Source organism: Salvelinus namaycush, chromosome 36 (genome assembly GCF_016432855.1).
Source record: "Salvelinus namaycush isolate Seneca chromosome 36, SaNama_1.0, whole genome shotgun sequence".
In the NCBI taxonomy this organism is placed as follows: Eukaryota; Metazoa; Chordata; class Actinopteri; order Salmoniformes; family Salmonidae; genus Salvelinus; species Salvelinus namaycush.
This window is the reverse complement of record NC_052342.1, coordinates 8251790-8323334: the sequence shown is the minus strand read 5'-3', so window position 1 is coordinate 8323334 and position 71545 is coordinate 8251790. Positions and strand designations below refer to the sequence as shown.

Below are 71545 nucleotides of genomic sequence, written 5' to 3'. Positions count from 1 at the left end.
CCACTTAATATAATGTTTACATACCCTACATTACGCATCTCATATGTATATACTGTACTCTATACCACCTACTGCATCTTGCCATCTTTATGTAATACATGTATCACTAGCCACTTTAAACAATGCCACTTAATATAATGTTTACATACCCTACATTACTCATCTCATATGTATATACTGTACTCTATACCACCTACTGCACCTTGCCATCTTTATGTAATACATGTATCACTAGCCACTTTAAACAATGCCACTTAATATAATGTTTACATACCCTACATTACTCATCTCATATGTATATACTGTACTCGATACCATCTACTGCATCTTGCCTATGCCGTTCTGTACCATCACTCATTCATATATCTTTATGTACATATTCTTCATCCCTTTACACTTGTCACTTGTCATAAGGTAGCTGTTGTGAAATTGTTAGGTTAGATTACTGGTTGGTTATTACTGCATTGTCGGAACTAGAAGCACAAGCATTTCGCTACACTCACATTAACATCTGCTAACCATGTGTATGTGACAAATAAATTTGATTTGAGAAATAACTTGTTCACCTTAACCCTCTCTTCCCCTCCCTCTTCCTCCTCACAGGTGATGAAGATGGGGGAGAAGCTGCAGGGACTACAGGAGGAGAAGCATCAGCTCTTCCTCCAGCTGAAGAAGGTCCTGCACGAGGAGGAGAAGAGACGCAGGAAGGAGCAGAGGTGAGAGGAATTGAGCCTCTATGACTCCTCAGGTGCATCTCAATAGTCTTAAGTGGCTTCCTTTCCTTGTCTTCTTTCCTTAATATTTACCGACATGGAAACAGCTTAGGTGAAAACAGTTTGTATGCCTGGATGTGTCTAGAAATGTGCTTTCACCGGTCAAGCGTCCTTAACATAGTGTCCTTTTTTGTTTTTGTTTTAAAGGCTCTTTAAATCCCATGTATTACTATTGTTATTATTATAACGTTAATGTAGGTGTAGAAAAGGTCAAGGATCCACTTTAGATTATTGAAATACAATCCTCCCAGTTTGGATTAGGAATGTGATTGTAGTAAGGCCATAGATATCAGGATTTGCTGATTGTTTGAGTTCTCCTGTCAGATATCTCACCTGTTTTTACCTCTCCTGCAGTGACATCACAACACTGACGTCAGCCAGCTATCAGCCCAGTCTAACCATGCACACAGGACAGCATCTCCTTAACATTGAATGTAAGGTTGAGCCGACATCTGTTCATAAATGCAATCTCCTATCAATTACATAATAATCATAATAATATGGTCATCTACCAGACCTTTTGATTTTCAATATATGTGGCACATTGTTTCTCTCCACAAATGTCTTCAGACACCTGTCACTTCACTATACTCCTCCCTCATCCCTTTTTTTGTTCTCTCTTCCCTCTGTCAGGCAGTCCAGTCAGTCACAACAGGGCCGGGAGTCTGATGTCGGAGCGCAGTAAGCAGTTGTTTCCAACACCGGTCAACCCGGTGAGTGGCAACTGGCAAGCCCTCAGCATGTGTAATATCCTTTCTAACCATTTGAGAGCTTTCTATGAAGCACACTTTTCACTTGTGTCTGAGGAGCAATATGGTCAATAAAAGGAATTCCAGACATCACTATTCGGCCCAAGCTGGAATCAAATTCTTAACTCTGTAGTTCCAAACACCACGCCCCTACCCACTGAGCCATAGAAAATGTCAATGATGCCAACAGACGCATAACCCGTGCTCTGTGTGATTTGCTTAGAGTGACCGTTTCACTCTCCTCGCTCCACAGGGCCGTCACTACCAGAACCAGGCTGGGTTCAGTGCGGGCCCGGCTGAACACGGACAGTTTGGGGGTAGTCAGTCGGTCCACGAGAGCTACGGCGTGGCCCAGACACAACACCCCTCCACCTACGCCCCCGGCCCCTCTGTACCCGTCAGCTTCGCCAGCAGCTCCCAGATCAGAGGTAGGATGAGTGTGGCTGGGATTTTTTAGTGTGGGATTTTCATTTGAGATTTTCATTTTCAGACCTGATTTGCTAGTTTTTAATTTAGTTTTAGTTGTATAAAATATTTTGTCTTTGTTTTAGTGTAAGGGAGAAAACACATTTGTGGGAGGCTAGGAGCCATTTGTGTTGAATAGTTTGTGCAGATATTGCCAGTGGGGGGTTGTAATACTTCAGGTGATGGGTCAGGTTATAGGTTAGGTTTGAAATATAAAGGAAATCTCAATGTGACTTGGTTTTGAAAGGAATAGCACTGAAGCTGGTGCAAAAAATATGGTGGAAGGAAACTGAACATAATTCATGATGGTTTTTATTTGATTTAGTTTTGGAGTGAAATATAATAATTTCAGTATAGTTTTAGTTTTTCAAATGGGTTTGTTAATTGTTTTATTTCAGTTTACGAAATAGATTTTTCATGATTAGTTTTAGTTTACTATAATAACCTTGGTGTGCGCATGCGTAAGAGGGATTTATAGCATCCTAACAGGTTTACTGTTTCCTTAAACTATTCATGTCCATAACGGACATTTTTTAATAGGGGAGAGTGGGATAGGTTCGGTCACTTTTCACATTCCGCATCACTCCGTCAAGGGAAATAAAGTATTCTTTCTAATGAAGATATCTATACTGAAAAAATATATAAACGCAACATTTAAAATGTTCTCAGATTTTTCTGAGTTACAGTTCATATGAAGAAATCAGTCAAAATGAAATAAATTCATTAGGCCCTAATTTATGGATTTCACATGACTGGGATTATCAGATATGCATCTGTTGGTCACAGATACCTTAAAAAAAATGTGGCCTCACAATGGGCCTCAGGATCTTGTCACCGTAATTTTGTGCATTCAAATTGCCATTGATAAAATGCAATTGTGTTTGTTGTCCGTAGCTTATGCCTGCCCATACCATAACCCCACCGCCACTATGGGGCACTATGTTCACAACGTTGACATCAGAAAACCGATCGCCCACACATCGCCATACACATGGTCTGCGGTTGTGAGGCCGGTTTGATATAGTGCCAAATTCTCTAAAACGACGTTGGAGGAAGCTTATGGTAGAGAAATGAACATTAAATTCTCTGGCAACAGCTCTGGTGGACATTCCTGCAGTCAGCATGCCAATTGCCCACTCCCTCAAATCTTGAGACATATGTGGTATAATGTTGTGACAACTGCAAATTTTAGAGTAGCCTTATATTGTCCCCAGCACAAGGTGCACCTGTGTAATGATCATGCTGTTTAATCACCTTCCAAATATGCAACACCTGTCAGGTAGATGTCTAGGATATTTTATTTCAGCTCATGAAACATGGGACCAACACTTTACATGTTGTTTTATATTTTTGTTCTGTATACATATATTTCAGAATGTTGTGTATCCCTGGAAATAATCAGAATTAATGTAAACATTACAGTTTTGAAAACATAGCTGTACAAAAAAAGTGGTCTCTTGGCACAACTTATGGGGTAAATTGAGCCGTGGGACAGGGAAAAGTTAAGCCACCTACAAATGTCTGTACTGAATTAAATATTACAACTACCTTTTTAAAACCATGTCTATCTTTTATATACAGTGTATTACAGTGCATTCAGAAAGTATTCATACCCCTTGACTTATTCCACATGTTGTGTTACAGCCTGAATTCATGTTTAGAAATTTTGGTAATTGTATTGAAAATGTAATACAGAAATATACTATTTACATAAGTATTCACAACCCTTTGTCAATACTTTGTAGAAGCACGTTTGGCAGAGATTACAGCTGTGAGTCATTCTGGGTAAGTCTCTAAAAGCTTTCCACACCTGGATGGTGCAACATTTGCCCATTATTCTTTTCAAAATTCTTCAAATTCTGTCAAATTGGTTGTTGATCATTGCTAGACAACCATTTTCAAGTCTTACCATAGATTTTCAAGAAGATTTCATTCAAAACTCTAGCTCGGCCACTCAGGAACATTCACTCTCTTCTTGGTAAGCAATTTCAGTGTAGATTTTTCCTTGTGTTTTAGGTTATTGTCCTGCTGAAAGGTGAATTAATCTCCCAGTGTCTGGTGGAAAGCAGACTGAACCAGGTTTTCCTCTAGGATTTTGCCTGTGCTTAGCTCCATTCTGTTTCTTTTTTTATTCTGAAAACTCAGCAGTCCTTAATGATTACAAGCATAGCCATAATATGATGCAGCCACCACTATTCTTGAAATTATGGAGAGTGGTACTCAGTAATGTGTTATATTGGATTTGTCCCTAACGTAACACTTTCAGGACAAAAACTGTATTACTTTGCCCCATTTTTTTTTTTGCGGTACTACTTTAGTGCCTTGTTGCAAACAGGATGCATGTTTTGGAATATTTGAATTCTGTGCAGGATTCCTTCTTTTCACGCTGTCAATTAGGTTAGTATTCTGGAGTAACTACAATGTTGTTGATCCGTCCTCAGTTTCCTATCACAGCCATTAAACTCTGTTTTAGTCACCATTGGCCACATGATGAAATCCCTGAGGGTTTTCCTTCCTCTCCGGCAACTGCTTTAGGAAGGATGCATCTGTCTTTGTAGTGACTGGGTGTATTGATACACCATCCAAAGTGTAATTAATAACTTTACAGTTTTCAAAGGGATATTCAATGTCTACTTTTAAATAGATTTTTACCCAGCTAGCAATAGGTGCCCTTCTTTGCGAGGCATTGGAAAACGTCCCTGGTCTTTGTGGTTGAATCAGTGTTTGAAATTCACCGCTCGACTGAGGGACCTTAGAGGTAATTGTATGTGTGGGGTACAGAGATGAGGTAGTCATTAAAAAAATAATGTTAAACACTATTATTGCACACAGTGAGTCCATACAGCTTATTTTGTGACTTGTTAAGCACAATTTTACTCCTGAACTTATTTAGGCTTTCCCTAACAAAGAGGTGGATTCCTATTATTTCTCCTTTTCATTTTTTATTAATTTGTTAAAAACAATTCTAAAAAACGTAATTCCTATGACAAAAACAATCTGAATGTAATCTATAACACAGCAAAATGTGGAAAAAGTTAAGGGTTGTGAATACTTGCTGAAGGCCCTATATGTGATTTTAAACAATTGAATTCTTAAATGTATAAAAGAAAATGGCATATGCTGATCATTGAGAAAATTTGTACAAATAATTCTAAGCACAACTTTGATTGACAGTGGAGGTATGATAGATGACGTCAATGTGGCCTGTCTAGACACTTGTACTAACTATGTTGACACAATTTCATGAGTTTACACCAAACAGAATTTGTTCTGTGGCACGTGTTGATATTGTACTAAATATAGTACAAGGATGTGAATGGGTTAATACCTTAATACCCAATCTGATTGTTTCTGTCTCCTGCCTAGGTGTGTCTGCATTCCAGGCAATGCAGTACCTCCCTCATCAGCAGCCAGGCTATGCTGTTCACAGTCACTTCACGTCCCAGCCTGGATTCATCCCTGGTGCTGGAATACCCCTTCAGAAGCAGTTGGAACATGCCAACCAACAGTCTGGCTTCACTGATGCGGTAAGACCACTGGTCAGACAGATAGGGGGGAAGATGGACTTTCAAGACGTGCATATTATATAAGGTTGAGTTCTCTATTCAACCAATACACTTTGTTGTGAATCTGTTTTAATGTTTAAGTGCTTAGTGCACAAATGTCCATTCAAATCGGAGTCCTCACTCTTACCTCTTGTCCTTCCCTAAACTCCTCTTGTGTTCTTCCAGGGTGCTCTGAGACCCATGCACCCCCAAGCCCTCCATACGTCCGCTGCTGGCCTGCTCCCCACTCCCTCCATGGCTGTCCAGATCCCCACTCCCAAGGTACACCTCATTACCCCCTCCCTACCCCGCATCTTACTGTTACTGCCCACTGTTGATCTATCACCCCCATCAGAAATATGAGTGCCTCAGAAAGAGGTTATTGTGAAAAAGTTGGTTATTGCTTTACTCGTGCTCTCTATTAAAGCATAGATTGAAAAGTGATTTGTATTTTTGTTTTCTTGCACAATTTGTCCAAGCTCTCATAGCCAAAGCCAGAGGAAAACCAGTGTGAATCTTGAGTATGAAATAATCTTAACAGTGAACGCAAACATCTTTTTAATGTGTCAACTATAATATTCAATTAAAATTATTACTTGGTCATTTAAAATATGCATGGTTTAGCTTAAAGTTCTTAACTGTTGCTTGATAACATTTCATTGGCGCCCCTTTCCAGAGCTCTCCCCAAGCGGCTCCCCGCCACGCTTTCCTCCCCCTCACCCAGAGTGGACAGAGAATCTATCACCACAGCAAGTAACCATGGTTACCTCCCCAAACTACCTTTACCAGGAGTTCTTATCGTTGAGATTTCATAGGCTTCTAGAAGATTGGAATGATGGGACAATAAACTTGGATTTTGATGGTTGATTGTAAAGCCCAAACCTACAGGCTTGACTTTGTAGTAATATTTCTTGTATAGTTTATTTTATTAGTGCTGTATTACTTTAGTTTTAGAGGCCTAGGTGTTCTAGGAAACCATTTTCTCCACTGTGAAACTGTATAGTGTTATACTTTGTCAATTTTATTGTGTGTTTGGATGTATTACCTCAACTATTATGTCCGCAAAATAAATAAATAAAGCACACACCATTTCTAACAATTTGTGTCTTCTTTAATTCGTTTGGGGGCAGGGAGACATTCTGCACAGTTTGGACTTCTTTGTGGATGCAAAAACCAAATGCCATAACTTTTTCTCATTCATGAGTTTGTACAAAGTAATAATGGGTCAAAAACTTGGTGCTTCTCTCTATAGGTGACCCAGTGTGTCTACTAGCTAGCTACCTGCCCTGTTGGCAGCCCCTGTCAATAAGGCCTTTGCCCAGGCGTTGAGGGTAATGGAAGATAAGAGGCCGATTGCGCAAAGAAAGGACTTAGTCTTGTGCACAGTCTCGATCAGATATCTGAAAGACTGAACTGAAACACTGGAATTGGTATGCGAGTTTCATTTCTCCCAAATGCTACTGTGTGACACTTGTTCAACTCCTACTCAAAGAAGTGGCTCCAGATTCCCAAAACACTTACGTAAGAAGCTTCTTAAGAAAAAAATTCCTCTATCTTAAGATTTTATGATTTTCCTATAAACTTCTCATATCTTGTTAGAATCTTCTTCAATTGGTTGCCTATCAACAAACATGTCTCTAGCAAAGGCAATCATATTTTCTACTGAGATTACTGTTCTAGTATGTTCTTGGGTTTAAAATAATCAATACTGAAACTTTCAGATGAAGTTTGAGTGAATTAAACATGTTCAATTGCTTTCATGAGCTTATTCTCTCACTGCCCTGAGTTCAAGACAAGGGTTTAGCTATCTTGGAATTAGGAACAAATCCCTAAACTTTATTTTCAAGAATCAAATTTCTTCTTAACTTCTTACTTAAGGAGAAACATAAGAAATAGCGCAAGTACATTTCCAATAACCTTTTTGAGGAATAGCAACTGTGTTTAACTTTCATAAGTCTATAGTTAAGGAAAGAATGGCTGTTAAGACATTTCTTCTTAAGAAGGTTTTGTGAATCTGGGCCTTGATCCTGGCACGTAAATCATTACACTTTTTTTAACAGACAGGTTTAGGTGCTATACGTTACACAAAATATTGAACAAGACAGAAGGGGCTCATTCAGAAGGGCGGATCGCTCGAAAAGTCAGATAGAAATGTAACGTATAGACCTGACACAATCTCCATGTTCTAGAACTGGCACCATTTTCAATGATGTATGCTATATTTCTATTGTAACATTCCAAGCACAGTGCTCCCGCTGAATGAGCTCCTAAACAGAACAGCATCCATCACTCATACATAGAGTTGAAGAAGCCCTTGATGAATCGGAAAAATTTACAAAACAGACAATTGTGAGATTTTCACCCCTCCTCCCTTGACTAGGTACAGTAGTTACTTACGCCCTGCCCTCAATTTGTTTGTGAGAAAACACTTCTTTCTCCATTCTACCTTCTCTCTCCGTTTCATCTGTACAGATGTTGACCTGTGTGTGTGTGTGTGGAGAGAATGTTTAATCTGTTTTGCCATTTCCAATTATTTATTGAATTGCGTTCCTAATTTAACCCAGAGAAGGGCGAGAATGTACAGTGAGAGGGAGAGATTACAAAAACAAAAGTGGGAGAATAGCATTGACGTGGCCTTATTCCCTCCCTTTTCCAGGTCCAGTGCATCTTGTTAACTCCTGAAAGAGAGTGGGGAGGACAAGGAAAGTACAGGGGTAGGATAGGTAGAAAAGGGGGGAAAAGAAAACGGAGGATGAAGTGATTGAGGAAGAGACACGTAGGGATAGGAAGGAGAGACGGGAAGAAAGAAAAAAAGTGGACAGTATAATTTAGTGTGCATCAATACAAAACAGTTCACAAGTGCATTGAGGTACATACAGTATGAACTCCGAACATTCAACAAATACAAAGATCCTTTCACATACTATCAAAATACAGTAACCCACCACACATTTAACAACCTTGACCTCACATAGTTCACATTTCATATACAGTGAGTTCCAAAAGTATTGGGACAGTGACACATTTGTTGTTTTGGCTCTATACTCCAGCACTTTGGATTTGAGATGATACAATTACTATGTTAAAGTGCAGACTGTCAGCTTTGATTTGAGGGTATTTTCATCCATATTGGGTGAACCGTTTATAAATGACAGCTTTTTGTATTTCGTCCCCTCCCCCCCATTTTAGTATTGGGACAAATTCCTACGTGCAATGATTAATTACATCAAGTTGTGACTACAAACTTGTTTGGTGCATTTGTTGTATGTTTTGGTTGTATTTCAGATTATTTTGTGCACAATAGAAATGAATGGTAAATAATGTATTGTGTCATTTTTGGAGTCACTTTAATTGTAACTAAGAATAGAATATGATTCTAAACACTTTTACATTAATGTGGATGCTACCATGATTACGGATAATCCTGAATGAATCGTGAATAATGATGACTGAGAAAGTTAGAGACATAAAAATGCTAACCTCCCCTGTTATTGTAATGGTGTGAGGTTAGAATGTCTTGGTGGTATGATATTTGTGCACCTAGCTTTCTCCATCATTAATCATTATGCATCCAACAAGTTTGTAGAGTCACAAGCTTTATGTAATCATTGGGCGCTAAGAATATGGAGCCAAATACTAAACTTTTGACCACTTTAATACACACAAGTGAATTTGTCCCAATACTTTTGGTCCCCTAAAATGGAGGGGGGACTATGTACAAAAAGTGTTGTAATTTCTAAACGGTCCACCTGATATCAAAGAAAATACCCTCAAAATTAAAGCGGACAGTCTGCACTTTAACCTCATAGTCATTATCATTTCAGAGCCAAAACAACCAAAAATGTGTCACTGTCCCAATACTTTTGGAGCTCACTGTAAATACACCATTACATTCACACAAATACATCAAGCATTGGAATCTATATAAAAACAACTCTTTATATATACATGTGCTCATACATAAATACTGTAAATAAATAACAACATATGTAAGCAAGTAATAAGTGCATAAGGGGTAGGCAAGTCCATTGCTGTAACAGTACTGTACCGTTCACAGATTTCATATAATATACAGTGCATTCGGAAAGTATTCAGACCCTTGACTTTTCCCACATTTTGTTACGTTACAGCCTTATTGTAAAATGTATTAAATAGTCCCCCCCTCATCAATCTACTCACAATACCCCATAATGACAAAGCAAAAACTGTTGTTTTTTTTTAGAAATGTTAGCAAATTTATAATTTTTTTAAAAATGAAATATTACAGAAACAAGATTCTCTGGTCTGATGAAACCAAGATTGAACTCTTTGGACTGAATGCCAAGCGTCACATCTGGAGGAAACCTGGTACCATCCCTACGGTGAAGCATGGTGGTGGCAGCATCATGCTGTGGGGATGTTTTTCAGCGGCAGGGACTGGAAGACTAGTCAGGATCGAGGGAAAGATGAACGGAGCAAAGTACAGAGAGATCCTTGATGAAAACCTGCTCCAGAGCGCTCAGGACCTCAGACAGGGGCGAAGGTTCATCTTCCAACAGGACAACGACCCTAAGCACATAGCCAAGGCAACGCAGGAGTGTCTATCGGACAAGTCTCTGAATGTCCTTGAGTGGCCCAGCCAGAGCCCGGACTTGAACCCGATCGATCTCTGGAGACCTGAAAAGAGCTGTGCAGCAAAGCTCCCCATCCAATCTGACAGAGCTTGAGAGGATCTGCAGGGAAGAATTAGAGAAACTCCCCAAATACAAATGTGCCAAGTTTGTAGCGTCATACCTAAGAAGACTCGGGGCTGTAATCGCTGCCAAAGGGGCTTCAACAAAGTACTGAGTAAAGACTTATGTAAATGTGATATTTCAGTTTTCTTTTGTATTATATTTGCAAACATTTCTAAAAACCAGTTTTTGCTTTGTCATTATGGGGTTTTGTGTAAATTGATGAGGAAAAAAACCATTTAATCCATTTCAGAATAAGGCTGTAAAGGTAACAAAATGTGGAAAAAGTCAAGGGGTCTGAATACTTTCCGAATGCACTGTACATGGAAAAACAAGACATCCCCAGTATATTGTATAGTACTCTTAAACAATTCCCTTGTTTCAACATGTTTTTCAAAACAGACATATACTGTAGTGCGAATGAAGACTACAACCAGGTAAACCAACAGTAACATTTCAAACACAGGAGGCTGCTGAGGGGAGGACGGTTCATAATAATGGCACATGGTCCATGTGTTTGATGCCATTCCATTTGCTCCGTTCCAGACATTATTATGTATTTGATACCATTCCACCTATTCCACTCCAGCCTTTCCCACGAGCCAGTCCTCCACCAACTAAGATGCCACCAACCTCCTGTGATTTAAAACAAATATATAAGTAGCCTGGGGGACCAGCCAAAGTGTTCCAGTACGTCCTTAGGCAAAGTAAAACATGTACCTAACCTTGGCTGATAAAAAAGACATACAAATAAATAAGATACATTCAAAAAGACCTTGATCAACATTAACCATAACTCCTGTTGTGCCAACATCTCTGTAGTTCAAGGTCTTGAATAGAGATGTTCTCCAAAAAGCAGTCTTGGAGTTGCCTTCCCCTTGGTCCATAGACATACAGTGTTATGTACGTGTAACCTGGCAATGCACGTGCATGTTAAAAAGTGTCTTGTGGCATTACACACACACACACACACACACACACACACACACACACACACACACACACACACACACACACACACACACACACACACACACACACACACACACACACACACACACACACACACACACACACACACACACCTCACATGTCCAGGCACTTTTGTCACAGGCAGTGTGTGAATGAGGTGACATGTAGTTCAGTTGGGATACAGAAAGCCTCTGCATTTACCTGCAGTGTCTTATTTAGCCATGGCCTTGATGGCAACTGCAGCCTCCTCATTCATCGCAGACAGAACAGTGATCTGGGAAACAAACAAAAATACATTTATTTTAATTATAAGAACAACTTTGCTGGTGTAGTAGAAGTAAACTAGCTGTGTCTATCTTAGGCTGTGACATCATCCCTTTCCCTGAGACTTGAAGCAATTGTTACCCCCAAACCAGTGGAGACTGCTGAGGGGAGGACGGCTCCTAATAATGGCTGGAACAGAGCAAATGGAATGGCATGTTTTTGATACCATTCCACCTATTTCGCTCCAATCATTACCACGAGCCTGTCCTCCCCAATTAAGGTGCCACCAACCTTCTGTGCCCCAAACCATAACACTTTGCAGAGTGCTGCTGAGAGCATGGTATCGATTCCCAGTAGGGATTGGTATGTGCTACATACTGTACAGTCTTACTCCCAAATTCCATGTATCCCTAGTCCTGCCAGTCTTCATTGATAAGTGAGGTTATTTGTGTACTCTGCTAGTTTTAACTGTTCGTGACAGGGACATTCAATTCCCAGAAGTAATGTAAGTATACAGGTTCAATATGACTATAGCAGCTATAATACGTATGGAATCAGTGGTGGAAAAAGTACTCAATTGTCATACTTCAGTATAAGTAAAGATACCTTAATGGAAAATGACTTAAGTGAAAGTCACCCAGTAAAAATACTACTTGAGTAAAAGTCTTAAAGTGTTTGGTTTTAAATATACTAAAGTATCAAAAGTAAATGTAATTTCTCAAATATAATTAAGTATCAAAAGTTTAAGTAAAAAAAAATATATATTTCAAATTCTTTATAATAAGCAAACCAGGTGGCACAATTTTCGTGTTTTTAAATTTACGGATAGCCAGGGACACACTTCAACACTCATTTACAAACAAAGCATTTGTGTTTGGTGAGTCCACCAGATCAGAGGCAGTAGAAATGACCAGGGATGTTCTCTTCATTGGTGTGCGAATTGGACCATTTTCCTGTTCTGCTAAGCATTCAAAATGTAACGAGTACTTTTGGGTGTCAAGGAAAATGTATGGAGTAAAAAGTACAATATTTTCATAAGGAATGTAGTAAAGTAAAAGTGATCAAAAATATGAATAGTAAAGTACAGATAGCCCCCAAAAATACTTAAGTAGTACTTTAAAGTATTTTTACTTAAGTACTTTACCCCGTTGTATGGAATTTCCACCAAACACACTGGGTAAATGGATCAGAAGAGGAAAGGAAAACATGAATCAGATATGTCTACCTACACAACTGCTTATGTAGAGGAGGTACAAAGGACTGAATAAGGACAATAAAATCTCTGGACTTTAGGAAAAGTGCTACTCCCATGCAACACTGTGTCTTACAAAACCGTAACGCTTAATAGCAACGTAGGCAATTTCTTGTCGAGGGAGAATCATAGAAGAAGTAGGATGAGGAACACCACTGACCAGAATCTCCTCTCCAGCATCGTACTTGGTTTCGATTTCTTTGCCCATGTCTCCTTCTGGCATCTTCAGGTCCTCTCTCACTTCACCGCTGTCCTGGAGCAGAGACAAGTAACCATCCGTGATACCAATCAACTGCAGGAGGAAGAGAGGAGGGAGGGAAAGGAGGATGACAGAAAAGACAGAGACGTGTGAAAAATACTCTCTATTAATTGCTGCCCCTTTTGTGATTGCCCTGTCAATCAATCAATCAATTCGAGCTCCTGTGTGCCCTCCAATCAACTGACTGTCATGTCCACCCACAGTGCCAGAGTCTCCCGCCCGAAAGAGGATAAAAATGAACACAGGAGAAAAAACACCTACCCACTTGAGGTTCCCTATCCGGCTCTAAGGACCATGAAAAAGTTTGGAACTTGTGCTGGTGTAGGTGAAAGGCATTCCATCCCGGAGTTTTACTAGACACACCACTGTGATTACATTCACCTACAAACTCCATTATGTGTTCCTCCACCCTCATCGACTTTTCCTCATGGCTTAAACAGCACTGGATTGGTACAGGAAAAATACTAATGTCTCCACAGCCTATTAATAGACTATAGCAGGGTTTCCCACCTGGCGGCCCGCGGGATGAATTTGGCCTGTGGGTGGTTTTATTTGGCCCCCCAAGTTTTCTGAGCAAAAACATAACATCTCGAATTTTCATTGTTGGACATAAAAGACTGTAAAAACACCAGTAAATCAGCTCCAAATTATTACATTTTTGGAAATCTGTTCCTAAGTATTTCCACACAGGCAATTTGCCGACTACAAACGATTGGTATTCATGTTCCGGCCCCCCGATCATCCGCTCAAGATAAAATCAGCCCGCGGGTGACTCTAGTTGATGAACCCTGAACCCTGTTCCACCATACTGCTGACACCTAGTCAATCCTCACAGATCTTCCAGTGTGAGTCAACAAGGGCAGAGGCAGCGGATTGAGTCAGGGAATTACAAATAGGGACTCAGAATGCACAAGGGACATCTATTACCAGTGACGTGGCCATTTAGTTTGAGAGTGAGTGTTACCTAATTGGCCATCTCACTCAAACCAGCAATACCTCTTTCTCTCTACTTCTCCTTCTCTCCCTCCGTCCTTTCTGTCCTCCTCACTGCTTTGGCCGTTCCAATGTCCTCTCACCTGGTAGTCTAGTCTCTTGATGTTGGGTACGTCCATGTTGTGGGTGGAGGGACAGATATCCTCATACTTCTTTCCGTTGAAGATGTCGATACCAACCATGTGGACCTGCCCATAAAGAAAACACAAACTGTTCAAGGGAGTTGTAGACACAATACATACAGACTCAGAAACAAGGGCAAGATAGTATGATGTCAGCCACTCTTTCATGTCTGCACACCAGCCAGGGCTATAAAAATGGTTACAGTCAAATCGGGCACAACTGACCTTAGCGTGGCCGTGTTTGCCGGTCTTGGACGTGGACATCTCCACGATTTTGCAGGGTCGTCCCTTCAGCACCACGAAGCCGTTCTTGCGCAGGGCCGAGCACTGCTGGGGGAAGGTGGCGGATGCCCCGGCATCGCCTGTCTGGAAGTCAACGTCTGCGTCTGCCATACCTGCTGCCGAGGCAATGATGTCACAGGGGGGAGGGGGAATGTGGAACGAGGTTTAAAAAAAAAAGGAAAAAAAGATTGCCTTTCATGACATAACACTCGCACTTGACTTTTCCCTCCCCCTACTAGCACTGACTCTGCTGATAGCTACTTTATTGAGGAAAAATGAACTTACTATGACTGACATATGTGGTTGTCCAACCTAGCTATCTTAAGATGAATGCACTAACTGTAAGTCGCTCTGGCTAAGAGCGTCTGCTAAATGACTAAATGTAAATATAAAATGTTAATGAGGACTAAGAACTGGTTAATGACACCGCTGGTAATGACATCACTGGTAATGACACCACTCAGATACTGAGGAGTCCTGGGATTGGGGGAAGGGGGTCCAATTACTCCAAGTGGTCTACTTACCTCTAACTCCATTCTAATACATATTAGTTATGGCTTATGCTTGGGAAACTAGCTATTTGCTGATACATCTACAATAGATGTTGAAAAGGTTTTGCTAAAGAATAAATAAAAAGGGAGTGTATTCCTGTATTCCTATTTCTAGCAATAAACACATTATTGAGCAATAGAAAAAGTATGGCCTACTGCACTTGGTATGGTGTTACACTGTTTGCAGTGTAATGAAGGGTGCAGTAGGCATACACTGTCTCCTACTGTGAATTTTCAAGAATAATTTGAAATGTGTCCAAATGACCACACTCCAGTGGAGTACTTGCATATTTTACTTAATAACGTTAAGAAATGCAACATTATTAATTGAATACAAAATTAATAAAGAGCTGGTTCACTGACATTAGGAGAAAGAAAAATATCATATCGAGCTAAATAAAGTAACGAGATAGGGCACCTGTTAACTGGACCAGTCAGCCATTGCCTACTCACTATGAGCAATGGGATATAACAGTTTTCTGAAAAATGTATAGGCCTTCTCTATGCTACTTTTGTGCAATTGACACAAACATTGGAACATTTTCAAATATTGGACTATGGAAACAAGTATATTATTTGCTGAGTATGTGAGTGACTATATATCGCGGCGGAGGAATGCACGCGATTCAAGGAAAGGCCCCATGCCTGGCCAAAAGCAATGCACGCGTGCGTCAGCCTTGGTTATAATGTCAAGAATATTATAACGGTCAACTTGCTGTTCTTGGTTATAACGTCAAGAATATTATAACGGTCAACTTGCTGTTCTTAGTTATAATGTCAAGAATATTATAACGGTCAACTCGCTGTTAGAATAATGGCAAAGTTATTGGTGGAAAGTTATATCCATTCAACAGAAAGAGCTACAAAAGTATTGCATCATATAGCATATTCTAATTAATTTACTGTGATTTAATTCGGTCTGCAGCCATAGCCTTGGCCTACTGGGAAACGACACTGATTATACTGGTAGAGGCTTAACCACGGCGCTTGACACACACAAGGCCAATTTGAGACTATCGGCTGCACGTAAACACACATTCATAATAAGGATATGTTAATTTATATATTAGCAACAGACAAACTGTCGCTGCCACATTTTTATAACACGCGTGTCTTCTCCGCAGTGTTGGAGTCTAGCGCGGCCTAGTGCGCACAAAACGTGAACCGGCTGTCAGTGACGGCATCGCTGCATGCATGCGCACTGCTTGGGGGCTGAGGCCCACTAACTAATATGGGGGCTCCGCTCCAGTCGAGAGGCAAGTGTAACATTGTTGCATGAACCACACAAGGAGAAATCTTGGTCTTGATACACTGAAAAGGCTACGTCGCACGTTGCTGATAGGAATATAGGCTACTTGAGTAAAATTACTAAGCTAATGCGCATGATAAGGCTACGGCGAGCATAGCGGTAGGTTTGAGTTTCGGTCCCAAGTTATTTTGGTCAATCTCTATGTGTAAAATCGTCCCACCGAAGATATGCATGACATTATACATTTGATTGGCTGATAGGTAACGGAAACTTTATCAGTGAGCATTGAGCAAGGGCAATTTAACAGCCTATCAAACTTAATAGCCTACAATACAATGTTGTTTTATTGGTAGGCTATCATTTCATAATGCTCACAAGTGAGCAGCTATGTAGAATGAAAATAACGTGACAGCTATGAGCAGACGAGCATAGGCAATGTTAGTCTCACGCAAAATCACGCCCGTTATATTCACGTTATGATAAGTAGGCTTAACTTACCCGGTGAACTAACGTTTCCACAATTTGTTTACTCTGTTCGCTTTACAAAACTGTCAAACCTTTCCACTTTTTATGTCTTCCTTTTTCTCTCTTCGTCCGTAGCTACCGTTGTCTGGTTGGTGTCTACCGCCGCGATGCCTCTGTCTGTCGTACCTTATCTCCTAAAATCAGCTCTCTTCTTCTCTCATTCCAGTCGCTTCCACTATCCTCCTATTTTGTCCTGCGGCTCCGTCAAAATCGTTATCGTTGGGGGAGGGGGGGGGGGCATACGCTTGGGTCAGCCGCCAGCCTAAAAAGAGTGGGAACCTTAAACCCACACTGTCCGTAGCCTAGCACTCTCCACCTTTCGCTCACTCCCTCACCCAGCCTTTCCAAATACCTATGAAATGAACCTAGGCAATATTGTGCTTAGTGCGCAGGCGTGGTCACCCTCAATTCTCAGATTCTAGAACAGGGAGGGGGCGCAATCACGGGAACATCGAATGGAACCTCTCATTCACTAAGCATGGGGCCTCTCTCATTCATTCTAAGGACCGTTATTTTGAGAATAAGGATATGGGCGCTTTTACGCACCATGTAAGCACTCTCGGATAATGACCGAAGCCTCAATAGAAATTAATCCCTTATCCTTCCCCATATTTCACTTTCAAGGAAATGTTAGGATTAGGATTGTTTTTAACTTTTTTTTTTTTTTTTTTAAGTAGATGCTTTTAGGTGGTTCTGGTTTTAATGCTCAATACATGTTTCTGATGTAGGCCTAATAACAGTGTCTCATTATTGACAAAAGTCTTTGCTCTTTGTAATAGGCTACCCATGGTGGTATTGCCCCCATGGTGGTATTGACATGGCGGCAGGCAGTCAAAGTCAGTGCGCAGTGATTGGCAGTTCGCGGAGCCGCTGGGTTAAATTTAGCCCAGTGAAACATGAATCCGATGACCTATGTGTGGAGGGCCCGAGGGCCAGATGGGAGCTGAGATAAAATGGAGGGATGGGGAGTGTTGAGAGACTGGTGGGCATGCGAGTCAGGGCATGGGTCGGAGCAAAGACGGGGACGGGGGTGCTTGTGCTGACTGATTTGGCGCAGGACCATCCATGTGTCTAATTTATCACTGACGGCTGCACGAGCTGAAATATCTGCAACAGAGAGACAGGTGCACACAGGGGAGTGGGCCTGTAGTATGGCCTGTAGCAACAGACGAGACAAGCAGGATATTGGGGCTATTTAGCTTTATTGACTGACCAATTAAGGTACGCCTAAGTAGGCATTAGGCTAGCCGACTTTGTACATTATTGTTGCATTTAAAGAAATCTAAGCCATTTACTCATAGGAGAGGGTAACACCTAGTAGGCCTAGTAACCCATTATGATAGACCAGCACACATGAATTACACTTTTGACAATGGCATGCTATTGACTATTTCAGAATAATTTATCAATCATATAGGATATGCACTCTGGTCCACACAGTCACGAGAGGCTACATGCATAACACCCAGTGGTTTAAAGTACTTAAGTAAAAATACTTCAAAGTACTACTTATGTCGTTTTTTGGGGTATCTGTATTTGACTTTACTATTTATATTTTTGACAACTTTTACTTCACTACATTCCGAAAGAAAAATAATGTTCTTTTTACTCCTGACACCCAAAATTACTTGTTACATTTTGAAAGGAAAATGGCCCAATTCACACACTTATCAAGAGAACATCCCTGGTCACCCCTACTGCCTCTGATCTGGCGGATTCACTAAACACATGCTGTGTTTGTAAATTATTGTCAGTGTTGTAATGTACCCCTGGCTTTCCGTAAATTTAAAAATAAAAAAACTTGAAAATTGTACTGTCAGGTTTTCAAAATATAAGGAATTTGAAATTATTAATACTTTTACTTTTGATACTTAAGTACATGTTAGCAATTCCATTTACTAGTGATACTTAAGTATATTTAAAACCAAATACTTTTAGACTTTTATTCAAGTAGTATTTTACTGGGTGACTTTCACTTTTACTTGAGTCATTTTCTATTAAAGTATGTTTACTTTTACTCAAGTATGACTTGTGAGTACTGTTTCCACCACTGATAACACCTCATTCAGGTTATCACCTGTTTAGTCTCTTTACAATCTGGGGGCTCCGCTCTGCGCGCTGTCATTTGTCCTGCTCTACCTGCTTTTATTTTAAACCTGTCTTTTTTTGCGGCCTACGCCCTTCCAAATGGCTTCCTTGCTGCTATTGAGCTAATGAGGCTCCTGGATTGGCTACTATGAAACCAATGAGGGCGCGGTTAACATCGTGGATCCCAGGAGGTTGTCGGGATAAAAAGTTTGCGGTGGCGGCCAGAGCAAAGTTTGGAGAGGGGACATTATTGTAAACGTTCATCCGTGAGAGTATGACCGACGCAGAAGCGCAGAGCGCCCCACCGTCGGCTCCGGTGGAAGAACAGCCACAGCCGGAGAGAAAAATTATAGGTAGGTGAAGTTGAATTACTAGTGACAAAAATATCTTCCTTGACAAAAGTTTGAATAATTTTTGAGCGTTATAAGTTTGGATTTACCTATGCGTCATGGCCACGCACTAAAGCCAGAACATGGCTGTGCCTCAAATCATTACTTAAAATATGTCAGTAGGACTACAGATTGGGTAGTTGAAGTGCGTATGTGTCAGTGACTCATGTCGGTTTTGTAACTCTTGGATGTTAATCTATGGGAGTAGCGCACATTGTACACCCAGGTCAAGTTGTGCTGATCCTAAGCAGTTTTTGGAGTTTCGTTTCAAGTTCCACGTGCCTCATGTTTTACGTAAGGACTTGGATGAATATAATTGTATTAAATGCTTACTCCAATTTTAAGACTGACATTAATGTTGATACAAATATTGTTCAACAAGGGCATATATTTTAATTGTGAGACTAAAAGTAGGACATTTGCTCAACTGACCCCTCGTGGGTTTGTGTGGTTGGTAATATCAATTTTAATTATTCAAACCGACATTTTGAGTTGTCGCGTATAGACGTGTTTGAATATAGGCTAATGGTGTCACAATATGACCCTAATTTCACCTCATCAAATGTCACGTGTTTAAAGGGGGAGGGAGTTTTTCACAGGTGTACGTCATCTTGATCAACGATTGACGTCTGATTTCACCATGTGACAGTCCTTTAGGTCAAAATGTTAACGTGACAATCAAGCATTGACAAGTGAACTGGACTTTCATTAAATGTTCAGTGGCATTGGTGTAAATTATTTGACAAGTTTTCGTTAAACGTTCAAATTGAGGTGTCATTTGCCATTGATTTTGGTTACATCAACAAAGTTACTAGGTATGTTAAAGTTGGCACTTATTCATCAACTCTCTACAATGTTAAAATGGTAATACAACTATGCACAGTAAGCACAACGTGTCCCACTTGACATAGTCAGTAGGTTTCTAGTCAAGTATTGTTAATAATTGGCACAATCACGGCATGTCCTGCAGCCTAGCTTGAACCGTTTTGGTTGATAAAAGTTCCGATAATGGAGAAATGTACTAGGTCATATATTAGACGTTCCCTTTCAAGACCTCAAATGCAGCTTCACAGTCATTGATTCTTTTGACTTTGCTGTTTGAGACATTGTTTAATCAAACTGTTGTTGCAGCCACCGCAGTCCAAGGCACCGTGAAGTGGTTCAACGTGCGCAATGGATATGGCTTTATCAACAGGTACCCTGCTATGTGGTGGAATGTGGTTGTGTAATGTGGCTGTCAAATGTGAAATTGGAAAGTACACTAATGGGCATTTAACTTGACACAATGCATGTGCTCTGTAGTACTGGTATGACACGTTAACATGGATTTAGTTTGGTCATTTTGGATTTGTCATAACTGATCATTTTCCCCCCTCAGAAACGACACCAAAGAGGATGTCTTTGTTCATCAGGTAAGCCAAGCAAGATAGAGTCCGAGTCACAAAGCGCACCCGCTGCTTCATACCACTGGGTTGCATTCATTTGTGCGTATCTTAGCAAAACGTTTTACAATATGAAAACTAAGGTTTCTTATTGGACATGTTCAGGCAGTCCATCACTGTTTTATCCTGTTTGGTGCCTAGTGAATACAACCCTGTATCACAACATCCAATCCATGTTTTTAGACTGCCATCAAGAAGAACAACCCCAGGAAGTTCCTTCGCAGTGTTGGGGATGGGGAGGTGGTAGAGTTTGACGTGGTCGAGGCCGCCAAGGTAGGCAAACCTGTAAGGACGATCTTTTTTTTTCACCCTCCATTATTAAGTCTTGAGGATAGTTCAGCCCAAAATCAAACTTTGTTAGCTCTTTTTGTGCTTTTGACATAGTCCTATGCCAATTTCAGTTTCATACCATAAGTTGTGTAGCTGCTGCGTTGTCCGTTTGTTACTTTTCAAATGAATGGAAAATATTAGCTTTTGGCGTGAACTATCCCTTTAATTTGAATGTCACTCAAACTGTTTGAATTGCACATCATTGTTTTAAATATCTCTCCTACAAGCTCTCTCTCTCCCCCTCTCAGGGCTCGGAGGCAGCCAACGTGACGGGGCCTGGTGGCGTTCCCGTCAAAGGCAGTCGGTACGCGCCCAACAAACGCCGCTTCCGCCGCCGTTTGTCCCCTCGCAGCCCCAGGCCCGGTGACGAGAAGGGCGACGGCACCGCAGGCCCCACCTCGGAGGGTGGAGGAGAGCACGACGGAGAGCGGCCCGCACCGCGACGGCGCAGGCCCCGCCGACCTAGACAGGAAGGGCAAGAGGTGATGAGTAGATGGATAAAAAGCTGCAACCCCACATGTTTAAAGTCCGTTCTCCATTTTGACTTATTTGAAGAGGAAAAACAGACCAACTGAAAGTAAAATGGTGAATGGAATTTACTGCTACTTTTTCCAGGAAGTTGCTTCCGTCTGTCCAGTTCCTAAATGGATGTCCCCACCCTAAACCCTACTTTTAACTTAACTGTTTTAAATTTAAACTTCAATGGGGTGAAGTCAGTTGGGACGTCCCAAGGGTCCCTTTTAGACTTTTCCGTTTTTAAATGTTTGCAAATGGAGAAGTAGTTGAGGAGGATTGGATCTCCCACCTGTGCATATCAGTTGTGTAATCTGTTTTCCCTCCTGAAGTGTTGTGTGGTCTTCTCTCCCCAGGGCGAGCCAGGGGAACAGGAGGGAGGAGGAGAAGGCGACCAGCAGAGGCCTCCATCGCGCAGGTTTAGGACCCAGTACCGCAGGTGAGACTGACATGGCATTTTTGTGTGTAGGCTTTTTTTATGTATTTGGGATGTTCACATGTCAATAGATCTTAGCAGTTTGTGGATGACTTTTTAGCTCATAGGCTAGTATTCCAAGATTTGATGGAGTAGTTTTGGCCTATTTGGCTGTAAATCTGACTTTGTTCCATGCTATCTAACCTTCTCAGGCCATTCCGTCCTCGCCCACCTCCCGGGGAGGTTCAGGCGGGTGCTGCCACCTCAGAGGGCCAGGCAGCAGAAGGGCAGGAGGTGGTGAAGGAGGGCCAGCAGACAAACAGGGAGCAGGCCAACGAAGACAGCCAAAAGCCCCGCCGACAGTTCAGCCGCCGCAGGCAGAGGAACTCGGAGTCTAACACTGTCTCTAAAGTGAGCGGCTCAGTGCTTCCTATGTAATGTTGCGATACAAAATTTTGCCCCTGTACAAAATAATACAAGGACAATATTACGTTGCTAAGTTTCCCCTTTTCATATCTTAGGATGGGACAGAGAAGCCCGAAAAGCCAGATAAGCTAGCCTCGGAACCTAGCACTCCCCTTCAGACAGCCAAGCCAGCCGATGTCAAGGCCTCCCCCAAGTCCTCCCCTAAAGGCTCCCCCAAAATGTCCCCCAAGTCCTCCCCCAAATCACCAGAGGTAAGAGGCACCCCAACGTCTATTCAATACTCCCTCTTGCTTTTACTAACTGTTGTAACTGTACTTAACTTGGCTACTGTTTTACAGTAGGCATTCCTGCATGTAGTCAATATATTAATATTGACTCTTAGTTATGTTTCAATGAAGTAAATTAAAAAAGGGTATTTTTTTCAGCCACCTGCCACGACAGTTCCCGCAGCCACAGAATGATGGGACTGTAACGTGACCCCAGACAAGAGGTGGGACCCCACTCTAAACTGGCGCAGCCTTTGAGGGTTTGGGTGGAGGGTTGTGCTTCTTGCATTACTACAAAAACTGCGACGCAGCTATCTCGTTGCTGTTGTCACTAGTATGTGATATTTAGTTAGTTTTTCAACATATGGTTTTTCAGAGGAAGTGCATGAGTCTTCTGAAGGATGGTCAGCACCTGCGGTCCAAATGGGTAACCGGGTGTTAAAGATGCTTTTCCTAATGACTTTATATTTTTGGGGACGTTCTTGTGTTCAATGAAAGCCCACCTATATTGCAGTTGTAAATTGGTCGCCAATTGAAGGCTCAAACCCTGTGGGACCCACTGCCTGTTAGAAGTCTTACGTCTTGCCATTAATTTTCTTCTACTGGTTTAAGTGTTAATGTCTGTCTCTCCCCCTTGTCTTCTCTGTCGGTCTTTGCCCCTGCCTGTCTTTTTTTTCACCTACCTGCCTTTCTCCCCTTCCCTGCCCATCTGTCTCTCTCCCCCTGTCGCTCTCTTTAGGTCCTAGGGAGGGTTAGCTGGGGGACCGAGCCCATCTCACCACACCCACCACTGTGCACTACTCTCCAATCCCCCCATCCCACCTTACCGACCCCCCCCCCCCCCCCCCCCCCCCCCCCCCCGACTTGTCTAGCTAGACACTGCATATGGGGGAAGCAAGGGATGGGAGGGAGTTGCGTGTCTATTCATACATGTTAAAATACACCTAGAAAGATCTAGAGGAAAGAAAGTATTTAAAAGCCTGCTTGGATGCCCAGTTATTCCACAAACCCCCAGCTAGTTTACTTTAATTGACTGAGAATGGGCATGAGCAGTAGAGGACCCAGCCGCTATTTAAGTTCGATGATGAAAAAGCGAAGCGTGTGTGAGGGTAGTGGTCCAGGAGTTGCGACGAGAACCTTGCCACCCCCCTAGTTTCTAACATGCTGCAGCCCACACCCTATTTGGAAAATCAAGGCTGGGGGTTGGTTTAAAAAGTCATTTTTGTTCTACTTATTTTTGTATGTGCTTTTCTTTTGGAGGGGATTATGTGCAATGTCAGTATATAAATGTCGATAAAATGTTTGCAAAAACCACAATGCAGTCATGTCTTTAATGTCCACAATACACACCAGGAAATGTAAAATATGTCTGACTTGAATCTCATTTTAGTGGGATAAAAACAGTAAGTAATTGAATTTCTTAAATTCCAACTCCAGTAGAATTTGAAACTGGCCCATCAAACACACACTTGATAAAAGCTGGAACATTAAATTGCAATATATTTGTATTCAATTTGACCTGTTTCTGGGCATGGTAACTAAAGACTTGCTGAATTGTTGGGGCATCAACATGCTCATGTTTGAAATGAGAACAATTGTCACAAACCATATAGAATACTTTATCAATATTCGCACTATATAAATTAGATTCTCTATGTTCGATACAAATCTTCAAAGACAATTGTACAATCACAACCAGTACAGAATGGACAGCACACGTGTAGTAGTTCAGGGACAGATTGCTGATGCAGTAGCAGTCAAAACCAACCAAATCAACTAATATTGTGCACTACCCCATAGAAACATAAGACATACTCATATTGGAGTGGGTAAAGTTTGAGTATTTGTAGACCCTTGTACCATATTATTTTTCAATCAAACCAGCACGCTATGTACATGATTTGTTCTTTTTAAAACTAACTTCTCTGTAGGCTGTGCAATGAGTCCTGTTAAAGCTGTCCATCTTGTGAAATCAAGTTTAGGGTTACTTCCAAAGGGGAAGTGGGTTGCTAGCGGTAGACTGGTTAGCCCTCAGACACCAGAAACTTACAGTAACTCGGAAATAAATCACTCAACGCCACACCATAGCTTTGCTCACTAAAAATGTACATGGGTTTTCACACTAGCTGTTTTGCTATTGTAACCAGCTATCAATCTGAAAACTGCTGACATTTTTGTATATAAAGTGCAGAAATACCTCCAAGCCTCTCTCCATAGAACATCTGTGCGCATTCTCTCAATCAAATCTCCACCCCATCAGCATATGTACACCCGGGCGGGGGTAATGCCTCAAAGTTCAGAAACCTTATTCTTGTTCCTGATCATCCCCTCGATCACCCATTATGGGTTGTCCTGGTAATAAAAATCACTCACCCTCCACCCTTTCTGGGGTATGTTCAGTTGGTGCAATGCTTTGTAATGTTGCACAACCTTTTCCTCGAGCAACCCGTTCCTGTCAACATATCTCCCTCAAGCTCCATTTCTCAACTACGGGCCCAGTTACAAATCCATTCCACCTCCTTATCCCTTGACCCACACGCCAACCTTACTCTCCCTGCTCGATATGCCTAGACACAACTCAAAGGATGTGTTTGAATTAGGCCCCAGCCCACCCCCAGTACCCAGTTGTAGCCCTCTGAGTTTCCCTGCCTAACCAAGAGTCTGTCTGGCCTACTCAGATTGCCCTCCCCAGTTCCCCCATGGGACCCCATTAGTCAAGGCTTCCCTCCCCCCCCAGGTAGTCCAGCTCTGTACTCCGCTTGCCCAGCTCCATGTCCAGGTCCATCATGGCGGGTAGGTGCTGGCTGAAGGAGGCGGAGATCTGGTCGAACGTCTTGCCCCGTGTCTCCGGCACCCGGAAGAAGGTGAAGATGAGGAAGAAGAGAAGGAGCACTGCGAAGATGAGGAAGACATAAGGCCCACAAAGCTCCTGTGGAGCGGGAGGAAGGAGAGAGGTCGAGGGGGAGGGAAAGGGAGGCGTATATTCATTAGTGTATCATTGAGAAGACATTTACTCATCAGTCCATGTCTGTCAGACACCATCCAATCCAGAGTATGTCAGCTTCGCCTATCATTAAAACCAATACTAAAGTCCTAAATGAAGGTTCCTGGACCCAAAAAATAATCAAACACACAAAGTGATCACTTACAGCGAGATACTGAAAGCCAAAGCCAATAATGAAGTTGGCCGTCCAGTTGGAGAATCCGGCCACGGCCATCGCAGCGGGCCTGGGGCCTTGGGAGAAGAGCTCAGCCACAAAGAACCAGGGGATGGGGCCAGGCCCCACCTCAAAGAAGGCCACGAAGCCAAAGATGGCCAGCATGCTGATGTAGCTCATCCAGGGAACACTGTCCTGCCAAGGGAAAGGCGGTGATGGTTCAGCCAGAGGTACATGAATAGAAATAGCCATACCACCCATTATGGCTTCTGTCTTGAATGGGGTGCCCCTTCTAGTATTTTATTTCTATGTGTACATGATTCCGTGAATGGGCTAATGAGTTTGTTGCTATTCATTAAGGACTGACCAATAAGGCGAGCGCTATCGTCATGACAATGGCACAGCCACACATTCCGGACAGCCCCAGCATGTGTAGTGTCCGGCGGCCCGTCCTCTCCACCAGGAAGAGCTGTTGATTAGACGAGAGCAGGATGACAAACAGGTAACAACAGGCCTGGATCATTTTCACTCGTTTCTAATTGAGACAAAACTTAGCAGATGATTCTGACTGAACTTTTCCAACTGGCGTTTGTCTCAAACCTCTACTCTGGGACCCCTAGCCGTTCCATGTTTTTGATCTATTCCAGAGCTTGCACCTAATTCGACTTGTTAACTAATCATCAAGATTGAATAGGTTAATCAGGTGAGCTAGTTCAAAATTGTGAAATGTCTGTGGGTCCACGAGGAGAGGTTTGCGAACCACTGGTCTAAGGCATTCTCCAGTCTGGTTTGGTCATGGATAAAGACTATTGTAAGTGGGAGCTTTCTCTACAGAATGAAACATGAAAGTGAAGCTGATGATTTAAAGACGTGTTTTCATTTTAAAATCAAAGGTCAACCCTCAACCCAGCCAAGACAATCAATACATTAATCAACAAATCGGACCTTTTTGGATGAAGGCAGAAAGACTAAAGGCTCTATTCAATCTGAAGCGTTACAGATTGTACAATATAAATGTAAAGGTAATTTCCGATTGAGCCGACATATGCAGCGTTTATCGTGAATGCAGACTCCGTTAACGTGGGAACATTGACCTTTAAATTTCCATCACGTTGTAACGGTAACTTCCGCAATACGGATTGAATAGAGCCCTAGGTTGAGATAACCTCATCCCACAGCGCATATATACCTGGGACATCAACGATATAAAGTTGGCCTTAGTGGGAGTGACCTATAGAATTCCTAGAGTGACCTTACTAAGTAAGGTATTTATCATAATTTCATTTTAGTGAATCACAAGACTGCGAGGCGTGGCACCGTAAACAGAGTTGCACAAGACACGTACAGAGAAGGGGCAAGGTGTTCTGGGAGATGATTAATTGGTAGATTAAGTCGGGAGTTTCTCCCGTTCTGTATTGGCTCAGGAAGGCCAAGTTTGAAGCGTTGGTCCACCAGACTCAGCGCATGTGGGCGGGAGTGTCTGGGAACGAGATTAAGGTTGGGTCGACCCACTACGCTATCTTGTTTGTTCAGTGATAAAGGTGTAGGAGTTAAACAGTAATGGAGGTGCCTGGAAACAGGGCCTGCTTGTGTACCGAGACCACAGTGAAGGCACAGTTGACCACGCCGGCTCCTATAGTGGCGTAGACGGGGCTCTGGACCCCTGCCTTCTGGAAAATACTGGTGGAGTAGTAGAAGATCTGGAGAGAAGATAAGAGGATGGTTGGTCATGGAATGGGGTCAAGCTTGAAGCAATGCAGAGATGTGACTAATGCCAACCCTTATTGTAATATAATCCCAATGTAATTGTGTTTCTTTGGCATTCTTTCATTGTTTGATGAAATCTAAGGACTCCAGATATAGAATGTATTTGAAAATACTCATCATCAGGTGATACACACACCTACTGCACTCCCCTGCCCTCTCTAGTACTCACAGCGTTGACCCCAGAGAGCTGTTGTGAGAGCTGCAGCAGGATGGCGATGATGATGGGCTGCCGGTACATGGGGGAGCGGAAGAGCTCTGCGATGGACACCTTCCTCTCCATGTCCATCCTCCTCTTCTCCTCCTTCATCTCCGCCAGCATATCCCCCACGTCCTGCCTCCCGGTCAGCCTCCTCAAGCCTGGCGAAGAGTGGGAATGAGAATCACGCTGAGCGGAGAACTTCAGATGGGTTTCGGGGTGTGTTTGTAATTCAATCCCTGCCCCTGGTCTACTTGCAGTCTTCTCCAAACAATCATGAAGAAAAATAGGCAAGGAAAGGAGATAAGGGAGGAAAGGAGGCCACTAGAAAGTGTTGGGACGTGGCCGGTCGTGACTTGATCCTCACCGCTCTTGGCGTGGTGCTCCTGGCAGCGGATGATGTAGAGAAAGCGGGGGCTCTCGGGGCAGAAGGGCAGCAGCACCATCTGCAGGACAGTGGGCAGAACGGTCACACCCACCAGCACTGGCCACAACTCCTCACTGCCCAGCAAAGACTCCAGACCTAGGACCTAGGGACGAGGGGGGAAACAGAGAGGGAAAGCGAGAGAGGAAAGAGAAGAGTGATGAAGATAGGAGAGAGAGAGTGAATGAGAGAGAGAACATTAATGCAGGTTCAGATATAAATATATTGTGTAGAACAAACAAGATTCACTGTCATGTTGTTAAATACATTGTGCAAGCTCAGCTTCTGTACCTGTGCTATGAGAATCCCTGTGACGATCGCCAACTGGTGGAGCGTGCCCAAAGCACCTCGCAGACTTGTAGGCGCTATCTCGCCCACATACATGGGCACTAGCCCTGATGCCAACCCTGGAGGAAAGATCATTAGGCTAAGGTTCAGAAACTGGTATGCCAAGGTCTGGAGACCAAACAAATGAGCAGCGATAGTGATTCCTATGAACTATTTCACCGGTTATTGGAATTTCAGTGCTATTCATAGAAAATAATATAGGCCATCTACTACTACTACACCACTGAAAAGTATCATTTAAATCTGCAGGATGAGTGCTCACCACAGTATGCACCGATGACAAAGCGTCCCAGGATCATCATCTCAAAGGACCGGCTGATTTTGGCCATGCCCATCAAACCTCCTCCGATGAAGGCAAACAAGTTGTTTATGAGCATGGCTTTCCTCCTGACAGAGTACAAAGGAATAAATACGTTTCAATATTATTAGTAGTCATAGTTTACAGAAACACTTTATACTTGTGGTTATAGGCCTTTGACAGTTCCATAATGTATCCTCTAGATGGCAGACTTACACCACAAAACAGACACTGTTACAAAGTGTCATAAGGAAAATATTTTGTTTCTACAAGGAACAACTATTGTTAATCCTTAAGAGTCGCCCGTGCGTCAATCTAAGTAACATAGTAATTAACTCCCCATCAAAAACCGTCAATTTAAACTGGAGCTAACAGATTTTGCATTGTACTGCGTCTCAACCCACCGCATCCGCCTATCGACCTTCCACGTCTGCGGTGGAAGGTGGCTGAGCTATAGCGGTGTTTGTCAGACCATGATGAGACAAACCGAAAATCGGTCTTCTCACGAACGGGTTGGCCTACAAAACTCATATGAGACTCGCACGAACACGATGGTGTTCTCCGTTTTACTCTTACATCCCCCACAGGTGTCACGGGACTCGTCTAAAGGGAACCCATACAACTGAATGGAAGTATGGAGGGAGTTCTTATATCTCCTAGATATAAGATCTCCTAGATATAAGACAGACACTTCAAAACCTTATTCCTTATGATACATTTTTTGACTGTCTTTTTTTGCCATTTGTGAATGGGTTATTCAATGCGTTTCTATGGGCTATAGTAGTAAAGTCCAAATTCAATATTTTATCAAATAATATTATTCTATTTCTTGTTGATACCTAAAGGGGTCATAAAATTCAATATCAAATAGCTAAATGAGCCATGGTATGACCATCATAAAAACAATTCCATATGTTAGCTTAGTAGAACACCCCCAACTGCTTAAACCTTCAGATGTTAAGAATGGCATAGCGAATTTAATTAATTTTGTAATACTCCAACACACTTTATGTGTGTGAAATGCATAGAAGACAGAGCATTCCTCCAGTATTGTGTGTGTACTAAACCTGCTAAAACAGAGACAGGTTCTGTAACAGATTTCATGCTGCTGCTCAACAGTAAAGCTTCCTTCCTCATGAGCCCACACTGCTATTCAATATTGGAACCTCGGTCTCGCATACACATGTGACCGCCCATCAAACACCTTTAGCCAGCTGCGCCACAGGAAAGCTAGAAATTTGATGGTGCGGGTTGTGGTATTTCAAGCTGAGAAGTGCGTTTTTTTTAAACATTTCAACTTGGTTATATTTACACGTCAAGAGTGTTTCTTGCTACCCAGCATGAGAAACCCAAGCCTAGTGGAGCAGAGGGGACAGGGGCACCATTTGAAACAGTCTGAAACACCTCAACACTGGTTCAGTCTTCCTTACTCAGCAGCTGTGACCTCTGCCTTTTGAGGAACACCTTGTCCTAACTGTACCCATGCTGATTGTTTGACTGACTGACTGACTGACTGACTGACTGACTGACTGACTGACTGACATTCTCCAAAGGGAACCATGTTGGATCCAACTGACTGACAATATCTATAAGGAACCATGTGGGATCTAACTGACTGACACTATCTATAGGGAACCATGTTGGATCCAACTGACTGACACTATCTATAGGGAACCATGTGGGATCTAACTGACTGACACTATCTATAGGGAACCATGTTGGATCTAACTGACTGACACTATCTATAGGGAACCATGTTGGATCTAACTGACTGACACTATCTATAGGGAACCATGTGGGATCTAACTGACTGACATTATCTATAGGGAACCATGTTGGGTCTAACTGCCTGACACTATCTATAGGGAACCCTGTGGGATCTAACTGATTGACACTATCTATAGGGAACCATGTTGGATCTAACTGACTGACACTATCTATAGGGAACCATGTTGGATCTAACTGACTGACACTATCTATAGGGAACCATGTTGGATCCAACTGACTGACACTATCTATAGGGAACCATGTTGGATCTAACTGACTGACACTATCTATAGGGAACCATGTTGGATCTAACTGACTGACACTATCTATAGGGAACCATGTGGGATCTAACTGCCTGACACTATCTATAGGGAACCATGTTGGATCTAACTGACTGACACTATCTATAGGGAACCATGTTGGATCTAACTGCCTGACACTATCTATAGGGAACCATGTTGGATCTAACTGACTGACACTGTCTATAGGGAACCATGTTGGATCCAACTGACTGACACTATCTATAGGGAACCATGTTGGATCTAACTGACTGACACTGTCTATAGGGAACCATGTTGGGTCTAACTGCCTGACACTATCTATAGGGAACCATGTTGGATCCAACTGACTGACACTATCTATAGGGAACCATGTTGGATCCAACTGACTGACACTATCTATAGGGAACCATGTTGGATCTAACTGACTGACACTGTCTATAGGGAACCATGTTGGATCCAACTGACTGACACTATCTATAGGGAACCATGTGGGATCTAACTAACTGACACTATCTATAGGGAACCATGTTGGGTCTAACTGCCTGACACTATCTATAGGGAACCATGTGGGATCTAACTGACTGACACTATCTATAGGGAACCATGTTGGATCTAACTAACTGACACTATCTATAGGGAACCATGTTGGGTCTAACTGATTGACACTATCTATATGGAACCATGTTGGGTCTAACTGCCTGACACTATCTATAGGGAACCATGTTGGATCTAACTAACTGACACTATCTATAGGGAACCATGTTGGATCTAACTGCCTGACACTATCTATAGGGAACCATGTTGGATCTAGCTGACTGACACTATCTATAGGTAACCATGTTGGATCTAACTGACTGACAGTATCTATAGGGAACCATGTGGGATCTAGCTGACTGACACTATCTATAGGGAACCATGTTGGATCTGACTGACACTATCTATAGGGAACCATGTTGGATCTGACTGACACTATCTATAGGGAACCATGTGGGATCTAACTGATTGACACTATCTATAGGGAACCATGTTGGATCTAGCTGACTGACACTATCTATAGGGAACCATGTTGGATCTAGCTGACTGACACTATCTATAGGGAACCATGTTGGATCTGACTGACACTATCTATAGGTAACCATGTTGGATCCGGCAGGTAGCCTAGTGGTTAGAGCGTTGGGCCAGTAACTGAAAGGTTAATAGATCGAATCCCTGAGCTGACAAGGTAAAAATCTGTTGTTCTGCTCCTAAACAAGGCAGTTAATCCACTGTTCGTAGGCCATCATTGTAAATAAGAATTTGTTCTTAACTGACTTGCCTAGGTTCATTTTTTAGAAAGAGGAAAGGGATACCCTGATTATACAGTATATTGCTCTGGGTCTGTGAGTTAGGTATCAACCATTCAGAGTGATGTTTTATTCCCCCCCATGCTTTTAGCATTGTCTGAGATTGTCTGAGATGGAAATTCAGTTTCAAGTTTTAAAGACTTAAGGATATGAGTGTAAAGGTAAAAGGGCCAACATTGAATATTAATATGGATATGTACAGTTGAAGTTGGAAGTTTACATACACTTAGGTTGGAGTCATTCAAATTCGTTTTTCAACCACTCCACAAATTTCTTGTTAACAAACTATAGTTTTGGCAAGTCGGTTAGGACATCTACCTTGTGCATGATGCAAGTAATTTTTCCAACAATTGTTTACAAACAGATTATTTCACTTATAATTCACTGTATCACAATTCCAGTGGGTCAGAAGTTTACATACACTAAGTTGACTGTGCCTTTAAACAGCTTGGAAAATTCCAGAAAATGATGTCATGGCTTTAGAAGCTTCTGATAGGCTAATTGACATAATTTGAGTCAATTGGAGGTGTACCTGTGGATGTATTTCAAGGCCTACCTTCAAACTCAGTGCCTCTTTGCGTGACATCATGGGAAAATCAAAAGAAATCAGCCAAGACCTCAGAAAAAAAGTCTGGTTCATCCTTGGGAGAAATGTCCAAACGCCTTAAGGTACCACGTTCATCTGTACAAACAATAGTACGCAAGTAATAACACCATGGGATCACGCAGCAGTCATACTGCTCAGGAAGGAAACGCGTTCTGTCTCCTAGAGATGAACGTACTTTGGTGCGAAAAGTGCAAATCAATCCCAGAACAACAGCAAAGGACCTTGTGAAGATGCTGGAGGAAGCAGGTACAAAAGTATCTATATCCACAGTAAAACGAGTCTTATATCGACATAACCTGAAAGGCCTCTCAGCAAGGAAGAAGCCACAGCTCCAAAACCACCATAAAAAAGCCAGGCTACGGTTTGCAACTGCACATGGGGACAAAGATCGTACTTTTTGTATGTCCTCTGGTCTGATGAAACAAAAATATAACTATTTGGCCATAATGACCATTGTTATGTATGGAGGACAAAGGGGGACGCTTGCAAGCCGAAGAACACCATCCCAACAATGAAGCATGAGGGTGGCAGCATCATGTTGTGGGGATGCTTTGCTGCAGGAGGGACTGGTGCACTTCACAAAATAGATGGCATCACGAGGAAAACAATTATGTGGATATATTGAAGCAACATCTCAAGACATCAGTCAGGAAGTTAAAGCCTGGTCGCAAATGGGTCTTCCAAATAGACAATGACCCCAAGCATACTTCCAAAGTTGTGGCAAAATGTCTTAAGAACAACAAAGTCAAGGTATTGGAGAGGCCATCACAAAGCCCTGACCTCAATCCTATAGAAAATTTGTGGGCAGAACTGAAAAAGCGTGTGCGAGCAGGCCTACAAACCTGACTCAGTTACACCAGCTCTGTCAGGAGGAATGGGACAAAATTCACTCAAATTATTGTGGAAAGCTTGTGGAAGGCTACCTGAAACGTTTGACCCAAGTTAAACAATTTAAAGGCAATGTTACTAAATACTAATTGAGTGTATGTAAACTTCTGACCCACTGGGAATGTGATGAAAGAAATAAAAGCTGAAGTAAATCATTATCTCTACTATTATTCTGACATTTCACATTCTTACAATAAAGTGGTGATCCTGACTGACCTAAGATAGGGCATTTTTACTTGGATTAAATGTCAGGAATTGTGAAAAACTGAGTTTTTAAATGTATTTGGCTAAGGTGTTGTATGTAAACTTCCGACTTCAACTGTAAATATATGCAGGTGGATTTGTAATGAGTGTCTGTAAGTGAGAACATACATCTATCATGTGAACATGGGAATGTACATAACATGTGCATGTGTTGCAGTGCTGACAAGCGTGCATTTTGTGGGTATGTCAGTGTGTGTAGGTCTATGTGTGTCCAAACTAGCCCAGCATGTAAGCATGGGACATGGATTGTGTGGAACAGTCCCGCATTTATGCCCTTTGTCCCGCAACCAAACAATCGTGTCCCGCATTTTATCAACAAATACAAACACCACCCCAATTTTTTTTAAGTATCTTTGTCCCTTATTTAAATCAGATATTCCAAACCTGTCTCTTTCAGTCACGTTGCGCTTATGAAATATATGCATATATATATCATAATGACGTGGTAGCCTAAGCTTAATGGTGATGTTAAACTTCTCCAATCGTTTAGATCTGATATTTTGCGCAGTGCAAGACGAGACGTAGGCCAACGTCATATAGGCCTATAGTCAACCAATATTTTTCAAATCCTCTCGGAATAAATTCCGGCTAAATTTGGAGAGGACAGTTAGGACTCCTGACTACTTACAAAAAGCGTGCTTCTGATGAAGAGCTACAGAATTAAGTAAATAGCCATATTAGACTGAAAGATATAAGGTAATTTCGTCAAACGTGTGAGGCTCTCCATGCCCATTAGTTGCTCATTCAACATATTTGCAATACTTTACTCAATCGCATCCTAACTGTTTAGCATTACACGAGTTCAACCACAAATGTTTCTGTGGCCAAATATAAACAGATTTTCATAAAATATCCACACATGTTGTCTATCGGTTCTGCATCACCAAATTTTGTGCAAGGGAAAAGAATTGGCTTCGCTTCAATTGCTCGTTCGGTGCTGCGGACTGCAGGGGTGTAGCAAAAATGGGTATCTGTGGGTGTAGTGCTGCCAGAGAACACCGGAGCCACTTCTCACAATGGTGCTCGTTTAGTAAAGTTAGATAAAAGCTGAATTAATGTATTGGAAGTTCCCATAATGATTCATTAGTATTCTACATAACATAACAAAATATAATAGCACAGTATAAGGTTACTGTTACACCATAACACCACTAATTTGTTATGAGATTTTAAGATGGTTAGCAGAATAACACCCACAAAAAAATATCATGCGGCAAAAACTTAACAGCACGCGCCGCTAGGCCGCATGTGCATTGATTGAAACAGAATACAGAGGCTATGCATTGGCGGTTCTAGTATGTATGGCTCCCTTCAGCGCCCCCGCCCAAAAAAAAGCACCATTCTGCACTACCTGTAATTTTTATTCAGACATTTGGAACAACACAAATAAATAATCCTAACATTTAAAACTATATAAATATTTAAAAAAATATTAAAAAAGAAGACTCGTAAGTATCAAAAATAAGTAACAAAGACAAATATAAACAAATTGTATAAATAAAAATAAAAAACAGAATCAAATTATTACACAATCAATCAATCAAATGTATTTATAAAGCCCTTTTTACATCAGCCGATGTCACAAAGTGCTATACAGAAACCCAGCCTAAAACCCCAAACAGCAAGCAATGCAGATGTAGAAGCACGGTGGCTAGGAAAAACTCCCTAGAAAGGCAGGAACCTAGGAAGAAACCTAGAGAGGAACCAGGCTCTGAGGGGTGGCCAGTCCTCTTCTGGCTGTGCCGGGTGGAGATTATAACAGTACATGGCCAAGATGTTCAAACGGTCATAGATGACCAGCAGGGTCAAATAATAATAATCATAGTGGTTGTAGAGAGTGCAACAGGTCAGCACCTCTGGAGTAAATGTCAGTTGGCTTTTCATAGCCGATCATTCAGAGTTAGAGACAGCAGGTGCGGTAGAGAGAGAGAGTCGAAAACAGCAGGTCCGGGACAAGGTAGCACGTCCGGTGAACAGGTCAGGGTTCCATAGCCACAGGCAGAACAGTTGAAACTGGAGCAGCAGCACGACCAGGTGGACTGGGGACAGCAAGAAGTCATCAGGCCAGGTAATCCTGAGGCATGGTCCTAGGGCTCAGGTTCTCAGAGAGAAGAGAGAAAGAGAAAAGAGAGAGAACTATTGCTAACAAAAAACACACAAATAAAATGAAATTGCACAAATCCTATATCACATAAATACACAAATAGAATAACACACCTGTAAAGAAGATAACCTGATTATTCCACTATTGCACTTCAAACAAGAAACACACAAACTAAATTGCACAACTGCCATCTAAACCCTGAACTTTCTTGCCTTCCTTGATGCAAAGTCATCAATTACATTGTCATAAGAAATCTGCCCAGCAATTGCATGGTTAATACTGATGACAGCAAGGCCACTAAGGCGTTCCTGTGACATGGTGGACCTCAGATAGGATTTGATGAGCTTCAGCTTTGAAAAGCTTCTCTCTGCTTCAGCTACGGTCACTGGAAGAGTAAGACAAATTCCGAGAGCAGTCCACAAATTTGGATACATTTCTGAGAGCTCCCTTTCGTGTAGAAATATCAGCAGCTCAAGCAGGGTCATGGTCTTCGATGGCAAGTCAGGCAAGTTCTTCAGTTCCTGTGCAAGCTCTCTGCCATCCAAGTCTGAGTGTTCTTTATAGTGCAGTGTCATACTGCTCAACGAAAAAGCTGTTGCGCAGCAACTCACTGCCTTCCTGAAGACAAACAATGTATACGAAATGCTTCAGTCTGGTTTTAGACCCCATCATAGCACTGAGACTGCACTTGTGAAGGTGGTAAATGACCTTTTAATGGTGTCAGACCGAGGCTCTGCATCTGTCCTCGTGCTACTAGACCTTAGTGCTGCCTTTGATACCATCGATCACCACATTCTTTTGGAGAGACTGGAAACCCAAATTGGTCTACACGGACAAGTTCTGGCCTGGTTTAGATCTTATCTGTCGGAAAGATATCAGTTTGTCTCTGTGAATGGTTTGTCCTCTGACAAATCAACTGTACATTTCGGTGTTCCTCAAGGTTCCGTTTTAGGACCACTATTGTTTTCACTATATATTTTACCTCTTGGGGATGTCATTCGAAAACATAATGTTAACTTTCACTGCTATGCGGATGACACACAGCTGTACATTTCAATAAAACATGGTGAAGCCCCAAAATTGCCCTCGCTAGAAGCCTGTGTTTCAGACATAAGGAAGTGGATTGCTGAAAGCGTTCTACTTTTAAACTTGGACAAAACAGAGATGCTTATTCTAGGTCCCAAGAAACAAAGAGATATTCTGTTAAATCTGACAATTAATCTTGATGGTTGTAAAGTCGTCTCAAATAAAACTGTGAAGGACCTCGGCGTTACTCTGGACCCTGATCTCTCTTTTGACGAACATATCAAGACTGTTTCAAGGACAGCTTTTTTCCATCTACGTAACATTGCAAAAATCAGAAATTTTCTGTCCAAAAATGATGCAGAAAAATTTATCCATGCTTTTGTTACTTCTAGGTTAGACTACTGCAATGCTCTACTTTCCGGCTACCCGGATAAAGCACTAAATAAACTTCAGTTAGTGCTAAATACGGCTGCTAGAATCCTGACTAGAACCAAGAAATTTGATAATATTACTCCAGTGCTAGCTTCCCTACACTGGCTTCCTGTTAAGGCAAGGGCTGATTTCAAAGTTTTACTGTTAACCTATAAAGCGTTACATGGGCTTGCTCCTACCTATCTTTCCGAGTTGGTCCTGCCGTACATACCTACACGTACGCTACGGTCACAAGACGCAGGCCTCCTAATTGTCCCTAGAATTTCTAAGCAAACAGCTGGAGGCAGGGCTTTCTCTTATAGATCTCCATTTTTATGGAATAGTCTGCCTACCCATGTGAGAGACGCAGACTCGGTCTCAACCTTTAAGTCTTTACTGAAGACTTATCTCTTCAGTAGGTCATATGATTGAGTGTAGTCTGGCCCAGGAGTGTGAAGGTGAACGGAAAGGCTCTGGAGCAACGAACCGCCCTTGCTGTCTCTGCCTGGCTGGTTCCCCTCTCTCCACTGGGATTCTCTGCCTCTAACCCTATTACAGGGGCTGAGTCACTGGCTTACTGGTGCTCTTTCATGCCGTCCCTAGGAGGGGTGCGTCACTTGAGTGGGTTGAGTTACTGACGTGATCTTCCTGTCTGGGTTGGCGCCCCCCCTTGGTTTGTGCTGTGGTGGAGATCTTTGTGGGCTATACTCGGCCTTGTCTCAGGATGGTAAGTTGGTGGTTGAAGTTATCCCTCTAGTGGTGTGGGGGCTGTGCTTTGGCAAAGTGGGTGGGGTTATATCCTTCCTGTTTGGCCCTGTCCGGGGGTATCATCGGATGGGGCCACAGTGTCTCCTGACCCCTCCTGTCTCAGCCTCCAGTATTTATGCTGCAGTAGTTTATGTGTCGGGGGGCTAGGGTCAGTTGGTTGTATCTGGAGTACTTCTCCTGTTTTATCCGGTATCCTGTGTGAATTTAAGTATGCTCTCTCTAATTCTCTCCTCTCTTTCTTTCTCTCTCTCGGAGGACCTGAGCCCTAGGACCATGCGTCAGGACTACCGGGCATGATGACTCCTTGCTGTCCCCAGTCCAGCTGGCCTTGCTGCTGTTCCAGTTTCAACTGTTCTGCCTGCGGCTATGGAACCCTGACCTGTCCACCGGACGTGCTACCTGTCCCAGACCTGCTGTTTTCAACTCTCTAGAGACCGCAGGAGCGGTAGAAATACTCTTAATGATCGGCTATGAAAAGCCAACTGACATTTACTCCTGATTATTATTTGACCATGCTGGTCATTTATGAACATTTGAACATCTTGGCCATGTTCTGTTATAATCTCCACCCGGCACAGCCAGAAGAGGACTGGCCACCCCTCATAGCCTGGTTCCTCTCTAGGTTTCTTCCTAGGTTTTGGCCTTTCTAGGGAGTTTTTCCTAGCCACCGTGCTTCTACACCTGCATTGCTTGCTGTTTGGGGTTTTAGGCTGGATTTCTGTACAGCACTTCGAGATATTAGCTGATGTACGAAGGGCTATATAAAATAAACTTGATTTGATTTGATTTGATACTAAGGGCCTCACATTGTTCTGTCAGCTCCTCATTTGAGAGACTTTGGAAGGTTGACAACACTCCAAACTTCTCTCCCACATTTTCCAATGTGGAAAATCTTTCCTGAAGGGCTGTTGCAGCATCAACAACAACATTGAAAAATGTCACATCCAGCTTCTTCAGGGTATCACTCAAAGTCTCATCAAATGATTTGTATGAAAAGTGACGCTTTGTGGACTTCAGCCTTTTTTGCCTCTACATTCATACCATCGCAAATATCCTTGGCTGAAGTTTGTGCAGTCATAAAGCCTGATGCTCTGTAGTTGCTGAGAACTCTCTCTGTCTTTCTGAGAAGACTGACTGCAACATCCATATGCATACTGGGAGACTGCATCAGCTTGCTCACATGTTGGATCTGGCTCAAGATGTCATACCACACCACTGTACAGATGCTGAAGTGGTATGATCCCACCTCTTCTGACAAGGACTGGGCCTCAATCTTTATCACAGGGTCTTTGGTTTGATCCCTCACCTCAATCAGTGCCTCTCTCACCGCTGCTGCCTGATACCTCAGTGGCTCAACACTCTAAACCTTACTCTCCCACCTCGTCTCAGTCCACATCTTCAAAGTGATGTCCACATGTTTTTTCAGGATGGCCCATCGCTGTGTGGAGGCTGAGAACAAGGTGTCTGTTTGTGTAAGATGCCAAAGTAACCTGTGGCATCGACAGAACTTTTAGCAGCATCAGCCACAACCAGGTTCAATGTGTGAGCCCCACATGGCACAAATAGAGCTCTTGGATTCATTTCCAGGAGTCTGGCTTGGACACCTTTGTTTTTGCCTCTCATGTTGGCCCCATTATCATAAGACTGTCCTCTGCAGTCCTCAAAAGGAATTTTTAGCTCCTCTAATCTTTTGAGAATCAGGGGTGCCAAATGTTGGCCAGTGGACTCCTCTGCCTCCAAAAATCCCATGAAATGTTCCTTTATGTGGGGCTCCTCATTCAGTGACACAATTCTAATCACAACTGAAAACTGTTCAGTGTGGCTGACATCTGAGGTGCAGATGATAGAGAAGAATTTTGCCAGCTTGATGTCACTCACCATTATTGAAATGACCTTGCTGCTCAACAAATCAATGAGTTCATTCTGTATTTGGTGGCCAAGGTAGCTGGTGGTGTGACTTGAGGTCCCTTTTTGGACACAGTTATGGTGCTCTTTCATGACTGGATCAAATTGTGCCATTAGTTCAACCTCTTTGAGGATATTTCCATTTGATGGAGAGTACAGTGTTTCTGTGTGTCCCCTTAGTGCCAGATTTATAATTGCCAGAGACTGCACAATAGCAGTCAGACGTGTCAACACCTCTCTCCATCTTATCCTCTCAGCCTCCGTAAGTGGCATCTCGTGCGTATCAATTGTTTCCCCTTTTTTGATCCTTATTGCCAGTTCTTTCCATGTTTTCATGCAGTTTTGGTGTTCTGGACTGCTGCCGTGTGAAGTCAGCAAAGAACTTGCATGTTTCCAGTCTGTCAATCCTGAGTTTGCTAAATACATTTTTTTCCTAGAAAAGAGTTTGCAGCAGAAGCAGAAGAGGCTGTTGTTTCTTTCAGAATACACCAACCAACTTCTAGGGATTTTTTCACGACTCACCAAGGTCTTCCTGAAATACTGGTGGTGGCAACTTCTTCTATCACTCTCATTCCTTGGGAAAACAAAGTGAGGTGGTACCTCACTTGGTCCTCTGCAAACTAGTTGTGTCCGAATTCTGTCAGTCAGAACTGAAGGCCAGTCAGCAGGGTCTGTAGACAGTGGTTCATCCTCAGCAGCAGGGTTTGGTGGGGATGCTGCTACAGGCATTTCTAATGGAGATCACATGGGCATTAGTTTACACACGTTATTCACAGCATTTATAGTGGTGGAACATCCCACATACATACCCAGTAATTATAAAATCATCATTGTTACCTACAATATGGAAACTTAAAACTTTGCAAAAGGGAATTTATTTATTTTGTTTATGTTATGCAGGTATGCACACATAAACACGTGCCTGTACCCACACACACACTTGAAGAATCCTGCTGGGGAGAAGTGGAAGCAAATGGGTCTTCATCCTCATCCTCAGTCTCAGACAACATTTGTGAAGACACCTGTGTGGCTGAGGAGGTGGATGGCTCCTCATCTTGAGGCTCCGAGATAATTTCTGAAGAAGCCTGTGTGGCTGAGGAGGTAGATGCCTCCTCATCCTGGCCAGTGCCAGAGGGTTCTCCAAAATATTTCAGAAGTGCCCCTGGATTTGCATTGAAATACAGTATATGAGTCTGACACCCAAAATACATTTGTTGCACAATTAAATATATATGTCATTATGCACAATTGATCAAACTTTCAGAATAGGAACCAAATGAACCATACAACCTCCTTGGCTAATTCTAGGCATAAGACACCCCAAAAGACTCAATATATCACAAAAGATACAAAATATCAGCATAATATAGACATATTTGAAGTTAGCCTACAGCATTGGAAATTCCCCTGACTGAGCTCAGGACCTAGACAATACAATCACAGAAAACCTTTATGATGTCACCTCAATGAAAGTTACCCAAATCAATAATGTGCTAGTTAGGTGGTAATCGTTTTTCTGCAGGCTACACACATTATCATGATGAAACTGTGTGAAATTATATCCAATGTTATGTAAGCTAGTTGGACAGAAAACGGAATATTGTCTCCCTATGTGTAATAGGGCCTCCCGGGTGGCGCAGTGGTCTAGGGCACTGCATCGCAGTGCTAGCTGCGCCACCAGAGTCTCTGGGTTCGCGCCCAGGCTCTGTCGCAGCCGGCCGCAACCGGGAGGTCCGTGGGGCGACGCACAATTGGCATAGCGTCGTCCGGGTTAGGGAGGGTTTGGCCGGTAGGGATATCCTTGTCTCAGTATGTAAAAATGTAATAAAATGTATGCACTCTACTGTAAGTCGCTCTGGATAAGAGCGTCTGCTAAATGACTAAAAATGTCAAATGTAAATTCAATAGGTAGCCTAGTGGTTAGAGCGTTGGGCCAGTAACCGAAAGATTGCTAGATCGAATCCCCGAGCTGACAAGGTAAAAATCTGTTGTTCTGCCCCTGAACAAGGCAGTTAACCCACTGTTCCTAGGCTGTCATTGTAAATAAGCATTTGTTCTTAACTGACTTGACAGGTTAAATAAATAAAATATAAAAAGAGCAAAGCAAGCAACATAGGCTAACAAACATAAGTGTTATACTAGCCTATTTCATTACATGCATAATATTATACTCATAAAGAGATGACTTAGCTGCACGTTTCTCCTCTTCTTCTTTCCTCTTTTTCCTAAACTGGGCACCTGATGGCTTAGACCTTTTCTTGTCCATTTGTGTTGATTTGGCACTCGAGCATCAATACATTACCCATCCCCCAACACTGTCAACCAAGAGTCAAGACTAAACCAATTCACCTTGGTGGAGTGCAGACTGGTTTGATATTATTCTTAATGATTTCGCACAAACCAGAAAAAAATGCAACAATATGTCTGTGAAACTATATATTATGAATGAATTGTGGTTCATTTGGTAGCATTTCGTAGTGTGACTGATTTTACTAATTGCATTAGTACTGTACAAAGTTAGAGGTGTGCTATTTGATAGATTCCCCCACTCCCCCTACCTCGGGCTTCCAGTGGGGAGACCTGAGGTCAGTCTACCCCCGCCCCCCTCCCCATCTCGTACGTCTGAAGGGAGACCTTCCCAGGCAGTAGCTCACAAACTAGAATCAGGGCGCCCACTCCGACAAGGTTAATTGACCCACAGTCCCACATGGTGACATGATATCATTAACGTGACATGCAAACGAGCACAAATGTCAAATTCACCATCTTGCCGCCCCCCCCCCCCCCCGGGCGGCTGCACATGTTGCCCATACCTAAATCCGCTACTGTGCATATGCAAATGCTGTCAAATGTTTCATTCATGAAGGCAACACTGTCCAGTTAATATCCTGCAAAATAATCCTGTTGTCCCGCACTTTGAGGTTTTTAATGTGGTCACCCTAGCGTGTGCATGCATACACACAGCGTGTCTGGGCGTCCGCTCTCTCGTATGTGAGTGTATCATCTCCCCTACCTGCCCAGCCATTCTGAGATGACGCCCACACAGAAGGAAGAGATCATGCCTCCTATAGAGAAGATGGCTACCGACAGTGACCACAGAGTGGTGAGTGTAGCGGTGGGAATGGGCTCTCCATACCGGTGCACCCATGTAGCATTGTAGTCCGCCTCAATGATCTGGAAAGGCAGGAGAAGAGAGATGAGATGAGACCATGACAAGACAATGAGGAGACAGATGAGCCATCCAATAGAGCTAACATTTTTTCCTTAGTTATAGCAGGAAGACTGTAACCTGGTCCCAGATCTGTTTGTGCTGTCCTAGCATGACAGGGATCATAGGAGTTGGTAAGACAGCACAAACAGATCTGGGACCAGGCCAGGAAGACAACAATGTCAAGACAAAATTGCTTTATGAGCTTTGTTCAATTTGGTTCCGTTAATTGGAGTGTTGTGCATCCTTCCAACACCAGAGTTCTTGGTTTGATTCCCGCATGGCATGGGCCACATATACTGAATCTAGGTAAGTGTATACAAAAGTGTTACTTCCTTGAGATGAATGCTTTGGCAATGGAACAGAGAGAAATGTGCTTTGTGTGAATACTATGACAAACTGTTCTGTGAAGGCCGGGTATAACCACCACTCAATACTATGTGCTTCTTGCCAATATGGTCTATCAAAATCAAAACTTCCCAATCATTAATCCCTTACCTAGAATTTAACGCAAATAGATTGTCTTTCAATGGATTGACTTTCAACGAGTAGCACAGTTGAGTCAAGAGGTTCTTTTGGGCCTGAAGGTTTCGCCTGGTGAATAGATGGCATAGGGTTCAAGGTTTTGGCTCATGTGTAAAGAGGTTCAAGGGACCAGGACTCATGACCAGAGAGTACATACCAGCGGGGGCACGTCGGTTGTAAGGCCTCTCTTGTAACACAACTCACCTGACTAACTCCGTGTGTTCCTCTGTCTGACTCACTCCCTGTCTGTATCTAAATACAGATACTATCAGATTCCTAAGAATCTGCCTCAATATACACTGAACAAAAATATAAACGCAGCATGTAAAGTGTTTGTCCCATGTGTCATGAGCTGAAATAAAAGATCCCAGAAATGTTCTATACGCACAAAAAGCATATTTCTCTCAAATGTTGTGCACAAATTTGTTTAAATCCCTGTTATTGAGCATACCTCCGTTGCCAAGATAATCCATCCACCTGAGAGGTGTGGCATATCAAGAAGCTGATTAAACAGCATGATCATTATACAGGTGCACCTTGTGCTGGGGACAATAAAAGGCCACTGTAAAATGTGCAGTTTTTTCACACAACACAATGCCACAGATGTCTCAACTTTTGAGGGAGCATGCAATAGATGCTGACTGCAGGAATGTCCACCAGAGCTGTTGCCAGAGAATTTAATGTTCATTTCTCTACCATAAGCTGCCTCCAATGCTGTTTTAGAGAATTTGGCAGTACTTCCAACCGGCCTCACAACTGCAGACCACATGTATTGCATTGTGTGGGCGAGCGGTTTGCTGATATCAACGTTGTGAACAGAGTGCCCATGGTGGCGGTGGGGTTATGGTATGGGCAGACGTAAGCTATGGACAACGAACACAATTGCATTTTATCAATGGCAATTTGAATGCACATAAATACCGTGACGAGATCCTGAGGCGCATTTTGAGGACCTATTTTTGTAAGGTATCTTTGACCAACAGATGCATATCTGTATTCCCAGTCATGTGAAATCCATAGATTAGGGCCTAATTCATTTATTTCAATTGACAGATTTCCTCATATGAACTGTAACGCAGTAAAATCTTTGAAATTGTTGCATGTGGCGTTTATATTTTTGTTCAGTATATGCAGCATGAAACTGATTCTACATTTTATATAATAAACTGTTGATATATGTACCTATATATTTTATGTATAATAGCTGATACACAGTACCCAAGCTAGCACATCAAGTTCTCAGAACCATATGTTTCTTAGAGATTGGTGAGAGCGTGGTTGTTCTATGGTTATTGAGCAAACAACCTTCCCACAACTTTAGGAATGGTGCAGGATAATTGCTTGCCTTTGGAACATTCTCAGCACATTTATAAAACATTATTTTATTGATATTTCATTACTTTAACAGAACGTTTGATTAAAAGTTCAAACATGGTTACATTTCATTTCAATTTTGGTAACGTTCTAGGAGCTTTCTCCAACTGGTTTGACATTGGGAATGTTGTCAAATTGTTTCAAGAACGTTAAGAAACAACGTTCTTCTGTGGGAATTTCAGTACTTCAGCATAACGTTTCCTACAGGTTTCCTCGTGGTTCTATTTAAAGTCATGTTCTCAAATTGTTCCGAGAATGTTAAGACATTTTTCTATAAAAACTACAAGAACACTTTAGTAATATTCAGAGAACGCTCTGAGAATGTTATTTAAAAACGTACATTCCATTCTCAGCATCAACAAAACTCTCTCTATCCTCTATCTTGTTAAGTGTTTTCTGGTGTGTTGTCCACGCTCATTAATTGGCCACTCCTGATCTTAATTAATGAGTGCTTGTCCAGGCTGTATCACATCCGGCCGTGATTGGGAGTCCCATAGGGTGGCACACAATTGGCCCAGCGTCGTCTGGGTTTGGCCGGGGTAGGCCGTCATTGTAAATAAGAATTTATTCTTAACTGACTTGCCTAGTTAAATAAAGGTTAAATAAAAAATGTTTTAAAATGGTTTCCTTTGAAATGGTCTCTGTTTTAATACATGGCATGCTAGCCCCATCGTGGTAGCATGGGTACCAGTTTCTTCAGCTAATCCATTCACTGTACTCCATGCCATGTGGCAAAGAGACTGGCCTTTCTGCTATCTTCAAATATGAACATGCTATCATTAATGAGATCAAGGAGAACAGAGGATTTGATGCTGATTCGATCACCCTCACATCTATCCTCCAATCACAACGATTATGCAAATATTCAAATCCTATCACTTTCTCTCCACAAAACACGTTGGTATCTGGTTGCTAAGCAACCGTTTTTTGTTTGTTGCTAGCTCAAGTCTAAATTCTCAAAGTAAATACAGTAATTCCAACCACAAAACATCTTAGATTTGATTTTATGCCTCAAAATAGAACCTGCCTAACAGCTAAATGTTTGTTTTTGACTTTATTATAAATTCTAATTCTATTTTCCAGGCACCACATGTTGTAATGGAAAATATTATTTCCAACAACCAATAGGCAAGTTCGCTGTAAATCCAGTGTATATTGAATGTTGTAGACTGCCAAAAGGCCAGTCTCTTTGGCAATGACTGTCACGTTCTGACCTTTGTTCTTTTGTTATTTCTTTGTTTTAGTATGGTCAGGGCGTGAGTTGGGTGGGTTATCTATGTTCGTTTTTCTATGTTGGTTTTTTCGTTTGGCCTGGTATGATTCTCAATCAGAGGCAGGTGTCGTTAGTTGTCTCTGATTGAGAATCATACTTAGGTAGCCTTTTTCTACCTGGGTTTTGTGGGTGGTTATTTTCCGTGTCAGTGTTTGTCCCACACGGAACTGTTTCGGTTTGTATTTCACTTATTGTTTTGTTTCTGTGTTCGTTTGTATTATTAAAATATATTATGGACACATACCACGCTGCGCATTGGTCTGACATTTCTTACTCCTCGTCAGAGGAGGACGAAGAAAACCGTTACAATGACAAGGAGTGGAATGTTAGCTACAGAGACTGGTATTCAGACTACCATCCTGGTGGCTCAGTGGACTCATTCCATGGCTAGAGAACATTAGATTACAGGTTTGAATCTCACTTATACTGTGCCACAATAAAAAAGATATGTGTTTGCATTATTAATGCCTAAGGAAATACATTCCCATGTGTCCTATCTGTGCTTGGATTTCAAAACCAAAAATAAGCTAGCAGTGTTATTAAAAGTCTTGTTGAAACATTCAGTAAAAGTTTTAAGGAAGTTATAAAAAAAACTCCAAATAACCTATCATTTTGTTCTCAGAGTATTAATAAAACCTACAGGAAAACTTTCAAGGAACCAGAGTAAAACATTCTTAGAACCTCCCTGCTACCTAAAACTAAATGTTCCCAGAACTGTATACATTTTCACTTCTGTTCTCAGAATGTTTAAAAAAAATTCAGTTTACCCGGTCAGGAAACAACCAATGTGAAACCAAAAACATACGTTCTCACAACTTCCAAGAAACCAAATGTGCTAGCTGGGTATGTTTCAATATATTTGATGTAAACTCAGAAAAAAAATAAACGTCCTCTCACTGTCAACTGTGTTTATTTTCAGCAAACTTAACATGTTTAAATATTTGTAAGAACATAAGACATAAACTGAACAACTTCCACAGACATGTGACTAACAGAAATGGAATAATGTGTCCCTGAACAAAGGGGGGGTCAAAATCAAAGTAACAGGTCAAAATCAAAGTAACAGTCAGTATCTGGTGTGGCCACCAGCTGCATTAAGTACTGCAGTGCATCTCCTCATGGACTGCACCAGATTTCCCAGTTCTTTCTGTGAGATGTTACCCCACTCTTCCACAAAGGCACCTGCAAGTTCCCAGACATTTCTGGGGGGAATGGCAATAGCCCTCACCCTCCGATCCAACAGGTCCCAGGCGTGCTCAATGGGATTGAGATCCGGGCTCTTCGCTGGCCATGGCAGAACACTGACATTCCTGTCTTGCAGGAAATCACGCACAAAACGAGCAGTACGGCTGGTGGCATTGTCATGCTGGAGGGTCATGTCAGGATGAACCTGCAGGAAGGGTACCACATGAGGGAGGAGGATGTCTTCCTTGTAACGCACAGCTTTGAGATTGCCTGCAATGATAACAAGCTCAGTCCGATGATGCTGTGACACATCGCCCCAGACCATGACGGACCATCCACCTCCAAATCGATCCCGCTCCAGAGTACAGGCCTCGTGTAACGTTCATTCCTTCGATGATAAACGCGAATCCGACCATCACCCCTGGTGAGACAAAACCGCGACTCGTCAGTGAAGAGCACTTTTTGCCAGTCCTGTCTGGTCCAGCAACGGTGGGTTTGTGCCCGTAGGTGACGTTGTTGCCGGTGATGTCTGGTGACAGGCCTACAAGCCCTCAGTCCAGCCCTCAGTTACAACAGGCCTACAAGCCCTCAGTCCAGCCTCTCTCAGCCTATTGCGGACAATCTAAGCACTGATGGAGGGATTGTACGTTCCTGGTGTAACTCGGGCAGTTGTTGTTGCCATCCTGTACCTGTCCCGCAGGTGTGATGTTCGGATGTACCGATCCTGTGCAGGTGTTGTTACACGTGGTCTGCCACTGCGAGGACGATCAGCTGTCCGTCCTGTCTCCCTGTAGCCCTGTTTTAGGTGTCTCACAGTGCGGACATTGCAATTTATTGCCCTGGCCACATCTGCAATCCTCATGCCTCCTTGCAGCATGCCTAAGGCACGTTCACGCAGATGAGCACAGACCATGGGCATCTTTATTTTGGTGTTTTTCAGAGTCAGTAGAAAGGCCTCTTTAGTGTCCTACGTTTTCATAACTGTGACCATAATTGCCTACCGTCTGTAAGCTGTTAGTGTCTTAACGACCGTTCCACAGGTGCATGTTCATTAATTGTTTATGGTTCATTGAACAAGCATGGGAAACAGTGTTTAAACCCTTTACAATGAAGATCTGTGAAGTTATTTGGATTTTTACGAATTATCTTTGAAAGACAGGGTCCTGAAAAAGGGACATTTCTTTTTTCTGAGTTTATGATTGCTGATGTATGTTCCATTATATTTGATGCATGTTAGCTGATATATTCTAATATTTTTTATTTCTGTTACATCAAATATATTATAACATATATTAGCTATGTTAGCTGATATATGTTCTAATATATTTGGTGTATGTTAGCTGATATATGATCTGCTATATTTGATGTATTAGTAATTAGCTGATATATGTTCTGATATATGCCACTGCCACATCAGAACCCCATGACCACCAAACCACAACTAAAGCCCCCTTATGAGGGAGGGGCTTTACGACAGTGAATCTAAGAGATTGTCTAGATTGCAGCGGGAGCATCTAACTATATAATGTTCAGGGAGGCTGTACGTGCACTATGGTGTGTTTCTCTCCGAACGCGACACCGCCCGCCCTTGTCTGTGTCACAGCGTGAAGCCTCAACAAACCTTGTGAGTGTCGCCCTAAAAAAAGCCCAAAATAGCCCCTCTTTCCCATGGCACCAGAATCGTTGCCTTAAACACCTCTGCCTCCGATTTCACCCGTGGCTGTTAAAGGATATCTGAGATGTGGGGGGGTGAAGTGCAGGAATGGGGGTAGATAGATGTGTGAACTGTGCAGGCTTGCGGATGGGTGAGGAGGGCGAGGAGGCAGGGTGAGGGTTGAGGTTTGGGGGTATTTTTTGGCAACGCTGTGTGTTTCCTCATGCGGCTCGTGTTGACATTACTCGGATGCTCCCCTGGCCACTCTCTCTTCTGCTCTTTCCCTCTCTTGTCTCCAATATATTTCTTCCTCCTGCTCACTTTATCCATCTCCTATTCTGTAATAGTACATCCATCCTCACAGTCTCTCTATTCCCCCTATTATTCCCCCTATCTCCCTCTCTCTTCTATATCCCTACATGTCTTCTTTCCTCCATCCCGACATTTCATTTAGTTTGAATCCTTAATTGATTGCACTGACATTAATATGTTGCTTTTAAAACCTATAGACTCTACTTCATTGTGAACGGGACAAACCTGGTCCTGAGAAAAAAGACAACATTAGCCTGTTTCCGAAAAGGTCATATTAATAATTTATTCAAGCGCTATTCACTACATAAAGAATATCAAAGCGCTTTAAAGCAACACAAAAAAAGACAAGCAATTTAGAAAGCAACAACGTCATTCATGAGAGGGTAGATCATGAGATGGTTGGAAAGTTCATGGCTTGAGTGACCATTGGAGGGAGGTGGTCAAATGAGATGAACAATAAAAAATAATAATTTCATGCAATTCTACTCAGTTTACTCTTCCCTCACCCTTGACCCATCCCCCTCTACTTTCTTCACAGCCTCAGCATACGACACCTTCTGCACTACTCTGACTCTGGCCACTTCAAACTGCCTCTCTCGCACCGGACACTTCCGATCCCCAGCGGCATGGTCACCCCTACAGTTAACCCACACAACCTTATCCACTGAAACTACACAATCTTCTGTCCCTTGCCTTCCTGCACACTTCCCGCATCTTGGAATCTCCTTCCTACACACTGACATGACCATAAACATGGCACCTTAAACAACACAGTGGATTCAGCACAAAAGCTCTAATAGGATAACTGATATATCCTAACATAACTTTAATTAATCAGTTGGGCATTTGATTTCTATAAGCGGCAAGTTTTTTTCTCACGGGACCTCCTGTTGCAGCAAACCGCTCGCCCACAAGACACCGGACACGCTGTCTGCCATCTGATCTGCCCGGCACAGTTGAAACCGGGATTCCCTTTTCCAGCGTGCCACTGGCCATTGAAAGTGAGTATTTGCCCACTGAAGTCAGTTACAACGCTGAACTACAGTCAGGTCAAGACCCTGGTGAGGACGACGAGCACACAGTGCATTCGGAAAGTATTCAGACCCCTTGACTTTTTCCACATTTTGTTACGTTACAGCCTTATTCTAAAATTGATTAAATTTATTAATTGATTAAAACAGTTTTTTAAAAATATATTTTTTAATTGAAAATAAAAACCGCAAATGTTATTTATCACATGCTCCGAATACAACAGGTGTAGACCTTTGTCTTGCTCACATTGAGGGAGAGGTTGTTGTCCTGGCACCACACTGCCAGGTCTATGACCTCCTCCCTATAGGCTGTCTCATTGTTGTCGCTGATCAGGCCTACCACTGTGTCGTCAGCAAACTTAATGTTGGAGTCGTGTTTGACCACGCAGTCGTGGGTGAACAGGAAGTACAGGAGGGGACTAAGCACGCACCCCTGAGGGGCGCCAGTGTTGCGGATCAGTGTGGCAGATGTGTTGTTGCCTACCCTTACAACCTGGGGGAGGCCCGTCAGGAAGTCCAGGATCCAATTGCAGAGAGATGTGTTTAGTCCCAGGGTCCTTAGCTTAGTGATGAGCTTTGTGGGCACTATGGTGTTGAATGCTGAGCTGAAGTCAATGAACACCATTCTCACATAGGTGTTCCTTTTGTCCAGGTGGGAAAGGGCAGAGTTGAGTGCGATTGAGAATGCGTCATCTGTGGATCTGTTGGGGCGGTATGCAAATTGGAGTGGGTCTAGGGTTTCCGGGATGATGGTGTTTCTTATAAGCGTCCAGATTAGTGTTCCGCTCCTTGAAAGAGGCAGCTCTAGCCTTTAGCCTGGTGCGGTTCACTGTAATCCATGGCTTCTGGTTGGGATATGTATGTATGGTCACTTTTAGGACAACGTCGTCGATACACCTATTGATAAAGCCGGCAACTGAGGTGGTATACTTCTCAATGCCATTGGATGAATCCCGGAACAAATTCCAGTCTGTGCTAGCAAAACAGTCCTGTAGTGCGCGTCATTCCGTATCATTCCGTATTGAGCGAGTCACTGGTACTTCCTGATTTAGTTTTTGCTTGTACGCAGGAATCAGGAGGATAGAATTATGGTCAGATTTGCCAAATGGATGGCGAGGGAGAGCTTTGTATGTGTCTCTGTGTGTGCAGTAAAGGTGGTCTAGAGTTTTTTTTCCCCTTTAGTTGCACATGTGACATGCTGGTCGAAATTTGGTAAAATGGATTTAAGTTTTCTTGCATTAAAGTCCCCGGCCACTAGGAGTGCCACTACTAGATGTGCATTTTCTTGTTTGCTTATGGCCTTATACAGCTCGTTGAGTGTGGTCTTAGTGCCAGCATTGGTTTGTGGTGGTAAATAGACAGTTTTGAATAATATAGATGACAACTCTCTTGGTAGATAGTGTGGTCTACAGCTTATCATGAGGTACTCTACCTCAGGCGAGCAATACCTCGAGACTTCTTTAAAATTAGAAATCGCGCACCAGCTGTTATTTACAAATAGACACACATCCCACCCCTCGTCTTACCAGACATAGCTTCTCTGTCCTGCCGATGCACGGAATACCCAGCCAGCTCTATAGCATCCGTTCAGCCACGACTCAATGAAACATAAGATATTATAGTTTTTAATGTCCCGTTGGTAGGATGGTCTTAATCGTAGATCATGCATTCTATTTTCCAGTGTTTGCACGTTGGCCAATAGTACGGATGGTAGTGGCGGTTTACTCATACATAAGTATTCAGACCCTTTACTCAGTACTTTGTTGAAGCACCTTTGGCAGGGATTACAGCCTAGAGTCTTCTTGGGTATGAATTTGGGGAGTTTCACCCATTCTTCTCTGCACAGCTATTTTCAGGTCTCTCCAGAGATGTTCGATCGGGTTCAAGTCGGGCTCTGGCTGGGCCACACAAGGACATTCAGAGACTTCTCTCGAAGGCACTCCTGCATTGACTTGGCTGTGTGCTTAGGGTCACTGTCCTGTTGGAAGGTGAACCTTCGCCCTAGTCTGAGGTCCTGAGGGCTCTGGACCAGGTTTTCATCAAGGATCTCTCCGTACTTTGCTCCATTCATCTTTCCCTCGATCCTGACTAGTCTCCCAGTCACTGCAGCTGAAAAACATCCCCACAGCACCACCATGCTTCACCTTAGTGATGGTGCCAGGTTTCCTCCAGACATGACGCTTAGCATTCAGGTCAAAAAGTGAAATCTTAGTTTCATCAAACCAAAGAATCTTGTTTCTCATGGTATGAGTCCTTTAGGTGCCTTTTGGCAAAATCCAAGCGGGCTGTCATGTGCCTTTTACTGAGGGGTGGCTTCCATCTGGCCACTCTACCATAAAGGCGTGATTGGTGGAGTGCTGCAGAGATGCTCTCCCATCTCCACAGAGGAACTCTAGAGCTCCGTCAGAGTGACCATTGGGTTCTTGGTCACTTCCCTCCAATGAAGTTGCAGAAACATGTCAAGGATGGTCAATGGAAACAGGATGCGCCTGAGCTCAATTTCGAGTCTCATAGCAAAGGATCTGAAGACTTATGTAAATAAGGTATTTCTGTTTTTTATTTATAATACATTTGCACAAATTTCTAAAAACCTGTTTTTGATTCCTCATTATGGGTTATTGTGTGTAGATTGATGAGATTATTATTATTTTTTAATCCATTTTAGAATAAGGCCGTAATTTAACAAAATGTGGAAAAAGTTAAGGGATCTGAATACTTTCCGAATGCACTGTTCGTAGCCCATGTATCTGATGATGTCTGTCCCAAAAAAAGTATGATATGCCATACTCCTTTTTGTCCAGACAGCATCAGATACATGGTCTACACATACTGAGGCAGAGGAGCGCTGTTTCGCTCGCTCGGATGCTTTATCTGAGATTGATGGTGCTTTCTATCGGCGCGGGTCTCGGTCAAATAAATGATCAATATTTCAAATTTTCAACCTCATGGTGCCATGGCAACAGTATGCATGTTTTAGTCATCCTAAAGGTATTAATTCCCAGATCAGCTCTTAAATTCCCAGATCAGCTCGTATGTGATAACTTTTTAGTTCCTTAAATGTGCTGAGAATGTTCCAAAGCCAAGCGACTATCATGCACCATTCCCAGAAAGTTGAGGGAACGTTTTATTCAAAACCACCATAGGACGGGCCTCCCGGGTGGCGCAGTGGTCTAGGGCACTGCATCGCAGTGCTAACTGCGCCACCAGAGTCTCTGGGTTCGCGCCCAGGCTCTGTCGCAGCCGGCCGCGACCGGGAGGTCCGTGGGGCGACGCACAATTGACATAGCGTCGTCCGGGTTAGGGAGGGTTTGGCCGGTAGGGATATCCTTGTCTCATCGCGCTCCAGCGACTCCTGTGGCGGGCCGGGCGCAGTGCGCGCTAACCAAGGGGGCCAGGTACACGGTGTTTCCTCCGACACATTGGTGCGGCTGGCTTCCGGGTTGGAGGCGCGCTGTGTTAAGAAGCAGTGCGGCTTGGTTGGGTTGTGCTTCGGAGGACGCATGGCTTTCGACCTTCGTCTCTCCCAAGCCCGTACGGGAGTTGTAGCGATGAGACAAGATAGTAATTACTAGCGATTGGATACCACGAAAATTGGGGAGAAAATGGGATAAAAAAATAAAAAAATAAAAAAATAAAAAAACACCATAGGACAACCACACTCTCACAAAGTTCTAAGAAATATATGCTTCTCAGAACATTATGTGCTAGCTGGGTTGTTCATGCAGGAGCTACAGACTCCAGTAGAAAGAGCTTAGCCAACTGTCTTCCATGATGAAAAGGCAAGATGGAGCTAACAGATATGGCAGCTCTGCTTCTAGTTCCTAAGCAACTTTGCAGTATTTAGTTATTTCTTACATTATTAGCCCAGAATAGTTTTTGTGTTATTACATACAGCCGGAAAGAACTTTGGTATATCAGAGCGGCAGTAACTCACCAGCATTACGACCAGGAATACAACTTTTCCAAATTGGATCATTTGTTCGTACCCCCCAGGGCAATTAAACTTATTCCAGAGGCTGCTCCAAAACACAGCCGGCGGAGAAGAGGTATTCAGAGTAGACTTCTAGTCCGACTCGGTAGGCGGGCACACCATCCACCGCTTCCGAGTATATTACTCGCTAATGTTCAGTCTCTGGATAATAAAGTAGACGAGCTCAGGGCTAGGATCTCCTTCCAGAGAGACATCAGGGATTGTAACATACTCTGTTTCACGGAAACATTGTTCTCTCGGTATATAATGTCCCAGTTCATACTGCCAGCTGGGTTCTCAGTACATCGCACAGATATGAATAAAGAACTCTCCGGGAAGAAGAAAGGCGGGGGTGTATGTTTCATAATTAACTACTCATGGTGTGATTGTGATAACATACAGAAACTCAAGTCCTTTTGTTCACCCGACCTAGAATACCTCACAATCAAATGCCGACCATATTTTTACCTCCCAAGATAATTCTCTTATAGTCACAGCGTGTATATACCCCCTCAAGCCGATACCACTACGGCCCTCAAAGAACTACACTGGACTTTATGCAAACTGGAAACCACATATCCTGAGGACGCATTTATTGTAGCTGGGGATTTTAACAAAGCTAATTTGAGGAAAACGCTACCGAAGATCTATCAACACATTGATGGTAGTACTCAAATAACATTGACAAATACACAGACAAGGTGACTGAGTTAATCAGGAAGTGTATAGGAGATGTTGTACCCACTGTAACTATTAAAACCTACCCAAACCAGAAACCGTGGATAGATGGCAACATTCACGCAAAACTGAAAGCGTGAACCACAGCATTTAACCATGGCAAGGTGACTGGGAATATGGCAGAATACAAACAGAGTAGTTATTCCCTCCATAAGGCAATCAAACAGACAAAATGTCAGTACAGAGACAAAGTGTAGTCACAATTCAAAGGCTCAGACACAAGACGTATGTGGCAGGGTCTACAGACAATCACGGACTACAGAGAGAAAACCAGCTACTTCGCGGATACCAACGTTTTGCTTCCGGACAAGCTAAACACCTTCTTTGCCCACTTTGAGGATAACATAGTGCCACCGACGTGGCCCACTACCAAGGACTGTGTGTTCTCCTTCTCGGTAGCCGTCTTGAGTAAGACGTTAAAGCTTGTTAACCCTCCCAAAGCTGCTAGCCCAGACGGCATCCCTAGCCGCGTCCTCAGACAATGCGCAGACCAGCTGGCTGGAGTGTTTACGGACATATTCAATCTTTCCCTATCCCAATCTGCTGTCCCCACTTGCTTCAAGATGTCCACCATTGTTCCTGTACCCAAGAAAGCAAAGGTAACTGAACTAAATTACTATTGCACCGTAACACTCACTTCTGTCATCATGAAGTGCTGTGAGAGGCTAGTTAAGGATCATATCACCTCTACCTTACCTGACATCCTAGACCCACTTCAATTTGCTTACCGCCCTAATAGATCCACAGACGATGATCGCCATCGGGCTGCACACTGCGCTATTCCATCTGGACAAGAGGAATACCTATGTAAGAATGCTGTTCATTGACTATAGCTTAGCATTCAACACCATAGTATCCTCCAAACTCATCATTAAGCTCGGGGCCCTGGGTCTGAACCTCGCCCTGTGATGGGCCGCCCCCAGGTGGTGAAGGTAGGAAAGAACACCTCCACTTCACTGATCCTCAACACAGGGGCCCCACAAGGGTGTGTGCTCAGCCCCCTCCTGTACTCCATGTTCGCCACGCATGCCTCCACCTCAATCATCAAGTTTGCAGACGGCACAACAGTAGTAGGCCTGGTTACCAACAATGACGAGACAGCCTACAAGGAGGAGGTGAGGGCCCTGGGAGTGTGGTGCCAGGAAAATAACCTCTCACTCAATGTAAACAAAACAAAGCAGCTGATCGTGGACTTCAGGAAACAGCAAAGGGAGCACGCCACTATCCACATCGACGGGACCACAGTGGAGAAGGTGGAAAGCTTCAAGTTCCTCGGCGTAAACATCACTGACAATCTGAAATGGCTAACCCACACAGACAGTGTGGTGAAGGCGCAACAGCGTCTCTTCAACCTCAGGAGACTGAAGAAAATTTGCCTTGGCCCCTAAATCCCTAACAAACTTTTACAGTTGCACAATTGAGAGCATCCTTTCGGGCTGTATCACCGCCTGGTACGGCAACTGCACCGCCCACAACCACAGGGCTCTCCAGAGGGTGGTGCGGTGTGCCCAACGCATCACCGGGGGCAAACTACCTGCTCTCCAGGACACCTACAGCACCCGATGTCACAGGAAGATCATCAAGGACATCAACCACCTGGGCCACGGCCTGTTCACCCCGCTATCATCTAGAAGTCGAGGTCAGTACATGTGCATCAAAGCTGGGACCGAGAGACTGAAAAACAGCTTCTATCTCAAGGCTATCAGACCGTTAAATCGACATCACTAGTCGGCTTCCTCCCGGTTACGCAACCCTTCACCTTAGAGGCTGCTGCCCTATATAAATTACATGGAATCACTGGCTACTTTTATAATGGAACACTAGTCATTTTAATAATGTTTAAATAATGTTTACATACTGCTTTACTCATCTCATATGTATATACTGTATTCTATTCTACTGTATTTTAGTCAATGCCACTCCAACATTGCTTGATCTAATATTTATATATTTCTTAATTCCATTCTTTAACTTTTAGATGTCTGTGTATTGTTGTGATTGTTAGATACTACTGCACTGTTGGAGCTAGGAACACAAGCATTTCGCATGTGTATGTCACCAATAACATTTGATTTGATACCAAACATGCCCCCTGACAACATTCTAATTGGGATTCTATTCGAATTTAACGGTCTTGAATGTACTGTAACCTTTGGTGCCAAAGTGGGCCTGATTTTGCCAGAATCTGTATATCTATGGCACTGGTTAAAGGGAAAACTAGTATGGTTCTGGAGATAATAAATATGAGGTTAAAAAGTGGTGGAATTTCCCTTTAATGAAATTGCAAGTTGGTCTTACCTTCTGAGGTGCATTGATGACGCCGATATTGTATCCAAACTGAAAGGAGCCCAATACAGCAGTGAACACTGAGAGAGCAAGGGTTCCAGTCACTGTCTGTAGTGGACACACACAAGAGGAAGACAACACCTCTGTTATTATGGTGAAATTGTGTGGTTGCTTGCAGAGCCATATATTTAGATTTAAATATGTGTCTCTGGTTGTTCATAAAGGGAAACAAGGACTGTGGGATTGTGCCCATTGGAGAGGGATATAGAGCGGATGGATAACCTAGAAAGGCATGGTTTGTTGCAAAAACAACCTAACCCCCCCAGACACACACGCAACAGCCTCTCTAATATCCACTATTTATAACTGTGATACCAATGAGAAAGGATCTTTCTAGCTGTGTCCAGGACTTAACTGTGTATCGTGTGATTGGGTGACTGAACGCTGAGTTCCATCCTAGTTCCCGTCTAGGTTGAAGATTACAATATATATATACAGTATATAAAGCCCACAGGCACCTGTTGCCATGGTGACTGACAGCTTGGGGCTCTGGGAGAGACTGACCAGGCTTTCCTAGTGCTTACATCTGTTTACCTTCAACACAGCAAGCTGACTGGCTCCAGCAGCCATCCCAACATACCACTGAATTCACAATAGTTAAACATGACTGGCTCCAGCAGCCATCCCAACATACCACTGAATTCACAATAGTTAAACATGGGCTGTAATGCACAGTTACTTAGTTCTTATCCGATATTAACTAGATAGGGTTAACAGTTTTCTTCTCCAAAAATGTTATCAATATGTTATGTTATTAATGAAAACATATACATGGTGTTCACTGTTATGTTTTATCTAAACTATACAAGACTCTGCAAAGCATTTCCCCTCTGAGGACATCATTCTATTCTATTCTGAAAAATTGTAGAATGGTCCATTAATAAATGTCCCAATGTGTGTGCATATTACATTAGAATCCTACACCTGGTTGAGTTTGTGTCGGAGGTGTGTCTGTCTGTGTTGCTGTGCCATGATGACCTTGCAGTGTTGAGTACCCAGACAGGGTGTGTTTTGTCAACATAAAAGCAAAACAAAGGTAAAGTGTGTGCATGTGTTTGTCTAAGCAGTGGCGTGAAGCAACAAAGTAAAAATACTTTGAAGTACTTAAGTTGTTTTTTGGAGTATCTGTACTTTACTTCTTATATTTTTGACAACTTTTACTTTTACTCCACTACATTCCTAAAGAAAATATGTACTTTTTACTCCCATATAGTTTCCCTGACACCAAAAAGTACTTGTTACATTTTGAATGCTTAGCAGGACAGGAAAATGGTACAATTTACACACTTATCAAGAGAGAACATGTGGTCATCCCTACTGCCTCTGATCTGGCGGACTAACTTAACACAAATGCTTAGTTTGTAAATGATTTCTGAGTGTGGCTCTGGCTATTCGTAAATAAAAAAGTAAATTGTGCAGTCTGGTTTGCTTAATATAATGAATTGATTTATAGTATTTACTTTCACTTTTGATACTTAAGTATATTTTAACAATTCCATTTGCATTTGATACTTAAGTACATTTAAAACCAAATAATTTTTGACTTTTACTCAAGTAGTATTTTACTGGGTGACTTTGCACTCTACTTGAGTAATTTTCTATTTAGTTTACTTTTACTCAAGTATGACAATTGGGTACTTTTTCAGCCACTGTGTGTGTGTGTGTGTTAGTGTTTGTGTTAAAAAGGCCCTTATAGACCATGATTGACCTGCCAACGAACCAATCCCTGCTCCCGTGTGTTACCTTGCTGGGGCCCGCCTACTGTGCGTGGCTAATCTGATAAAGTGAGGGATATGGTGTTTGTACTTGTTTGTGTGCTAGGCTAATAATTTGGTAACATGACCTGCCTAGCCTGCTACATGTTTGTAGCCCACTGCGATTCATAATGATGACTACATGGGGGCTGTTCAGTCTGATGCCATTGTCTCACACTTTGGCTCTTATTGTGCAGATATAGTGCATAATTAACTGGTATAATTGTATGCTACAATGATGGTGCCTTTCCCAAATGTTGGTTATTTCCAGGCCCACTGCTTGATCTGAGTCATATAGCATACCTGGCTAATGCTAGCTTCAGACCCTACCTGGGTCTGTTTACTATTTAACCATAATGTTTGTGATTCAGGCACTGCAATATTATGCATGTTTTATCTTTATAGTGTGCAATTGAGAACATTATTTAGTTTAACTTGTGATACAGTAGTGAGTATACATGTAAGCCTAATTGCCTTGTATAGCCTAACTTTTCATGTTTCATTTAGATTTCCATTTCTCTTTCCTCCTAGAAACCACACACCCTGTTGAATAAGTACCCAAAGTGAAATGGAGTGCCTTGTGGTGACAAAAAAAACTGTCCTGACAGCCTTTGGGCTCTGTTGCCCGACATCCCTGTGGTCCTTCACACATCCCTGAATCTAGTGTTTAGTAGAGGTTGTCCAGACACGTCCTGTTTTTTGTGTGCCCGAGAGACCCACATTGTACAAAAAAAAGAACCTAAGGGTCGTGTTCCATTTCACGTCATAGAATGGGCTTTACAACATTTCAACTGCAGCCTGCATATGTAGAACATATTGGGAAATACATATTGGGAAAGAAATGGGCTGATGTTAAGACATTGTTTTCATTGTCTCCAATTCTCTGAAGTGCATTTTCTTGATGTTCTTTTCTATTTTGCCACAAACTATGAGCAGGAAGAAAAATACAAAGATGCTGCAATTCTGATTATATTCTTGAATATATGTACTAGTTTAATAGTGTTTTTAGTATGAGCTGTGTGGTATGTAACACAAACCGGTGGAACTGGGTCACCTACCAACCCATATTCATCTCAGCCCTGACCTGTAAGCTGGTATCTCCTGGTCAAGGTCACTATAGGACAAATAAGGGCTCACATGTTTTGACAATCTTCCTGAAAGTAGAACGTTTGTTAGAGCCATATATTTAGAGGGTCTGGCCTACTTTTAGAATGTGAAAGTCTAATTTTAGACATTCAGTTACATAGCATTATTTAAATATTCCCCATGTAACGTTATTGGGGTTCTAAATGTAAATGCTCACAATGCCGATTCTGATGGATGAATAGCAATTGCTATAATTATTCTAATAGCACGTTTCATTCGCGAAAATTAGTTTAGATTTTTAATATTCCATATCTCACTGACAGTTGTCTGTATTCTGATTTCACATCTCAACATTTCACAGCTGCAAAGTGGTATTAGGCTAAAGTTAGTCACCATTTTCTCAGATTACATAAATTTTTCAAAGGCGTTCATATGAACCAGTCATTTCGTCAGGTGTGGAAGAGTCATCCCTCGCCTGAGATAAGAAAGTGAAAGGGGATGAGAACGAAGAGATAAAGAGGCAACTTTTAGCTGGGTGGAGATATGAATTAGCCTATTGTAAAAGTTCTTAATGGATCTCTAAAACATGGATTACAAAATGTAAACAATGTATGTATTTAATGGATATGTATACTTTAATAGACTTTTTATAAACAAAATATACATTTTCATTCACACATGCAAAGACATGGGTTAGGCTCCTGAAAATCGGTCTCAATAGGCTATAACCTATGCGTAAATTCTACTTCATGCATCAGAGGCTACTCGTTGTTAGTGAGCATGAAAACATTTCATATTTTCTTATAAAAACGAGTAATGTTGACAATACCTCCACTCCAAGTTGCTGAAACCCAGGAGGCATGGCTTTGACCGCGCGAGACACCAATTACAGTCCGTGACAGTTGTCCCGCTCCCCCACGCGCACTCCCAACTGGACACGACGTGAAAAACCTCACTTGGAATATGGACAATAAGCCTAGCACTTGTATTAAATGTTGACCGGTAAAGTCAAATCCAAGACAAGAATTGAAACACAAGTGAAAAGCGACAAAGTTGCAATAGTTCAAAAGTTTTAACTCTGCGTCTCCTCGCTTTGAAGTTTGTGGCGAGTCCGGGTCTACCTTGGATAGAATGACATTGGCGCACACCTCTCTTGGTATTTTCTAAATGAGAGAGGGAGGGGTGACTGGAGGGAGTTTCAGCGGTCACAGAGGTCGTCTTTTGCGGCAAGATGAAAGCAGGAGCTGTATTGACCTTATTCACCATTGGCTGAAGTCAAGAGGAGTGTTATCTGTACACAGAACGGCCACTGTGATTCCTACTAGGTTTGCACTGTGGCCCTTTCAGATTCCATAAGTCGCCTTTTAAATATTGGACATATGTAAGTATGTGAAAAAGGACCAATCATGTGATGAATCATCCAGTTGTTAAAAGCACTATAAAAAGTGCAGTAGGCTAGTTGGTCTAATTTTTAAGTATTCCCTCACTCTTATTAAACCTTATGTGACATTTTGCACCACCAAGAAGAGTGGTTACAATTGGATGAAATACAATTGAAGAGGATATTTCATTTTATTGATTAGATTGATACCTGGCAGAAAAAATGTAAATCTATGAAAAAGGGACTGCCCAGATTTGTTGGCCACTGCGCTGCAGGGAATTACCTGCAAAGGTTGAACGCCTGGACTGTTGGAGATGATATGGAACTCAAGCCAATGTCCATCACCACCAATCTGGACTTATGACTCAACACTTCTTCCGGACAGCCTGGGGCTTGTCTCCATTGGACTGGCTCCCATTGTCTGTCTTTTCTGCAGTCCTAAATTCTTTTGCTGTTTTAGAACACATGCCAAAGGGGTCATGCTCCCCACCAGTACACTGCAGCGAGCTCACCCCATCCACTACAACCCCACCCCCCCAAAATATGAATTCCCAAGGCAACAGGTGGGCCCTAAATTGGGAACATACCACTTGGGGACATACCACTTGGGGACAGCAAGCAGGTGTGGATTAGGAGGTGTGCCTCAGAAGGGGTGGTGAGGGGCAAGGTAAGACCTGCCAAAAACACAATGGAAAAATGTCTGGTCTAGACACAATCCAACTTGCGCTCTCCCTCACCCCCTGTGAACACACCCCCAACTCACACCACTCTCTCTTCCTCCTCACCCCTCCCCTCCCTCCATTCATCCCTCCCCCTCCCTTTATCTACTCTGATCTAAGGCACAGATTGAGAAAGAGGGGCTGAACCTGACACCACCTTCCAAAGCCAGGGCCCCAGGCCAGTGAGTCATGTGTATGGCCCACACTAAATGAGGAAGAAACTCTATACCAGGAGAACAGTGGCCCAAGGACTCCAAACCACTAGACCACATAGCATGAGGGTATTAGGCATCCATGGACAGACACGCTGATGTATAATACCTGTTAAAACCAACTGAACTAGCCCAAACAAAGAGAAACTCTAGTTGTGAGTGTCAAAAATATATAGGGGGATGATGCACACACATATACACATCAGTGCTTAATTTGTAAATCAGGTGGTGCCGGAACAAAAAGTGTGCAGGAGAGGAGGGTGACCTGGGGCTCTCTGAGGTACTGGAAAATCACCTTCATAATAAAGCATTTGTCACGTTCCTGACCTGTTTTCTCTTGTTTTGTATGTGTTTATTGGTCAGGGCGTGAGTTTTGGGTGGGCAGTCTATGTTTTCTGTTTCTATGTTGGTTTTGGGTTGCCTGGTATGGCTCTCAATCAGAGGCAGGTGTTTGACGTTTCCTCTGATTGAGAGTCATATTAAGGTAGGTTGTTCTCACTGTTTGTTTGTGGGTGGTTGTCTCCTGTGTCTGTATGTATGTTCGTGCCACACGGGACTGTAGCGTTGGTTTTGTAGTCTGTACCTGTTTCGTGCGTTCTTCGTGTATTTGTAGTTCTCATGTTTTAGGTCAGTCTACGTCGTTTTGTTGTTTTGTATTTACCAAGTGTTTTTCGTGTTCGTCTTCATCTTTAAATAAATCTATTATGTCATCATACCTCGCTGCACATTGGTCTTCCGATCCCTCTCTCCTCTCCTCGTCCGAGGAGGAGGAGGAATTAGAGTTTCGTTACAGCATTGCATGCATTGCATATCATCACATTTGTGTAGTGGTCTAGACTAGTGTCGTGACTTTAGTTTCATTAATCTCATGACTGTTATTTATCTAATCAACTAACTATGTTTAATTGTTACCCGATTAAATTAATCATGTAACAATTAACTCATTAGGATCTGGGGCACCACGAGAGCGGTTCTTTAAAGAGTTATCATCTCCCAAATTAAACTCTAAAAGGTCTTTACCAATTATATCCATAAACACTTATTAATCATAACCTCGTATCATATCATCATTCTGAACAGTCGTAACCTCCTGCATCTGCAAAAACCCCAGCCTTGCATTTGATTCAGTTTCACACACATTGGTTTCATTATTTATTTACTATCTAACTAAATGGTAACACAGGAATAATTAATACATTAGAAACAGGTCCCTAGCGGACTGACACAATATGGCGGCTTGTTACAAAAGACATGGATATGGCAAGAGACAGAGACACTTAATGTTGGTACTTTAGAAACCTCTCATAGTAATCATATACTTGCACATGAACCGCCACCCGTGTGGAGTAAGAAATCATGAATTTATGTCTTGGTTCTTTGTGTATTTCTGTCGGAACCAGTCCTTCTTGGAAAGGGTGTTGGGCCTTTTCGTGACACGCTTGTAAGGCTCTGATTGTCCAAAAGGGGTCCCCACCCATCTCATACTGTTGCTCTCCTCTGCAGTCTCCCGGCATCCGTTGACCCGCTATGTAGTCCCGAAAAGAACTACAGAGCTCACTCTGCTTCCACTCGCTCTGGAAGATGATTCTTTGAAGATAGGCTAGCCAGCAGTGTTGATGGTTCTCAGTGGGGTGATGAGAGTAGCGCATTACGGTGATTTGAGAAGAGTAGTAGAATGGTCCCACTTAAATTCCCTTTTTCTAGATAAATCAGCCATACCAGTGATTGTCTGGGATGTGACTCATTTCTACCTCGTGTTGAGATTTTGGACTTCAAACCACTTTGGACGTGAGCTGCAGCTCGACACCTCTCTGGTCTGATATGTTAATTCTTAACCCATCGTTTTATACAGTTTGTTCAAAAGGAGCGGTTCGTGAGGCTGACACGCTCTCTGACCTCACTCAAGGGGGCGGTGACTACTTACTTGTACAAAGTTATAGAAACAATTTCGCATCGGATGGACACTTCACACATACAGTGTGTGTACTTTTCAAGTAACAGTATTTCCATTTATAACCCTTTTTATGACATCACAAAATAACAACCAAACAACATTAGTGGTCTTTGGGTCTCCTCTGACCATTCCCCACATTGTCTGTTAGAAATATCTTTCCAGTATTTGCTTTAGAACGTGTTAAGAGTTTCGGCGGGAAAATGTCTGTGAAACAAAGGCACATTCCTGTGTGAATTTGGATAGGGAGATGGCTGAATGTTCATGTCCTTGATTTGCAACAGGGTTTGAGCTGTCAACCCCCCGCCAGTTCCCTCCTCCCCCCTCTGTGGGCGGGAGAGGGTCTGGTTGAAGTAATTTATTGCCAAGCTGATCTGACCTATTTGGATCCTTACAGGACAGTCATGACAGTAGAGTAGACTCGCTTGCAGAATTTTTTTTGTAGCCTAGGGCCTGGAAAAATTGGGCCTTTTTATAAATGCATTTCATGCAATTCTATGTAATTTTACATGACTGGAGACTTTAGCAGAATCTTATTTTAATAGCGCACAAATTATTTAAATGTGAGGCTATTTTGACACGGACAAACTGAGAATGTGAGATCATTAAAAAACGACCTCGTCTTGAATCCATCAATAGCCTAGGTGTGTGAAGGAAACATACATATTGTACAATATGAGGAGGAATTTATAGTCCTAAAAAGCTTTGCAGTTTCAATGACTCACCCAATTGCACACAGCTCACTCATCAGCGATGGTCGATGCGCTCGTGCCAAAAGCCTCTCTCTCGGTTTAGTTTACAAAAACAATGCTGTTCACTCAATAGGCCTATTTGGAAGTAGCCTCCAGAGAGAGAAGTATTTTTGTTTCAGCAGGAGCCATTTGCTTTCCAAACTGTGCTATCCCATGATTGTATTTGAAATATTGCAAAAGGCCTGTTTTGGCTGCATGCAGTTCACTGACAGATTTGCCACACGTTCCCAACTGTAGGCAATGCCTTGTGATTGGGCTACACACAATCCTAGCAAGGCTATTAAAAAAATATATATATAAAAAAAGTATATTGATCCTCAGTGGCTACTCCTGGTGTAGTCTTCTGAATGAGTTAATTTCTTTCTGAACAGACAGCAGTAATTCTAGAACTTTGGCAAATGTATTCCAATGTATCAGGGGTGCTGCAGCACCACCAGCATCCTTCCCATGGCTATGATTCTATAAGGAAATAAATGATGAAGTATGACTCTGGAGAGATGGTAGTTGCAGGCTCATGTCTAGCAGAGCAGAGAGGGAGAGAGATCATAGAAAGGGATTCTGGTTCTAAGAGAGATACGCACGCTTTTCTCACAAACCACAGCACCTGACACGAGTTGGTCTCTAGGCTATAATGTTGCGCAAATCATAAACCCGGGCTGGCCCAAGCCGAATCAATTCTTAGAATATCAGGCACGGGCTGAAAATCTATGTTTTCACATTAGGCCACATTTTTTTAGGGGGAAGAAGAATTACAGAGACAAATCGAATGAACTCTGAACACTTTCATTCAAATTTTTACATTGCAAACCGTGAAAATTATGTTTCATGTCACGAGAGGTACCGGATCCTGGCAAATAGGTTCCGGAACGAAACAGTCCAGAACTGAGGTGACGGATCCTGTTACGGCAGGATCCGTAACAAATTAAGCACTGACACATATACAATGTTTGGGTTGCCACTGCACATATCAGTTGTGTTGTCCCAAAATAGGAAGTGCCACCAATCAGAGAGCGTTATCTGAGGTTAAGTCACACTGCCACACCGACGCTCACAAACCATGTGCCTGACCCACCGTCAGTCAAACAGGTGATCTGCTGTGAGTCAGGCGACGTAAATACCATTCCTCTAATGACTCTCTCCCACTGTGTGTGTGTGTGTGTGTGTGTGTGTGTGTGTGTGTGTATTAGCAAAGGGGGGCTGCCAAAGTGCTAGTTCATAATCACGGTACAGTAATGTGAGTGACAGAAAACAGGTGTTGCATTATAGCCTCTCATGCATTCAACAAGTCTCAAGACTTAGAAAGCAATGGTGTCTAAATAGACGACTCTGGTTGTAGCTAGTTAGACTTGCGTATGCAACTACCTTCAGACCTGTAGAAGTTAGAGAAGGCATTGAGCAAACACACCTTTTCCTCTATTGTGCCATAAAGGCCTAGACCCCTTTGCAGAGACATGGTAGGTTATAGCTGACAATTGGGGAGAAAATACTAGTGTGAAGACCAACCTGAATCGCTAAATCAGTTACAGCAATGGAATATTTGGTAGCACTTTATAATAACTCCATTATATGTTCTACTAAGCTAAAATATGGAATTGTTTTAAGATCATGAAAACTCAGCAAAAAAAGAAACGTCCTCTCACTGTCAACTGTGTTTCTTTTCAGCAAACTTAACATGTGTAAATATTTGTATGAACATAACAAGATTTAACAACATGTAACAATTCTCGTGGGCTGAAGGAAGAGTGGACCAAGGTGCAGCGTTTAAAGTGTTCATAATTTAATCCAAAAACCAAATTGAACAAAAACAACAAACAGGAGAACGAAAGCGAAACAGTTCTGTCTGGTGCAGACACAAAAACAGAAAACAACTACCCACAAAACACAGGTGGGAAAAGGCTACCTAAGTATGGTTCTCAATCAGAGACAACGATAGACAGCTGCCTCTGATTGAGAACCACACCCGGCCAAACACACAGAAATAGAAAACATAAAACACACAACATAGAATGCCCCCCCCCCAAAGGTGCGGACTCCGGCCGCAAAACCTAAACCTATAGGGGAGGGTCTGGGTGGGCATCTATCCGCGGGGGCGGCTCTGATGCGGGACGTGGACCCCGCTCCACCTTAAGCTTGGCCCACTTATGTGGCGGGACCCTCGCCGCCGACCCCGGACTGGGGACCCTCGCAGCGGGCCCCGGACAGGAGGGAGACTCCGGCAGCTCCGGACAGGAGGGAGACTCCGGCAGCTCCGGACAGGAGGGAGACTCCGGCTGCTCCGAACTGAAGCCCGTCGCTGGAAGCTCCGGACTAGAGGGCATCGCTGGAGGCTCCGGACTAGAGGGCTTTGCTGGAGGCTCCGGACTAGAGGGCTTTGCTGGAGGCTCCGGACTAGAGGGCGTCGCTGGAGGCTCCGTACTGACGGGCGTCGCTGGAGGCCTCGTGCCATAACTCCTCACTGGAGGCTTCGTGCCATGTCTCACCACTGGAGGCTTCTTGCCAGGGATCATCACTGGAGGCTTCTTGCCATGGATCATCACTGGAGGCTTCGTGCCATGGATCATCACTGGAGGCTTCTTGCCATGGATCATCACTGGAGGCTTCGTGCCATGGATCATCACTGGAGGCTTCTTGCCATGGATCATCACTGGAGGCTTCTTACCATGGATCATCACTGGAGGCTTCGTGCCATGGATCATCACTGGAGGCTTCGTGCCATGGATCATCACTGGAGGCTTCGTGCCATGGATCATCACAGGAGGCTTCGTGCCATGGATCATCACTGGAGGCTTCGTGCCATGGATCATCACTGGAGGCTTCCTGCCATGGATCATCACTGGAGTGGAGAGACACACAGGAGGCCTGGCTCTGGGAGAAGGCACAGGACTCACCAGGCTGGGGAGACATGCAGGAGGGTTAGGGCTTAGCACAGGCACAGAACTCACCAGGCTGGGGAGACATGCAGGAGGCCTTGGCCGAGGCACCGGATGCACTGGGCCGTGGAGGCGCACTGGAGGTCTCGAGCAACGAGCCTGCACAACCTGTCCTGGCTGGATACCCCCTGTAGCTCGGCAAGTGCGGAGAGTTGGAACAGGCCGCACTGGGCTGTGCTGGCGAACTGGGGACACCGTGCGTAGGGCTGGTGCCGTATAACCCGGGCCAAGGAGACGCACTGGAGGCCAGATGCGCTGAGCCGGCATCATCCCTCCTGGCTCGATGCCCACTCTAGCCCGGCCGAGTCGAGGAGCTACGATGTAGCGCACCGGGCTATGCCTGCGCACTGCCTGCGCACTGGGGACACCTTGCGCATAACACGGTGCCTGCCCGGTCACTCTCTCGCCACGGTAAGCACGGGGAGTTGGCTCAGGTCTCCTACCTGACTCCGCCAGTCTCCCCGTGTGCCTCCCCCCCCAAAAAATGTCTGGGGCTGCCTCTTGTGCACGTTACATCAAGCCAATTCCTCGTATTCCTCGTAGTGTCGCCGCTCCACTCTAGCTGCCTCCAGCTCCTCTTTCCGACGGCGATACTCTCCCGGCTGTGCCCAGGGTCCCTTGCCGTCCAATATTTCCTCCCATGTCCAGGAGTCCATCCTTCCACACTGCTTGGTCCTTTGGTGGTGGGTAGTTCTGTAACGAACGTCGTCGGGAGAAGGAGAAGAGGACCAAGGTGCAGCGTGGTAAGTGTCCATATTACTTTTAATAAATACGAAACACTTGAACAAAAACCAACAAAACGACAAACGAACAGTTCTGCAAGGTATACACACAAAACAGAAAACAACTACCCACAAACACAGGTGGGAACAGGCTACCTAATATGGTTCTCAATCAGAGACAACGATAGACAGCTGCCTCTGATTGGGAACCATACCAGGCCAAACACATAGAAATACAAAACATAGAACAACATAGAACACCAGACATAGAATGCCCACCCAAACTCACGCCCTGACCAACCAAAATAGAGACATAAAAAGAATCTCTAAGGTCAGGGCGTGACACCTACTGTATGATAGCTAGCTAACGTTAGCCTGCCTAGCTGGAACTTCTGAAGAAGGAAAATATTTTATTACTACAATTTCCAAAAAGATAACCAAACAAAAACATATTTATGAGAGGTGTTTGTGCTGTCATGTGAATTAGTAGCACAATTTCTAACTTATTTGCATTAATTTTTACTTACACTTGTATGTTGACTTAACCTCTCCTTTAAGTGTTTGGACCGCATCCAATGAGACCACACATACTAGGCGCACTTGAACTCTCACGCCCAGCTCGGAGAGGTAGGCTACTGATTTCAGAAGGAACAAAACTCCACTACACCCAACGAAGATCAATGGGGAATCAGTCAATAGAGTGACAACAAATAAGTACCTGGGAATAGAAATAGACAAACAATGACTGTGCCTTTGCAAAGATAAAGAAATTGCAACAGAGAATGTTTTTTTACGCATACTGAACCATTTTAATGTCGACCGCCATAGCTTACAAATGGGGGTCTGCTGTACTGTTGTCACTCTGGTCTTGGCCTAACACGCCTGAAACCAATAATGAATGTTTCACTAAGATCCTAAATCTGAGTGGGGTGTGTTGTGTTGGGGCGCTACAGTGTCGTAGACCCCTAGGGGCAGTACGGGTTGACCGAGCTATATTGGGTGCAAGTAAAAAGAGCTCTACAGTACTATTAGGCCTATGATATGAATTATATGGAGGGTGTACTGTTCCTTTTTGTTGTACATTTACCCCTTTTTCTCCCCAATTTCGTGATATCCAATTGGTAGTTAGTCTTGTCCCATCGCTGCAACTCCCCTACTGACACGGGAGAGGCGAAGGTCGAGAGTCATGTGTCCTCCGAAACACGACACTGCCAAGCCGCATTGCTTCTTGACACACTGCTCTCTTAGCCCAGAAACAAGCCACACCAATATGTTGGAGGAAACACCATCCAGCTGGCGACCTAGGTCAGCTTGCAGGCACCCGGCCCACCAGAGGGAGTCGCTAGAGCGCAATGGGACAAGAAAATCCCAGCTGGCCGAACCCTCCCCTAACCTGGACAAATTGTGCATCCCTTCTCGGGTCTCCTGGTCACGGCTGGCTGTGACACAGCCTGGGATCAAACCCAATTTTTCTGTGTGTTAATGTTTAGGTGTGTGTTTGCATTCAACTTTTTGTTTTCCAAACGTTTCCCTTGAGACATAAAATAAAAAGATGGGACGGAATTTGTGTTGTGGAGGGAATTGAGTTATTGACTAGACTGGCGGCTCGGTTTGGCTGGGCGGTCTGGCTGAAATTTGATATAGAGGATGTCGTAAAGACAATCAAAAGTCTTTGTACTTTATTTGTAAGAGTTGTTAATTTGTTAGGCTATTGGTTAAAGGTGCAACACAATATTGATTATTGAATTATCATGGACCTATTTCAGTCTTATCAATCACTTATTTAATAATTTCTTACCTAGCTTGACTGTGGGCATTTTTGCTTACTTTTTGTTGTTCTAAGTAAATATGGCTAGAAGGGCCATATTAGATTGTGTATAAATGCAGGAAATGTGCTTTGGAGGGCCCCCAGACCCCCTGCCAAGTTATGTCCCCCTCTGCAAATAGCACTGCTTGGGGATTTTAAAAGTCAATCGATCAATAATATAAAACCCTTAATATAGTTCTTTTTTTGGAGTACTTTGTTGAAGCAACTTTGGCAGCGATTACAGCCTCGATTCTTCTTGGGTATGACACTACAAGCTTGGCACGCCTGTATTTGGGGAGTTTCTCCCATTCTTCTCTGCAGATCCTCTCAAGCTCTGTCAGGTTGGATGGGGAGCGTTGCTTCACAGCAGAGGTGTGGACACGAGTCACATGACTTGGACTCGAGTCACAAATATGATGACTTGCAACTCGACTTTGACATCAGTGACTTGACTTGGACTTGAGCCTTATGACTCGAC

The 71545-nt window shown here is 43.1% G+C and overlaps 4 protein-coding genes across 15 annotated transcripts in view; 2 read left to right on the top strand and 2 right to left on the bottom strand.

The window, feature by feature from the left end:
- The window catches only part of LOC120030172 (G protein pathway suppressor 2-like), a 7728-nt gene extending 1103 nt beyond the window's left edge, over positions 1-6625 (top strand). For 2 of the 3 annotated variants that reach the window (XM_038975508.1, XM_038975509.1), the window contains 7 exons: positions 604-716; positions 1128-1207; positions 1407-1486; positions 1746-1950; positions 5354-5514; positions 5719-5814; positions 6209-6625. In XM_038975508.1, the coding sequence (XP_038831436.1) occupies positions 604-716; positions 1128-1207; positions 1407-1486; positions 1746-1950; positions 5354-5514; positions 5719-5814; positions 6209-6289 (816 nt within the window). In that variant the 3' untranslated portion in view covers positions 6290-6625. The remainder of the gene's footprint in view (positions 1-603; positions 717-1127; positions 1208-1406; positions 1487-1745; positions 1951-5353; positions 5515-5718; positions 5815-6208) is intronic. The other variant, XM_038975510.1, reaches the window with a different exon arrangement.
- On the bottom strand, positions 6622-17056 carry LOC120030174 (eukaryotic translation initiation factor 5A-1). Of its 6 annotated transcripts, none has more exons than XM_038975515.1 (6): positions 16840-17056; positions 14332-14504; positions 14068-14172; positions 12893-13024; positions 11418-11490; positions 6622-8210 (listed from the first exon to the last, which is right to left on the bottom strand). In XM_038975515.1, the coding sequence occupies exons 2-5, from the start codon at positions 14497-14499 to the stop codon at positions 11428-11430; spliced, it is 468 nt and encodes a 155-aa protein (XP_038831443.1). In that variant the 5' UTR covers positions 14500-14504; positions 16840-17056; the 3' UTR covers positions 6622-8210; positions 11418-11427. The 6 variants fall into 6 exon arrangements, with proteins under 6 accessions (XP_038831443.1, XP_038831444.1, XP_038831440.1 ...); XM_038975516.1 differs by having other exon boundaries at positions 14332-14501; XM_038975512.1 differs by having other exon boundaries at positions 16687-17055.
- Positions 17057-18984: 1928 nt separating this feature from the next.
- On the top strand, positions 18985-23896 carry LOC120030452 (Y-box-binding protein 2-A-like). 5 transcript variants are annotated; one of them, XM_038975862.1, is made up of 10 exons: positions 18985-19154; positions 20322-20385; positions 20569-20602; positions 20816-20917; positions 21190-21444; positions 21832-21914; positions 22103-22301; positions 22412-22567; positions 22742-22806; positions 23322-23896. In XM_038975862.1, exons 1-9 carry the CDS (start codon positions 19076-19078, stop codon positions 22775-22777), a joined length of 1008 nt encoding a protein of 335 aa, XP_038831790.1. In that variant the 5' UTR covers positions 18985-19075; the 3' UTR covers positions 22778-22806; positions 23322-23896. The 5 variants fall into 5 exon arrangements, with proteins under 5 accessions (XP_038831790.1, XP_038831791.1, XP_038831789.1 ...); XM_038975863.1 differs by having other exon boundaries at positions 20816-20905; positions 22742-23896; XM_038975861.1 differs by having other exon boundaries at positions 22742-23896.
- A 1396-nt stretch (positions 23897-25292) lies between these two features.
- LOC120030423 (solute carrier family 2, facilitated glucose transporter member 4-like) lies at positions 25293-61455 on the bottom strand. The gene is made up of 11 exons (XM_038975821.1): positions 61423-61455; positions 57706-57801; positions 43151-43311; positions 28738-28862; positions 28419-28534; positions 28071-28233; positions 27677-27864; positions 27336-27440; positions 26108-26209; positions 25732-25935; positions 25293-25511 (listed from the first exon to the last, which is right to left on the bottom strand). The coding sequence occupies exons 1-11, from the start codon at positions 61453-61455 to the stop codon at positions 25293-25295; spliced, it is 1512 nt and encodes a 503-aa protein (XP_038831749.1).
- Between the last annotated feature and the right edge of the window lie 10090 nt (positions 61456-71545).

Excerpts from the sequence above, each read along its gene's own strand:
- LOC120030423 (XM_038975821.1), bottom strand. The coding sequence starts at position 61,455 with ATGCCTCCTGGGTTTCAGCAACTTGGAGTGGAG. Across the intron at positions 28,234-28,418 it reads CAGGGATTCTCATAGCACAG|GTCCTAGGTCTGGAGTCTTT; the intron begins GTACAGAAGCTG and ends CCTCGTCCCTAG. Across the intron at positions 27,865-28,070 it reads GGAGCACCACGCCAAGAGCG|GCTTGAGGAGGCTGACCGGG; the intron begins GTGAGGATCAAG and ends ACTCTTCGCCAG.
- LOC120030174 (XM_038975515.1), bottom strand. The coding sequence starts at position 14,499 with ATGGCAGACGCAGACGTTGACTTCCAGACAGGCGATGCCGGGGCATCC. Across the intron at positions 13,025-14,067 it reads TCAAGAGACTAGACTACCAG|TTGATTGGTATCACGGATGG; the intron begins GTGAGAGGACAT and ends TTCCTCCTGCAG. Across the intron at positions 11,491-12,892 it reads ATGCTGGAGAGGAGATTCTG|ATCACTGTTCTGTCTGCGAT; the intron begins GTCAGTGGTGTT and ends TTTGTTTCCCAG.
- LOC120030452 (XM_038975862.1), top strand. The coding sequence starts at position 19,076 with ATGACCGACGCAGAAGCGCAGAGCGCCCCACCGTCGGCTCCGGTGGAA. Across the intron at positions 22,302-22,411 it reads AGTCTAACACTGTCTCTAAA|GATGGGACAGAGAAGCCCGA; the intron begins GTGAGCGGCTCA and ends TTCATATCTTAG. Across the intron at positions 22,568-22,741 it reads CCTCCCCCAAATCACCAGAG|CCACCTGCCACGACAGTTCC; the intron begins GTAAGAGGCACC and ends TATTTTTTTCAG.